At 47.0% G+C, this 71,496-nt stretch overlaps 1 protein-coding gene and 2 long non-coding RNA genes across 13 annotated transcripts in view; 2 read left to right on the top strand and 1 right to left on the bottom strand.

The window, feature by feature from the left end:
- Positions 1–28,593, top strand: part of MAPKAP1 (MAPK associated protein 1) — a 199,567-nt gene extending 170,974 nt beyond the window's left edge. For 4 of the 10 annotated variants that reach the window (XM_082207708.1, XM_082207706.1, XM_082207703.1 and 1 more), the window contains 3 exons: positions 7,475–7,600; positions 20,591–20,688; positions 27,865–28,593. In XM_082207708.1, coding sequence (XP_082063834.1) covers positions 7,475–7,600; positions 20,591–20,688; positions 27,865–27,990 — 350 coding nt within the window. In that variant the 3' untranslated portion in view covers positions 27,991–28,593. Of the gene's footprint in view, positions 1–7,474; positions 7,602–19,038; positions 19,214–20,590; positions 20,689–27,864 lie in introns of those variants that run through there. The other 6 variants (XM_082207704.1, XM_082207709.1, XM_082207707.1 and 3 more) reach the window with 4 other exon arrangements.
- A 17,429-nt stretch (positions 28,594–46,022) lies between these two features.
- Positions 46,023–48,339, bottom strand: LOC309523715. Of its 2 annotated transcripts, none has more exons than XR_014215557.1 (3): positions 47,703–48,339; positions 47,144–47,388; positions 46,023–46,158 (listed from the first exon to the last, which is right to left on the bottom strand). It is a non-coding gene; the product is annotated as an uncharacterized lncRNA (long non-coding RNA). The 2 variants fall into 2 exon arrangements; XR_014215558.1 differs by having other exon boundaries at positions 47,185–47,388.
- A 155-nt stretch (positions 48,340–48,494) lies between these two features.
- LOC309523666 lies at positions 48,495–49,525 on the top strand. The gene is made up of 2 exons (XR_014215505.1): positions 48,495–48,666; positions 49,424–49,525. It is a non-coding gene; the product is annotated as an uncharacterized lncRNA (long non-coding RNA).
- Positions 49,526–71,496: the final 21,971 nt, after the last annotated feature.

Raw genomic sequence — 71,496 nt, 5'->3', positions numbered from 1 at the left:
TCTTGAGATCCATGTCTGAGGTCCTAATCAGAATTCTGCTGTTGTCAGCACCAGAGACAGGACCTTTTCTCCTGTGACACAGAATGCTGAAGAGCTTTCCTCAAGCCAGTGTCCACCAGATGTTTTGAATCACCATCAACCCTATCCAGCATGGGCATGGTAGTCAAAAACATCTGGAAGGCACCAGCTTGGGGGAGCCTGATTCAGAGCATGGTTGGTCCCATGAGACATCCATCTGGCTCCCTCTCTGCTCACCTTTCATCAGGTACCTAAGACTTGATGTCTGTGTCAGCGGGGCCTTTTTAGACTTCCTTAAATGCTTTATGTTCCTGATTAGGATGGTTGGGTTCTTAGATTACATTTTAATGATGCCATTTTGCATTTATTGCTTTTGTTGTGTCTTTATTGGATTTCCATTCAGCCACCTTTGAGTATCAGTGATAGGAAGCTTTGCTATATTTGCATCCCTAAGAACAGAAGCATTTCCAACATTTGTTGAAAACTTCCTTTTGCCCCAGTCCTTCTCAAATTAAGTCTGTTTCATTCCGGCAGTTTTTAATTCTTGTTTCAATATCATTAATTTTAAGTTCTGTTTCTGTACTCTGTTAGGAGTTTCCTCTGAACACAGAGCATTTTATAAATTCAGAAATAAAAATCAGTAAATAAGCAAATGGGGTTCCCAAGTGGTCTCCCATCCAGAAACTGACCAGATCTGGGCCTGCTTAACTTCAGCAAAGTGTTTGCTCATGTCCCTCTAGGACATGGCTCTGTGTTTAGTGTCAGGCTAGAAGTGGGGAAACCCAGATTCAAATCCCTGCTCAGCCACAAAGTTCACCAAGTAGCATTACACCAGTTGCAATCTCTCAGCCTAACCCACCTCGTAGGCTTGTTGTGAGGATAAAACGGGGAAGTCGTGTGTGCCACCATTATGTCTTTCTTTGGATGATAGGATTGCAGAGTCAAGGTCTCAGTGATGCCTTTTTTATAACTCAAACCTGGAGGAGGATGTCGACAAAATTAGAAGTAATTGGCTCTGGCGCCATCTGCTGTTGGGCTCCCCTTCTTCCAGCCTAATAGCCTTGATGGGGACCAACCACAGCAGAAGAGTGATCAATGCATGGTCATAGACACAGCATAGCAGCTATTGTGTGCTTCCTGATAAAACCGAAGATAGTTACTGAAAATGGGGTCAGGAAAGCACATTCTGTGTCTTGACAGTACTCTGCTTCCATGTGGAATGCCAGCCACACACACTGGTGGTTCTAGAGATGTATGAGCTGTGGCTATTGAATGGTGGTGTGGAGATGTTCAAAAGCCCTCTCTTCCTTCTGGGCCAGAACCAGACTCTGAAATTGCACTGGCATGGAGGCTGCAGAATTAAGTCCCAAGAGGCTCTTAACTTTTCTCTTTCATGTCTTCCTTTGATTAACCCCTTCCTCTGTTTAAAACACTTTCTCCCTCTAGACCCAGGGAAAGGCCAGCTTCCACCACTGACTACTCTTGAGAGCAAGGCCAACACTGGCATGGTGGATGAGGTATGCAGGCAAAGTTGGGACGGGCTGCAGCTCAGTGGCAGATCATCTGCTTTGCATGCAGAAGGTCCAACGTTCATTCTCGGCATCTCCAGGTAGGGCTGGGAGTGCCCCCTGCCTGAAAGCCAGGAGTGCCACTGCCAGTCAGTGTAGATAGTGCTGAGCTAGATGGACCCAGTGGTCTGACCCAGTGGAAGGCAGCTTCCTACGTTTGCTGTTATCCCTTGGCATGGTGCCATCATATGCTGCAGGAGCTTCACGGCAAAACTCTCGTCTCCCGTCACCCATTCCAGGGCTTTTCTTTGATTAGTCCATTTTAAAGACCTGCTGTCAGTAAGTGCAAACGGTACTGAGCTAGTTGGATTAAGGACCCAATTCAGTATGAAGTAGCTTTCTCCATTCCTAAAGATGGGCTTTCCCCATTGCTTTTGAGCTGGGAGTTCTATCGTATAGCAGGCTGCTCCAAGCGGGTGTGCCCATTGGCTTCTCACACACCCCAAAAGGACCCCAGCTTATTAGACACACACACACACACACAGTGCTCCAGAGCACCATCAGGAAGAGACCATTCATTACCTCACCCTCTTTAACAAATATGTTTGTAGCCCTATTAAAAGGGGGGCTTCATCTATCCTGTCAAAGGCAGCCTGCTGGGTCTTTCTCCCTCTCTTTCTTTCTTCCCCCTCCCCAGTTTAATTACACTATCCAATTAAAACTCCTTTGCTGCATTTGGATTCGCTTCTCCTTGGGCTTGAGTGGATATGACATTTACAAGGCTCGGCTCTCAAGCAGACAATGGCGTGATTGATGAGGTGCAGACGTGGCAAAGGAGCCCGATCGCAACTGTGGAAAGGCTGCTTAGTGCAATTTGATTTATTTATCATCTCTTCCAAAACAAGGGGGCGGGGGGGGGCCTTCTTGCAGAGAGTAAGCTTAAAAGGGATGAGAACCAATGGTGTTTGGGCACTAGAGGACTCTGCCTCAACACCTCCAACTCAAAAAGCTTCTCGTTTTAGATGTCAGGAGTAGCAAAGGCAGGATCTGGCCTCCTTGTTTGAGGGCACTATTTGCCACCTGGATGCGAGAAGTCTTGGCTTCTGATCTCATACCACTGGACGAAAAGCAGGCATACATTTTTTTTGGCTTAGGTTGACTCCTGACTTAGGTCACATCCACACCATGCATGTAAAGTACTCTTATACCTTTTTAAAGGTTTTGGAGAATCCTGAGAGCTGCAATTTGTTAAGGGTGCTGAGAATTCTAGGCCTGTGGGGTCAGCACCCTTAACAAACTACAGATCCCATAATTCTTTGGGGGGAAGCCATGACTGTTAAAGTGGTATAAGAATGCTTTAGATTTATTGGTGAGGATGTGGTCTTCGAAGGCTTTCAGGGGTGGGGTGAATTGGGGTGAACAACAGCTATTAAAATCACAGAATTTAGCTGTTAAAGAGCCAAATACTGAGTGGTATCTGAATGCCACTCTGAAAAGCTGAATGCCAAAGCACAACAAAAATATCAGCTTTTTGGGAGTACAGATCACCTCAGTCGTAATTCATCCCAATCTCAAAAGTAATTAAAATAAGGGAGGGTTAGCTGACTTAATGTCCTGAGGACTAACCTTCAGGACTATTATGTGGTGTTTGGGCATGATAGAGGTTCCTCACTTTAAGTCACTCATCCTGTCCGAAAACTTGTCAGTTTCCTCCATAGGCTTTCTCACAAATAAATATAGCTGAAAGGCAGTGAAGGTTTAGGATCAGTTTTTCTTCTACTAGATAGGCTACTGTCTGAGGTTGACATGCCCATCTGCCCCTCGTTTCCCTCTGCAGCACAAGCAGTAACCACCTTCTTTATTGTTGGGCCCCCTCAACTGCTCAATCCTCTTGAGTCTGTCATCGCATGCCAGGGGAGTCTCTAACACACCAAAGGTTTGAGACCCATTTCCCAGGGTGTTGCTGCTGTTGCATGCTGACCGCTAGGAGCCACAGGCGAGAGCTGAGTGCAGGGTGGCGACCAAAGGAAGACAAACTACTCCAGACTACTAGTGCTTGCTAGTAGTACATGTGAAAATGATCCAGGGGTCTTGACAAACCACAAGTTTAACATGAGTCAACAGTGTGATGCATCAGCAAAATAATAATAATAATAATCTAATATTATTCTAGGCTGCATGAACAGAAGTAAAGTGTCCAGATCAAGGGAAGTAATAGTACCTCTCTATTCTGCCTTGGTCAAACCCCACCTGGAATACTGTGTCTAGTTCTGGGCACAATTTAAAAAGAATATTGACAAGCTGGAACTTGTGCAGAGGAGAGTGACCAAGATTATCAAGAGTCTGGAAACCAAGTCTTATGAGGAGCCATTGAGGGAGTTGGATATACAGTGGTACCTCGGGTTACATACGCTTCAGGTTACATACGCTTCAGGTTACAGACTCCGCTAACCCAGAAATAGTACCCTGGGTTAAGAACTTTGCTTCAGGATGAAAACAGAAATTGTGCAGTAGTGGTGCGGCGGCAGCAGGAGGCTTGGTGTTTCAGGTTAAGAAAGTGGTGCTTCAGGTTAAGAACAGTTTCGGGTTAAGAACGTACCTCCAGAATGTACTTAACCCGAGGTACCACTGTATTTGGCCTGGATAAGAGGAGACTAAGAGGAAATAGGATAGGCATCTTCAAATATCTAAAGAGCTGTCACATGGAAGATGGAGCAACCTTGTTTTCTCCTGCTCTGAAGGGTAGAACCCAAACTGAGTTACAAGAAAGAAGATTCCGATTAAATATCAGGAAGAACTTTCTGATAGTAAGAGTTGTCAGTGGAACATCTCCCTCGGAAGGTGGTGGACTCTCCTTCCTTGGAGGTTTCTAGGCAGAGGTTGGACACCCATCTGTCATGGATGCTTTAATTGAGATTGCAGGGGTTTGGACGATGACTCTCGGGATCCCTTCCAATTCTATGTTTGCATGATTCTATTATTATTATTATTATTATTCATAATAGTTCTTGTTAAAACCAACTCCCCATGGAATCACATCCTGTGGGTGTTGAATTCCACTTTGAATCATGTGGGATTGTGTGGGATTCCACTTTGAATCATGTGGGATTCCTCTCAGGGCTGAACCCCCTGCCAATCCTTTTCACCAGGTAAGGGCCACAGCTCAGTGACAAAGCATCTACCTTGCATGCAGAAGGTCCCAAGTTCAATCCCCAGCATCTCCAGGTAGAACATTCCTGTCTTTCTCATCCAAGGCAGCAAGGTGCCCGTGTCTGCCATATTAGGAATGAATGAGTTTGAAAGGACAGCAGGAACTGCCTTATACAGAGTCAAACCAATGATGCATCTACCAGTGGCTCTGTAGAGTTTTGAACTAGAGTCATTCCCAGCCCCACCTGGAGACGTTGGGATTGAACCTACAACCTTCTGCGTGCAAATCCTATGACTGTCCACTGAGCTATTGTCCATTCTCAAAAGAAAGGAGAGCATACGAAAAATGGCTTATACAGAGTCAGACCATTGGTCTGTCTAGTTCAGTATCGTCTTCTGTGTTGATTGGTAGGAGTCTTTCCCAACCCTATCTAAAGATGTCGGAGATTAAACTTGGGACCTTCTGCATGCAAAGCAGGTGCTCTACCCCTGGGCTATGGGCCCTTCTCCTTAGTATATATTGCTTCCTGTGGTTAGCACTACACCCTTGCTGTTGGCAGTCCCCATAATCTCATTCTTACACACAGGGAGCAAAAAATAAATAAATTGAAATCCACATCGATCTCTGTATTACCCACGGTGACATTCTATTGGAAGGTGGCTCCAGAGCCGTATATCACGTTCTCTAAGCACTCCTGGAAATGGAAATCAATTTGCCCCTCGCAACCCAGAAACTCGCATCTGTCCCAACTAGCAGCAGAGCAAAGTGCTGCTTTGATCGTTTTGCTGAACAAATATTTCACGCCGTTAACAGTGTACAATTTGGGCATGGAGGGACATAAAACCCTCACCCGAGTCTCCCTGGCTTTTTGTTTCCTAAATCATTTGGGGGGGGGCATATAAATCTGAAGCACAGCCCGTCTCCTCCCTTTTTTCAGAGCAAGGGGGATATTTTGATAAGCCGTCGGTTTGGGAGCGGGGGGAGCGGGGTTGTGACAAGATAATTTTGACAATGATCAGAACTAATAATGATCTTCCAGTTTTCTAGTCCACAATTTAACTGAAGTAGGAAGCATTCACTGAAATTAACATGCAGAAAATTTAACACCTCCCCAAAAAAGAAAACATCAATGCCATCTAATTGGACAGTTACAGGTAGGTAGCCGTGTTGGTCTGCCGTAGTCGAAACAAAATAAAAACGAAAACTCATACTAAGAACACGAAAGCTCATACCAATAACAAACTTAGTTGGTCTCTAAGGTGCTACTGGAAAGAATGTTTTATTTTGTTTTGTTTTATCTAATTGGACAGGGAGAGTGCCCATAGGTTCAAAATAAGATGACCGATAATGCCTTCTGCTTGTCTGGGCAGAGGATAAAGAGGGTTGTGTGGCTCTATATAGAAATAATCTCTTGTACAAAGGTAAAATTTACAGTCATACCTCGTGCTGCGAACGTGATCCCTGTGGGAGGCACGTTTACAACCCACAGCGCCACGCATGCGCATGATGCGTGATTTAGTGTTTCTGCACATGTGCGAGCGCCGAAACCCGGAAGTAACCCATTCCAGTACTTCCGGGTTTGGCATGGTCCATAAAACGAAAATGTGCAACCCGCAGTGTTCACAACCCAAGGTATGACTGTATATTTATTGCTCTGCCCATTTTTGCCTCTAGCCCTGCTTGCCATGTGGCCCCCAGAGGGGAATGTGGCCCTCCGGCTGAAAAGGTTTCCCTATCCCAGCTTTGCAGTGACTTCAGCGACTATCTCAAGTAATATGTGGCATGCGCAGGTTGGAGATTCCTAATCTAACTGTATCTCCCAGCCCACGGAAAGTTTTTATCCCATTTTGGAAAGCAAAGGTCCTGGCTGTGGAATATAGTTCTCTCTCTTACTACAAAAGGTTGTGTGTGCGTGCATGTGCGCGCACACACACACACACACACACACACAGTAAGATGCATCTTCCATGATGGATTGAAACCCCTGCCTCCTCTCTCTGCCATAAGCATTATTGACATCTCTGACTCTGTAATGGCCCCCGAAAAGGGCTGACTCTTTAAAAAGCTAAAATAAGAATTTGAAATAAAGTTCCGCGTTCTGCTTCTGTCAGCTGTGAAATACCAGAGCGGAAGAGACGAGATAAATCACCAGATTTAAAAGCGAGAGAGGCCGGCAGTGAGAGGCCTTGCAGGGGCTCTGTGCTAAACAGTAAGCCTGTAATGCAAAGGGTCAGCAACCGTCAGCCCCCTGAGCCAAATCAGGCCCGTGGATCGCTGCTGCCACCCCACCACCCCTTCCTCCTTGACCTCTGCAGCACTCAAAACTGCCCTACTGGCAAAACTAGTTTGCATCTCTTTAAATAAAAGGAGGGAATGCCAGAGCCTGTGAAGCGGATGGGAGCCTTGTCGTTCAGCCCAAAATGTGATCTTCCCAGGCCTGTTGCTGCTGTTCCTTGGTAAGCACTGTGTCTCTCAAACCCTGGTATTTTTGTGCCACCTCTTCCTCCTGGGAGGTGAGTCTTAATTATTCCCACCACACAGATGGAGAGCCAGACTGCCTTCCGCGGGGAGCCCTAGGGTTCTTCAGAAGCTCCTCGGGAGTTTCTTGACAGGAGGGTCAAGAATGATAGACAGGCGTTCCTTCAGCGACAGCTTGGCTGATATTTCCCTCTGTAACATGCAAGGGAGTGCGGCGCAAAGGGTTCCTGCAGCACCCCTCACAGTCCATGGGCTGAACTTAACAGATGATGCTAAATATGGCCCTTGGTGGTGGTTACTTTGTCATCCTTAATAACAGCCGCAATGGGTGATGCTTCCTCACTGCGGTTTCCACCCAGAACGAACGAAAGGAAGAGGAAAGAAAGGAAGGATGGAGGAGGCACAACAAGCAACGTGTTTTGCATCACATCTAGTTTGACCCTGAGTATGTACTATTAGTGTTTGTTTGTTCGTTTGTTTGTTTTGTTTTGTTTTGTTTGTTTTGTTGTTTGTTTGTTTGTTTGTTTCAGCCTCCACCAAATGGGTTCCTTCCATCTGTTTAAAACTACAACTTTTCTTAGCTGTAGTCCAATTAATTTGGGGGTGGGAGGTGGCATCTGAATGGTAACGGCTATAGGAAGAGCCTGTTAGCAGGCCAGTGGCCCATCTAGTCCAGCATCCTGTTCTCACAGTGGCCAACCAGATGCCCTGATAGGGAGCCCTCAAGCAGGACCTGAGCACAGGAGCACGCTCCCCCCTCCTGTGGTTTCCAGCCACTTCTATTCAGAAGCATGTAGACCTAGGTTGCAGGTGCCTTCCCTTCACTCTGCATCCTCTGGTGGATCTGGCACCCAATTGTCCCCTTCCCCTTGACACCTTGCAAGGTTGGGGAAGATGTCATTTGAGCTCTCTTTTCATTTTGGAGGCAGTTCTCAAAGAGCCAAAGAGAGCAGACCAGGCATTAGGGAGGGAGGATATTTGTCAATCACAGTTTCTCTCCCTTTCTCATTTTATTCTTCCAATCAGTTTCTGCATCAGCTTGTGAATTTTGTTTGGGTGAAAAGGTTTTCATGGGAAAATTGTTAGCATTTTAGTAGATGTATCTATATACAATTTTGCAGATTAGGTTTCATTTTGCATTTTGGTATGCCATTTTTCCTAATGTAATGTTTTTCCCCCCTATGTTATTTATACTAATATACACATTTTACACACTATTTGTTTATTTGTTTGTTTGTTTATTGGATTTTATGGGCATTTAAATTAATATTTTAGTTTGTTCTCTGTGAGCTGCCTAGATGCTTTCTGTCAAGTAAACAGTACAATGGTACCTTGGGTTACAGATGCTTCAGGTTACAGACTCCACTAACCCAGAAATAGTACCTCGGGTTAAGAACTTTGCTTCAGGATGAGAACAGAAATCATGCTCCGGCGGCACAGCAGGAGGCCCCATTAGCTAAAGTGGTGCTTCAGGTTAAGAACAGTTTCAGGTTAAGAACGGAGCTCCAGAATGAATTAAGTTCTTAACCCAAGGTACCACTGTATATAAATTTTCTTAGATGAAAAAGAAAAAACTGTATGCACTGTCTGGGGTTGGAGAAACCACATAGCAAAATTTGAAGAAGTGCAGGTTTCAAGGGATAGCCATGTTTCAGTTTTTAGATTGTTTTGGGAAGTGCCAGTTAGGAACATAGGAAGCTGCTTTATATGGAGTCAGACCATTGGCCCATCTAGCTCAGTGTTCTCTACACTGATTGGCAGGTGCTTTCCAAGGTTTGGGGCGTACCTAGAGATGCCATTGGGTATTGAACCTGGGGCCTTCTGCATGCAAAATGGATGCTCTACCACTGAGCTACAGCCCTCCCTTAAGACATAGGAACACAGAAAGCAGTCTTGTATGGAGTCGGAACACAGGTCCATCTAGCTCATCATTGAGTACCATGACTGGCTATCCAGGGCTTCAGGCAGATGTCTCTCTCAGACCTACCTTGAATGCCATTGGAGATTCAGCCTGAGACCTTCCCCAAGCAAAACAGATGCTCTACCACTGAGCTGTGGCTCCTTCCCTGGATATATATGGGGTATATTGGAAAAGAAACTGCCTTATAACAAGTCAGACTGAAGGTCCATCTAGCTCAGTACTGTCTGCATGCTGAATGGGGGGGGAGGCTGAGGTGTAGAATGGGGAGCGCCAGGTGGCCATGGCCCTGGGAGCATATTTCCAAGAGGGCGAACGACAGGCTCCCTCATCAAGGCAAGGCTTTCAGGGCTGGGGTGGCAGTTCAGAGCTGCCCTTGCACCCGTCTGGGTCCCTGGGCTCCCTTGACCTCTGTTCCTGAGCACAAGGGCCACCAAGGGCAGCTTCCCCCTCCCATGCACTTTTGGGCCAAGGGAGCCAGGCAGGAGCTTCACTGGAGCACCCTCAGCAGAGGGCCCTTCTCCAGCCTGCCTCTGTTCCTCTTGTCCCTCCTCAGTGCATGGCGGCACCACCCTTCCCCTTCTTTTCTCTAAGGTCCAGAACCATATTTGTCCCCCAGGGCTGAGGTTCCTCATCTTATTCCCAGAAGGCAGGGAGCGTTGGGAAAAGGGCCTCTGGATCTGATCTCACTTGGTGAGCAGGTTTGTGTGTGAGAGAATAGGTGACTGTACCACTTAGAACTCTTGCTTTTGGAAGGTCTTGGTCTCTTGCCCTTAGTGCATTTTGCCCACACCAGTAGCAAGCAACAGTGCAAAATACTGGTTTTCTTGCAACAAGGAGCAACAGAAATAACCACACACCTATAGACTCCCAGTTTAGAAAATCTGTGCCCCTTCTCATGCAATGTGATTTCTCTTTTCCTTCTGTGATTTAAAGTTTGGTTTTGGATCGTCCACCAGGTTTTTTCCCCCAGTGGAGAATTAATAATTCCTGATTAGCATGCAATAACAGTGTTTAATTAACGTGTTGTGATGAAATACGAAGGTCTCCAGTTTGCTGGCCATATATCAGTTTATTTGGGGAGATCTGGAGAATTAAGCTACTGTAAAAAAGGTTTCAAATCCGCTCCCCTCCGGGAAAAGTGGATAAATCTCCATTAAAATGCTGCTGTTATTTTTGTAGATTCGAGTTAAAGTTGGACCTTTGGACTGAACACGTTAAAATGAAAATGGAGAGGACAACCTCTAATACATTAAATCTTAATTGCCAATGCATGCTGTCAGGGTTACTTCCAGATCCTAGCTCACAGAGGATCACGCTAGCCAGCGGTTGTTGATTAAAAGTCTTTATTGAGTTACAGTCTCCATTCTTGAGCTGCTGCGTGCAACCCTACGCCTTATGCTTAGGTCGGCGAAGCTCCTTCTGAGTCTCCGCCCCTTGCGCACCAACTTAATATCCTAGCCCTGCTCCACCTTTTCCGCCTGACAGTTCTCCTCTGGGTCCCTCTGCCCCCCTGGGTCTCTCCCTTCCGGGATTCTTCTGACGCTGACCCCCCTGACTCCCCTGTCTCCTTGCGCCGGGCTTTAGGACCTGGCTCTCTTTCCGGGCTGCCTACTGCGCCACCTTCCTGTGCATTTGAACTTGGCGCGCGCGCCCAACCTTCCACTTTCCGTCTAACCGTCACTTCGCTCCCCGATGAAGGTGTGGCCACTCCTGACTCGTGCCCTCCCTCCTGTTGTGAGCTGCCAGCGCTAGTTCCCAGGCGCTCTTCCTCTTCCCTACTCTCTGGCGGTGACGTAGGTCCCGATCTCCAACTGCTCCCCTCTGAGTCCCCTCTGGCTCTTTCTTCCTGGGGTGTCCCCCTAGTCTCCCCCCTTGCCCTTGCCACTGGTGCTCCTCTTTGTGAATCTTCTGATTCACTGGACAGACTCGGAGATCTCGGGTCGTCGTCGTCACTCATCCTTTCTTCTGCCTCCTCCCCCTCGCTCTCTGTTTCCTCCCTTGCCCTCGCCTCTGCTCCTGAACCCCTGACATCCATCCCCCCCTCAAAGCCCCCCCTTCCCCCCTCCCCTCCCTCCGGTGCGGGAACTGGGTGCTGCAGTGTCAAAGGGACGAATGTCGGGTACAGTTCGCTTCCCGTGGCCGGCCTCCATCCGCAGACTCCCGGTTCTTCCTCCCTGCTCTCGTCAACGACGGTCACCTCTGCTTCCATCTCCGTGCCGCCGTGCTCGAGACCCTGGTTGTCCCCGAAAAAGTCCATGTCGGTCTCTCCCTCGCTTCCTTCTGTAGGCGTAGCTCGTCCTGGACCCTCCAGCCACTTCCTGCGCCACTGCTCCTCTGGTCGATCATCCCACCAATACGAGGGTTCTGAGGCAGATCCCGAGGGTGACCCCTCCGGGGAACGGGCGTCTCGTGTCGGTTCCTCATCCGAGTCGAACCCCCGGAACGTGCTGGCTGAAAGCGTGGGCGTGAAAAGCCAGTCGTCGAAAAAGTCCGCCGGCATTGGCCTATGGGGAAAGAGGGCATGAAACTCTTCCTTGAGCAGAGGTTCATCTAGAGCGTAGCCCGGCACCCAGCTGTTGGCATTGGCCGGGGTGCCCCCCTTAGCGAGAAGGTATTCTACCCCCTCTTCCCCCCATCTGGAGTCCAAAATCTCCGTGACTTCGTTGAGGCGCACCTCCTGTGCCACTCCCCGTTGCCTGGTTCCCTCTCGGAGCGGACTCGGCGCCGTGCCGGGTTCCTGAAACCTGTGCGGTGCCTTGTAGGGAGTGAGCACCGATCTGTGGAACACCGGATGCATTCTGGAACCCTCCGGAAGCGCCAGCCTGAAAGCCACCGGGTTGACCTGCTCTTCGACTTGGTAGGGCCCCAGTTGCTTATGCCCTAGTTTCTTCTTGGCCAACGACCTGGCCGGCACTGCGTGGGCTGCTAACCAGACCCAGTCTCCCACCTGGATCTCTTCGCCAACCCTTCTGTGTTTGTCTGCCTGCACCTTGTATGCGTGTTTGGCCAGCTCCAGGTGCCGCCGCAGCTGATCGTGAACCTCTTGCAACTCCGACGCGAACGCATCTGCTGTCTGCGGCTCCCCCTCCACCAGTCTTTCCAGTCCCGGGAAGGTTCTGGGGTGCCTCCCGTTGTTGGCGAAGAACGGCGTGACCCCCGTGGACACGTGCTTCGTGTTGTTGTAGGCGAACTCGGCGAGCGGCAGGTAATCCACCCACGTCGCAGGCTGTTGATTCGCATAGCATCTCAGGTACTGCTGCATGATGGCATTGACCCGCTCCGCTTGCCCGTTGGTCTGCGGGTGTCTCGCCGACGCCAGGTTGATCTTGACGTTTAGGAAGCCCATCAGCTTCTGCCAGAAGTTCGAGATGAACTGCCGCCCGCGGTCGGACAGAATAGACCGTGGCAGACCGTGAACCTTGAACACGTGGTCTATGAACAGTTTGGCGGTTTGTTCCGCCGTGGCCACCTTCGCACACGGGATGAAATGCGCCATCTTGGAGAACAAGTCCACCACCACCAGCACGGCCGTCTTGCCCCTCGAGCTGGGCAGATCCGTGACGAAGTCCAGGGCGACTCTCTCCCATGGCTCGACCGGAGTTTGCAGCGGTTCCAACAGTCCGGCCGGCGGTCTGTGCACTGGTTTGGCCCTCTGGCAGGTGTCGCACCTCGCCACGTAGTCCGCGACCTCCCCTCTCATTCCGGGCCACCAGAAATCCCTGGCGACTAATTCCACCGTCTTCTCCTTGCCAAAGTGCCCGGCAGTGGGCGCGTCGTGCAGCTGATGCAGTACCTTGGCGCGAAGTTCGTCTCCCGGCACGTAGATGGCCCCTTTGCGGATGAGCAATCCATCTCTCAGCTGGAACCCGTTGGTCGCTGCCGTGCCCCTTCGCATCTCAGCCATCTTTGCTTGCGCGAAAGAGTCATTCTGCAACGCTTGTCGCACCGCCTCCAGGTCCACTGTCGCCGCAGCGCACGCCCACACTGTTGGTGCGAAGATGTGCATGGCGGCCGCTGGCGTGGCGTCCTCCAGATACTGTGGCTTACGGGATAGCGCGTCCGCCATGATGTTGGTGTCCCCCGGGACATACTCTATTCGGAAGTCGAAATTCGCAAAGAACTCAGCCCAACGTATCTGCCTCTGGTTCAGGAACTGTGCCGTGCGCCAGTGCTCCAGATTCTTGTGGTCCGTGCAGACCTGCACCATGTGCTTGGCTCCAATCAGGAAGTGCCTCCATGCTTTGAACGCTGCATGAATAGCCAGCAACTCCCTGTCCCAGATGGTGTAATTCTGTTCGGACTTGCTGAGCTTCCTGGAGTAAAACGCTCCGGGCCTCCAAACCCCCTGCGGGTCCTTCTGCAGCAGGACTGCTCCGACGGCCCTGTCCGAGGCGTCTGTTTCAACTCTCATCGGCCTGCTAGGATCGACATGAAGCAGCTGTTCCTCCGAGGCGAAAAGACGCTTGAGTGCCTGAAAGGACTACTCCGCCTGCGCTGTCCAGATGAACTTCTTTTTCTTGGAACTGAGCGTGTCTGTAATGGCTGCAGTCTGCATAGCGAAGCCTTTGATGAACTTGCGATAGAAGTTCGCGAAGCCGACAAATCGTTGGACCTCCTTCCGGTTGCGTGGGCTTTTCCAATCCAACACCGCTCGAACCTTGGCACTGTCCATGGCGAGCCCCTTGTCAGACAACCTGTATCCCAGGAAATCCACCTCCGTCACGTCGAATTGGCACTTCTCCAGCTTGGCGTAAAGCCTATGTTGCTGGAGCCTGCTCAGCACTTCCCTGACGTGTCTGTCATGCTCCTGCTGCGATTCCGAAAAGATCAGGATGTCATCCAAGAAACAGACGCACGTCTTGTAGAGGAGCCCCGCCAACACGTGATGCATGAAAGCTTGAAAAACGTGGGAGCCATTTTGCAATCCAAAAGGCATAACTCTATATTCGTAGGTGCCCAGGGGTGTGAACATGGCTGTCTTCCACTCATCTCCTTCCCGCATGCGAATCAGGTTGTACGCCCCTCGCAGGTCCAACTTGGTGAACACGCTGCCCTTGCGTACTTTCGCGAGGAGGTCGTCGATTCGGGGCATGGGGAAGTCCGACGGCTTGGTGACACTGTTCAAAATGCGGTAGTCCACCACGAGCCTTTTCTGGGGCGTGTCTCGCTTCTTCACAAAGAATACAGGACTGCCCCCCGCTGCCTGGGACTCTCGGATGAAACCGCGTTTCAAATTATGATCAATGAACACCTTGAGTTCCTGCAGTTCGTCTTCAGACATGGAATACAGCTTCCCTTTGGGCAGCGCCGCCCCCGGCAGCAGGTCAATCTTGCAGTCATATGGTCTGTGGGGGGGTAGCTTGTCTGCCTCCTTCTCGCAGAAAACCTCCAAAAATTCTGCGTACTTGTGGGGAATCGCTTGCAGCGTGCCGAGCAGCAGCTGTGACTCCTCTTGCTCCCCTTCTTGCTGGGGCATGATGCAGTGTTCAGCACAAAAGGAAGAACCGAAGGTCAGCTGCCTCTGGTACCAAGCCAGCGTCGGGCTGTGCCTGTCCAGCCAACTCATGCCCAATACGATAGGCGTGTCTGAGAGTTGAGTGACGTTGAAGCTGATAATCTCCTTGTGATTTCCAAGCCGCAGCACCATAGGTGGCGTCTGCTTCACCACTTGCCCCCCTAACAGCTCCCTGCCATCCACCGTGACAACCTGCAGTGGCAGCGCGGCAGGCAGCAACTGTATAGCGTGCCGGTCGACAAAGTCCTGCCCTATGAAGTCTGCATTGCTTCCCGAGTCGACGGTGATTGGCACGTCCATGGTGATTCCATTGGGTAGCTGGAGCGATGCGGTGAGCCTCACTACTGGCTTGGGCGGGAGGGGGTCCATGGGCGGTAAAATCTCTGGGGACTGCTTCACTGACACGTCTGGCTGGGCCCCAGTGCCTCCTCTTCCAGCCAGACATCGTCGTTTCCCTGCTGTGGTTCTCCTTGCTGCGTTGCTGCAGTCACCATTGCTGAGGCTGCAGTGTGCTTGTGGAGCCTCCGGGGACACTCTTTCGCCAAATGGCCTGGATCCTCGCAGATGTAACACTTCCTGTTCCCTCTAGGAGGCTTCGCTTTCACTGCTGCCGGTGCTAGGGCTCTGGCTGCTGACTGAGCCCTTGCACTCCCAACCTCCATCGGTTCCACCCCTCCCCCTGTTGGGGGCGTGGATTGCGCACGCGCTGCTTCTCTGGGAAGGAAGGAGGAGCCCCTAGCTGGTTCGCGCCCGCTGCGCCCTTCGTCCCTGCTCCACGGACGTTCTTCCAGCCGCACTCCCACCGCCAGCGCCCTCTGAACGATCTCCTGCGTGGTCCGGGGTCTCTCCCCCCTCGCAATCTCATCTTTCACCGAGCTGTTCAAGCCCTCCCAAAAAAGGTCTCTGACGGGAGCCGAATCTCTGTCCCATTCCAGGGCACTGACCAAAGCGAAAAAGCGGGCATGATATTGCCGTACGCTGGCCCTCCCTTGTCTTAGTCCGTGCACCTCCCTTCGGGCAAGATCCACGTCAATGCTTGATAAAAAACAGCCATCCATCGCTTTAATAAAGGCGTCCGCATTTTGGAGCGCAGGATCCTTATCCCTCCACAAATTGCGCAGCCATGCTTTAGCGTCTCCATGCAAATGGGACATGATGAACCCCACTTTCTCTTGTTCATCTCTAAAGTCTTTGTGCAGTAGTTGTAGTGCACACATTACGTCTGCTCTAAAATTGGGGTACTGTTGCAAATTCCCATCGAAGTGCGAGACCAGACTGCCTGTGCGTCTCCCCAACCCAATCCCCTCTGATTTGGGTGTCTGTTGCCCCTGCTTCGTAAGCACGTCCAACCTGACCTGGAGATCCCTGTAGGCGGCCGCTGCGTCCTCCTCTCTCTTCCTGGACGCCACCGCCTCGGCAGTCAGTCGTGAAACCGCGTCTCTGAGTTCCGTTATTTGCTGTTCGGCCGTCATATTGTCTACCGTTCGTGAGCTTTCTTGTAGGCACCCGCTTTCCCTCCTCTCCGCGAGGTCGTGGATGTCCACAATTTGAAGAGAAGGAGCTTACTGTCAGGGTTACTTCCAGATCCTAGCTCACAGAGGATCACGCTAGCCAGCGGTTGTTGATTAAAAGTCTTTATTGAGTTACAGTCTCCATTCTTGAGCTGCTGCGTGCAACCCTACGCCTTATGCTTAGGTCGGCGAAGCTCCTTCTGAGTCTCCGCCCCTTGCGCACCAACTTAATATCCTAGCCCTGCTCCACCTTTTCCGCCTGACAGTTCTCCTCTGGGTCCCTCTGCCCCCCTGGGTCTCTCCCTTCCGGGATTCTTCTGACGCTGACCCCCCTGACTCCCCTGTCTCCTTGCGCCGGGCTTTAGGACCTGGCTCTCTTTCCGGGCTGCCTACTGCGCCACCTTCCTGTGCATTTGAACTTGGCGCGCGCGCCCAACCTTCCACTTTCCGTCTAACCGTCACTTCGCTCCCCGATGAAGGTGTGGCCACTCCTGACTCGTGCCCTCCCTCCTGTTGTGAGCTGCCAGCGCTAGTTCCCAGGCGCTCTTCCTCTTCCCTACTCTCTGGCGGTGACGTAGGTCCCGATCTCCAACTGCTCCCCTCTGAGTCCCCTCTGGCTCTTTCTTCCTGGGGTGTCCCCCTAGTCTCCCCCCTTGCCCTTGCCACTGGTGCTCCTCTTTGTGAATCTTCTGATTCACTGGACAGACTCGGAGATCTCGGGTCGTCGTCGTCACTCATCCTTTCTTCTGCCTCCTCCCCCTCGCTCTCTGTTTCCTCCCTTGCCCTCGCCTCTGCTCCTGAACCCCTGACACATGCATTTTCATGTGAATGAAGGGCACCAAGTATCCTGTGTAGGGCCTGACTGTGGAACATCTATGTAAGGTGTATCCAGAGCAGCCATGTAGGGAACAGAGCAAAGAATACTTAGAGATTACCCAACAACAGAGATGGAGGACCTTTTTCAGGGAAGGGCCATGGTACCTTGGTGGTAGAGCATCTGCTTTGCACACAGAAGGCCCCAAGTTCAGTCCTTGGCATTCCCTTGTAGAGCTGGGAGAGACTTCTGCCTGAATCCCTGAAGAGCCATTGACAGTGCATGTAGACCAGGGGTAGGCAACCTAAGGCCCAGGGGCCGGATGTGGCCCAATTGCCTTCTCAATCCGGCCCGCGGACAGTCTGAGAATCAGCGTATTTTTACATGAGTAGAATGTGTCCATTTATTTAAAATGCATCTCTGAGTTATTTGTGGGGCATATTTTTCCCAAAAAAATATAGTCCAGCCCATCACATGGTCTGAGGGACGGTGGACCGGCCCATGGGTGAAAAAGGTTGCTGACAATGTAGACAATACTGAGCTAGATGGACCAAGAGTCTGTACAAGGCAGCTTCTTGTGTATTCGGTGCCCACCAAAATAGCAGAGCATAAACTTCTCACTGCACACTCCCATCTGTCACTGCTTCTTGAGGAGTCCACCAGCTACCTGGCCCAGTGTTTCCAGACTTAAAATAATCACATTTTCAGAGTTTAATATTACTGCCGGCATACTCCTTATTGGGCAAAGATTAGTTTAGGGTAGCTTTAGTAATACTATTTTATCCACACGTCCAGCATCTCCCAGACATATCCAGGATTCATCTGTCAAAAACAGTGTCCAAAAATTTCCGGAAATCAGTAAAAAAATGTCCAGTGAAAGTGGCAACCCAAGTCGGAAGTGTTGATTCTTTGGCGATTTCCTTTAAAAAAATAGCTCGGAAACTTCAACAACTTTACAGAAGAAAGCTCAACAACTTTTGTGTCTGGATTTTCAGTTTTTGAAATATGGCAACCCTAATTTTATTTCTGAATAGATAAGTAGATAGTTGCACGCACGCGCACACACACACACACACATTCTCCATGTACCCTATTAAACCCTTTTGTATATCTCCATGGGTATGTGTACCACTTTGGGAAACACTGTCTGAGAATATTAAAGTAAACTTCCTTTCCCTAGAAACTCCCTACAGTCTGATCCTCAGCATATTCATTTGGATCTTCTTTTTGGTGGGGGCAGGTGGGAGTTCATAGCCAAACTTAAGCTAGCACAGAACACATCTAGCTTTATTTCATGCAGTATTATATTTGAACTAGATATTTCTGAGTTTTATTACAATGTTTTTGTAGTCCCCTTGGGAGTGAGGTGGACGGTGTTAGAAACCGAAGTAAAACCTAGATTAATAACTTAATGTCCTACTAGCACCTACATAAAACAACATGTAAAATAACCCAGTATAACTGTGATTGGGTTTCCTGGGTGGGGAGGGCAGGCTGAACGCTCTGTAGAGCGACTCCCCTAAAGAAGTGAGCTGAGTTGATAGCAGAGGTGACATTTCCTGGTTCATAGATTGGGTATCTTAGCCCTGATGACGGACCAGCTGCTTCTGCAGGGGGTGGGGCACTGCTTGTGCCAGAATCACCGAAGCCACTCCCCCCACCCAATTTCTGGAAGGCAAAGTCATAAGATTAGCCATTTGAGGTGCTTAATCAAGAAATAATCATTCAGCTGTTTCTCAATGGCTAACACTGATGGGACTTGTAGTCCAACTCCTCTGGAGGGTCTGGGCATAACCGGGGGGAGCAGGGAAAGGCTGCTGCCCCCCCAAAAAAAAACCCCAATGGCCTACCCCCCACCCAACATAAGTCCTGGCTGCACCCATCTTGGAGCTCATCTGGTCAGGGAAGGCTGTTCTCAGGCCAGAGTAATAATACACTTTGAAGTTTCATTTCCTCAAAGGGGCGTGGCTAAAGGAGGAAGGGGAGGGAATAGGGTGCCCTCCATGATTCCCTCCCCCTTTTCAAACAACATTGCATTCAGAGCACTTTACTGTTTGAGATCTGGGGTGGGTGGGAGTAAACATGTTACAGAAGCCGTATTTTTCCCTGTTAAATATTAAAGGTACCCCTGACCATTAGCTCCAGTCGCGGACGACTCTGGGGTGGCGGCGCTCATCTCGCTTTACTGGCTGAGGGAGCCGACGTACAGCTTCTGGGTCATGTGGCCAGCATGACTAAGCCACTTCTGGCGAACCAGAGCAGCGCACGGAAACGCCGTTTACCTTCCCGCCGGAGCGGTACCTATTTATCTACTTGCACTTTGATGTGCTTTCAAACTGCTAGGTTGGCAGGAGCTGGGACCGAGCAATGGGAGCTCACCCTGTCGCGGGGATTCGAACTGCCGACCTTCTGATCGGCAAGTCGCTTTATTGAACCTTTATACATCCTTTTAAACCCACAAGCGGGACCTGAGCTTAGCAGCACCTACTCCATCTGCAATTTCCAGCAACTGATATTCAGAAGCAATAGCACCTCCAAGCATTATAGCTAGTAGCCTTTGACAGCTGAGCTTATATATTGAGGTGCTGCTTATGTTTTGTTGCACCTTCAATCATTCCTTAGTAAATCAACCTTTTGTTTTTATTTTACTTTTAAGTCCCCCACCTCTCCTCCACAGGCAATGGCAATTATTGGAACAATTCGCAATATCCTTTTTCTCCCTAACTAGGGTGCTTAAGCAGGAATCCAGTCCAGGGACCGGCTGGCACCCAACTAGCCATGTGGCAGATATTTGCATTTTTCCCTCCGGAGGGGAAGCTACAGGCGGGGGGGAGAGAGAAGAGGGGGAGGGAGTGAACTTTCCTTGATAGGAGTTCAGCCTCTCTGGTGAGCCACCCCTCGCCTTAAATTGAAATGACATGGGAAGGCTGTCAGGCTCCCTCCTGCCGTCTGTTCTGCCGATGGTATGCTAAGATCGCCATCTGTGTGCTCTTCCCTCTCCACTTCCTGTCATGCCCACGAGCTTTTGCTGAAAGTTTTCAGAGCAATCATTCCCAAACTGTCTGCTGCTGGGGAGCACGCAAAGTGTGCCTCAGGAGAGAAGGGCCAGTTTTCTCAAGAGAAGAATTAAATAGCGAAAGGCTCCCAATCCAATCCAAAGAAGATTACCCACAGAAGAGTCTGGTTCCTGAGTGAGTCCCAAGCCTCGCCTCCTTCCAGTCAGCCTCCACCAGGTGTCAGAAACACGTAAGGTGCAGTGGGATCGTTTCGTCATGCTCAGCGCAAAGGTGCAGCAGAATTCTATGCCTTGCAAAGGAGGCTCCCTGCTGCCTCTCTGTGCAGCTTCTCTTGACTTGCCTTCTTCGACCCAAGAACACAAGGATTCAGACAGAGATACAGTGGGTAGGCTCCTCAGAAGGCAGCTAGTTCTTATTCTTCTGAGCAGTTCAGGGCACAAGCCAGCCAAAATGATGGCCTTTTAAATTTCTTCCATTCCAGTGATGAGTGAAACACCTTTCTCATTGTGTCCCCAATTTTAATTCAAGGGAGGTGGCGATGGGGAATAGGTTAAACACTTATTCTGTTTTATTTATTCCAGAATGGGCTTTTGTGAACACTGCATTTTGTCATGTCAATCCTTTCTCTTTTCTTTCTCCCTCTAATTCCTTTAACAGGCCATGCAATATTTAAACTCGCATATCTAAGCAATCACGACTACAAACATCTCTACTTTGAGTCTGATGCTGCTACTGTCAACGAGATTGTGCTGAAGGTATGTGGCTTCCAAAGAATTAGTTGTTGGGTCAGGGGTCCATTTGCTGGGAGGTTCCAGTTTGCTATGACCTGGGTGAAAAAATACTTGCAAGAAGCATCCTCAACAAACGGGCAAGCATCTAGTTCTCAGTTCCACACTTACACACAACCTTCCTTTTCTTGCTTCTGAGAATCCAAGCATTGCTCTCACTTTTGCTGGGTTAAAAGCTGGAAATGTGCTTGTTTCGTAAGCAAAGCAATAGGAAGGTCAAAGACTCACTTTGTTGCCAAGGGCCATGGTTTTGTGCTCAGGCTGTGTAGTCATGGAGTGCTCTTAGTCTAGCACTGGGGAGTTTCAGCCGTCACGTGCCACAAGCCAAGGGCAGGCCTACTATGGAAATATGCTTACTGAACATCTTACTCAAAGGAGCACACGCAAGCAAGTCAAGGTACAGGCTACAAGGGAAAGTATAAATATACCCAGAGGGTTTAGCCAGCTTGATTTGAAGAATCCATTCTCTCTTTCTCTTTCTTTCTTTCTCTCTCTCTCTCTCTCTCTCTCTCTCTCTCGTTCTCTGACCTTAAATACCAATCATTTTGAGGCCACGAACTTGCAAAACTCCTTTACTGAAACCTCGTTCCTGTAAGAGCCTGTCCCCGCATGCAAAAGCCCCTGAAAGGCTGTAGCATCTAGCTGTAGAAAGCATCGTCCAGCCCCCTCTTGCCCCACTCTACAAGCTGCTGTCAGAGTCTGAATTGTTTGTCAGCAGCTTTTCCCTTTCCCCAAAATCAAGGTAAGGATAAGGCTGCAAACGGGCACCCTAGTAGTCCAGTGTGCTTGTAGTAGTTGTTGGCACTGATAGCTACTGCAAGTGCCTGGGAACTTCATTAGGTATGGATAGGCTATTGGTTAAACTACATCTGGTTCTTTTAAAATAAAATGTGGGGGAAGGGGTGAGCAGCTGGCACACTTGGACCAGAAACAGGTGGCCCCTGCTACCTGACAAGTTGGCATAGGCACAATATTTATCTGATGCACTCTACTGAGTATTCAGACTTTATGCCATAGGGTCAGGCATGATCTTGACATTGGAGGAAGCAGCCAAAAGTGGATTCAGCATGGACCTGGTGCCTGATCCTCCCATTTCATTGGAGACCAGTTTCCCCTCCTTCCTCCGCTATCACATGCTTTTAGCTTCAGCCAAGCTCCCAAACACCCACGACCCAAGCAGACGTCCTCCTTGCATACGGGTGGCCTTGGCTAAGCGACGGCCCTTTTGAAGGATTTAACAAATGGGAGTGTTCTTTGAGCATAGTGTGGAATATTTAAGCATGCATCCCACTGCACTCGGGCCTGGGCTTTATTGCTGCTGTTCGTCTTACTCAAAAGATTTCAGGAGTGTTCCATTAAAAGCATGAGTATGCTCTTGACATCTGAAAAACTTTTAGGTACCGGTTTTCTGATTCTAGCTCCTGGATTGTGGGGGTGGGGTGCAATCAAGTGAGTGAGTTTCATTTCCCCCTTTACAGAGACCCTTTCACAGGTCTCCAATCCCTGGCACTGTCTTTTCCATTCAGGCTGTTTGTTTGTTTGTTTGTTTGTTTGTTTGTTTGTTTGTTTGTTTGTTTTGAAGGGAAATCTTTCTCCCTTTTTTATTGCTACGGTTTACTTTCTTTTCTTTAATTTAAGGAAATACAGCTTGCCTGCACACCCCGGCTGATTTACTTTCTGAAACGAAGGCGCTTAATGCTGTTGGAAGGTTAAACGGAACTTGCTGCCATCTATTATTTTTATGGCAATTTAAAATTTTCTAGTGATAAGCTTTATGTGCCATTTCCAGTCCTTAACATTTTTTCCCTCCCATGTAAAGCTTATGGCAGTGTTCAGTAACTGACATATGCTAAGGAATCTTGGTTCTCACCCACCACCCAAGCAAAAAGAAAGGCCTCGGTGCAAACTCCCATCACCAAGCACCCCTCCTTTGTCGTTGCCTTCACCATTCACATTTTTACAGCATCCCTAGAGAGTTTTTGGCATTGCTTTTTTTGGAACTCTAAAAATATTGGTAGGTTTGGAGGAAGAGAGGTGGGAGATGATGGAGGGTGTAAGGCTATCAATGGTTACTAGCTGTTCCCGCTCCACCGGTGGAGGCAGTATGATTCAGAATATCAGTTGCTAGGAATCGAAAGTGGGGAGAGCACTTCTGCAATCAAGTTCTGCTTGCAAGTTTCCCATAAGGACACCTGGTTAACTACTGTGGAAACAGGTTGCTGGACTAGATGGGTCTTTAGTCTGACCCAACTAAACCCTTTACCTACTGTTGTCCTTCCTTGGTTTTTGCGTATTTAAAAAAAGGAGTTAAGATCAATGGTCCCTGCTTCTTGTACTCCCACAATAGCATTGGCAACTACATGCAACCATAACTAGGCATGGATTTGATAACCCCAGTTTTTGTGTGAAGGTGGAGGAATGATCTTGGTCCTCAAGGCTGCCAGCTGTCCTCAGAATTTATTTAGTTATTGTTGTTATTGCTGTTGTTATTTATTGAATTTTTCTACTGCCCTTCATCCAAGGAGCACAGGGAGGTTTACCATATAAAAACACAAAAATGTATCACATAGTTACAAGCAGAAACAATACCCGCCCCACCCACATAGTTCAAAAGGCCATAAATTATTTAATTAGCCAAAGGCCTGGGAAAAGAAAAATGTTTTCACCTGCTACCTAAATATACGTAACAAAGACACCAGACAAGCCACCCTGGGAGAGCATTCCACCAACAGGGAGCCACTGCAGAAAAGGCCAGTTCTTGTGTTGCCACCCTCCAGGCCTCTTGCAGAAGAGGCACATGAAGAAGGGCCTCAGATGATGATCTGGGTCAGTTCATATGGGGAGAGGCAGTCCTTGAGGTATTGTGACCGTGAGCGATTTAAGGCTTTATTGGTCAAAACCAGGACTTTGAATTGGGACCAGAAACTAAATTGGCATCCAGTGCAGATGAGCCAGGGTCAATGTGATATGCTCAAGCCGACACGTTCCAGTGAGCAACTGGCCATTGAATTCTTCACCATCTGATATTTCCAAACCATCTTCGGAGGCAGCCCCACGTATAACATGTTGCAGTAATCTAACAGAAGCACACTAATTAGCAAGTAATTAGGAGCACAGGTAGTTGCCCTACCTAAGAGTCAGGCCATTTCCTATGCAGCTTAGAACTGTCTACCCTAACTGACAGCAGGTCTCTGGGGCTTCAGACAGGGATCTCCTGGTCTTCCTTGGAGATGCTTGAACCTAGGACCTTCTGCATGCAAAGCAGATGTTCTGCCACTGAGCTACACCCCTTCCCCCAAGGACTGCTTGAGCCTTAGAATAGAATCATAGAATCATAGAGTTGGAAGAGACCACAAGGGCCATCGAGTCCAACCCCCTGCCAAGCAGGAAACACCATCAGAGCACTCCTGACATATGGTTGTCAAGCCTCTGCTTAAAGACCTCCAAAGTAGGAGACTCCACCACACTCCTTGGCAGCAAATTCCACTGTCGAACAGCTCTTACTGTCAGGAAGTTCTTCCTAATGTTTAGGTGGAATCTTCTTTCTTGTAGTTTGGATCCATTGCTCCGTGTCCGCTTCTCTGGAGCAGTAGAAAACAACCTTTCTCCCTCCTCTATGTGACATCCTTTTATATATTTGAACATGGCTATCATATCACCCCTTAACCTCCTCTTCTCCAGGCTAAACATGCCCAGCTCCCTTAGCCGTTCCTCATAAGGCATCGTTTCCAGGCCTTTGACCATTTTGGTTGCCCTCTTCTGGACACGTTCCAGTTTGTCAGTGTCCTTCTTGAATTGTGGTGCCCAGAACTGGACACAGTACTCCAGGTGTGGTCTGACCAGAGCAGAATACAGTGGCACTATTACTTCCCTTGATCTAGATGCTATACTCCTATTGATGCAGCCCAGAATTGCATTGGCTTTTTTAGCTGCCGCGTCACACTGTTGGCTCATGTCAAGTTTGTGGTCAACCAAGACTCCTAGATCCTTTTCACATGTACTGCTCTCAAGCCAGGTGTCACCCATCTTGTATTTGTGCCTCTCATTTTTTTTGCCCAAGTGCAATACTTTACATTTCTCCCTGTTAAAATTCATCTTGTTTGTTTTTGCCCAGTTCTCTAATCTGTCAAGGTCGTTTTGAAGTGTGATCCTGTCCTCTGGGGTGTTAGCCACCCCTCCCAGTTTGGTGTCATCTGCAAATTTGATCAGGATGCCCTTGAGTCCATCATCCAAGTCGTTGATAAAGATGTTGAATAAGACCGGGCCCAAGACAGAACCCTGTGGCACCCCACTAGTCACTCTTCTCCAGGATGAAGAGGAACCATTGATGAGCACCCTTTGGGTTCGGTCAGTCAGCCAGTTACAAATCCACTGAGTGGTAGCATAGTCAAGACCGCATTTTACCAGCTTCTTTACAAGAATATCATGGGGCACCTTGTCAAATGCTTTGCTGAAATCAAGGTAGGCTACATCCACTGCGTTCCCTTCATCTACCAGGCTTGTAATTCTGTCAAAAAACGAGATCAGGTTAGTCTGACATGACTTATTTTTCAGAAATCCATGCTGACTATTGGTGATCACAGCATTCCTTTCTAGGTGCTCACAGACTGTTTGCTTAATGATCTGCTCCAGAATCTTCCCTGCTATTGATGTCAGACTGACTGGGCGGTAATTATTTGGGTCCTCTCTTTTCCCCTTTTTGAAAATAGGGACAACATTTGCCCTCCTCCAGTCTGCCGGGACTTCGCCTGTTCTCCAGGAATTCTCAAAGATGACTGCCAGTGGTTCTGAGATCACATCTGCCAGTTCTTTTAATACTCTTGGATGCAGTTCATCTGGCCCTGGAGACTTGAATACATCTAATCTAGCCAAATATTCTTGTACTATCTCCTTAGTTATTCTGGGCTGTGTTTCCTTTGCTGAATCATTTGCTTCAAATTCTTCAGATTCTTCAGGTTGCCTACTTCCAGTCATCCTTCCTTAAGAGGGATGGGTAATTTGGCCATTTCTCTATGGAGTCAGGCATGATTAAGATGTTCATACATTCCCATTGCTAAGGCACAGTAGAACTGACTCCCCTTGGTAGAAGCTGCCTGATGTCTCTCTGTCTGAGTCACTGCTCTGAGCTTGTCTCCTTCCAGTGCACACCCAAGGGATTGACTTACACAGCAACACAGCAGAGCAGATTCTTCTGAGAATGACTCAACTTTATACCTAATGGTTTATCACTTTCTCTCCCCCCCCCCTTTTTTCTAATCCAGAGGGGGGAAATGAACTTTGTCAGTAAGATGATTGGGGCACAGAGATAGCATTGAGTTTAATGGTATAATCGTAATAGTGTCAAACTGAGACCCAGGAGACACAGGTTCAAATCCTCACTCAGCCATGAAGCTTGCTGAGTCACCTTGGGCCAATTGGGCCTTCTCTTGCCTTGGTCACCTCACAGGGTTGCTATAAGGGGGGGAGGAGGGGAGGAAGAGCCATACATACTGCACCATGATTCATGGCAAAATGGCAAAATAAAATGTGAAATATACTAAATTAAAATCAAATGAAATTACTTTCTGGTTGGCAGGCAACTCATCCAAGTGAGCTAAGTCACATGCAACATACACAAAGTGCAACCTGGGTCGTGGTGATGATTTTGTTTGGGGTTGGTTGGTTCATGAATTCTCTGATTAATCCATTTATTTCTGTAGAGGAAGGGATGGAACTTGGCTCGTACTTCTCCAATTAGATCCTTTGCATGATCAAGAAATAAAAGACCTGAGAATCTACTTACCACGAAACCTCCATACATACATATACATGGGCATATAGATATATAGCTATTTAGATATATTCTTCCAATCCACCCCTAGCCCCCACAGCTTCATCTGCAACAGAAGAGAAACACCCTGCGGTGCATAAAATTGGGTGAGATTTCATGCCACAGCATATTAACCAGCTAATGGCGGAGCAAAGGGCGTTTTTATCTTTTGATTTTTGCATTAACCTTCCATTAAAATTATCTATGTGATTATCGCCCAAGCACTGGGAGATAATAAATTTTAAGGAAGAGCTGGCTTGCTAAATATCATTTAAAAATGCCTCCATCAAGTAACATGTGCCAAAACATCCTGGGCACATAAAAAACAACCAAGACCACAAACTTCGTAAGGAAAGAAGTGGCCTGGTAGAATAAAGTGCCCTTTATTGCAGACTATTTAATGGCTCATGCTCAGTACAGCAGCACCTTGCTGAGGAATGTATCCAGGTCAGTTCTACTCAGACAGGACCCACTGAAATAAATGCACCTAAATTAGCTATGCCAGCCAATTTCAATGAGTATTCTGATTAGGACTTACACTGGATGCAACCCTGAGTAACAGTGTTTATCAGTCAAAGAGTGATCAGTGCCAGTTTTCTGGATAGAAACATAGGTAGCTGCCTTGTACCAAGTCAGGCCATTGGTCCATCCATCTCACTCTTGTCTACACTGACTGGCAGGGGTTCTTTGGGATTTTGGGCACTCTCTACCTGTGGATTCCAGGAATTGAACCTGGGACTTTCGCATGCAAAGCAAATGCTCTACCACAGAGCTCTGTGCCCTTCCCCCTAAGGATGTTAACATTAGGGAAAGAAGCCTATAAACAAGAATTGTCTCTCTAAGATGGCCCTGTAGGGGACAGAATGCTATAATCAGCTAGGCTGCTGGTTTTGGATTGAGATGGGGTGGTGGGAGAAGGACGCTGAACAGCCTTCAACAGCTTGCTGCCCTCCAGCTGTTTTTGACTACAACTCTTACTAGCCCCAGCCAATACTCGGCTTCTGTTTTTTTGTGGGATGAGCAAATGTCAGGGGTAAGTGGGTGATGTTTTTTAAGAGCTGAAATGTGTGTTAAGACTCTGCTACTTGAAACAGCTCTCAGTCAGGGTTGGCATTTTCTTATAGCAAGCCACAAGCATGCAAAAAACCATGGGAGGCCGAGATTAATTTTTTTTTTTTAAATCCCTTCTAGGATAATCCTGCCTACTGTGAACCAAGCCCTGTTTGAAATCACTGGGGCTTGTTTTCCAAGTAAGCCTGCTTAGGAGCAGGACTTTCTCATGCTGCTGCCTTAAAAGTGAAACAGCTCTTCCTCTGTGTTTTTTTTCCCAATAGGTGAACTATATCCTGGAATCCCGTGCCAGTACAACACGAGCAGATTACTTGGCTCAAAAGCAAAGAAAACTGAGTCGAAGGACCAGCTTCAGCTTCCAAAAGGAAAAGAAATCAGGGCAGCAGTGAAGTCTAGACTTGTCTGGAGTCCAGCTGCCCTGCTTGGGAATAAGTAGGAAACGCTCCCTCTGGGACAAGAGGGACTCATGAATTCTGGTGGCTAGTGGCCAGCCAGCATAGGAATTATTTTACAGGTATTATTTTACAGGTCGACATGACATATTTTACACAGCCGCTTTTGGCAATGGGCTTTGCCCTTTCATAGGAAAAGAAAAAAGAGCCATATCAGCCCCAAAGAGGACATAGTTGGGCTTTCAATGTCTCCCGCTGGGGCCAATAGAGGCCTCTATAGGCTTGACTTCCTGTTTGTTTGTTTGTTTGTTTGTTTGTTTGTTTGTCTGTTTGTTTGTTTGTCTGTTTGTCTGTTTGTTTTTGTAGAAATCTCCAAGGTACAGTTGCAAGGAAAGTGCCATAGGATCGCAAAAAAATAAAGTCCAGAGGTGAAAACCGAATGGCCCTTGTTTGTAGCCTACACACACACACAGGAGCGCACAGCTCACAGACAAACCCACAAAGACAAACGTATCGCTGCTGACATGATCAAATTTCCTAAAAACCAACAAACAGGACAAATGTATCCATTTTTGTTACTAATAAACAAATTGTACTCTTTTTCAATGTCTTAATTTCAGTGATTGGTTCTTTCAGTGGTGTGGTCAAAGATGGAAAAGTCGGCTGTTTTTGTTATCCCAAATTCATTGTCTTCTGCTGTGAACCATGTACTGTTTTTCTTTACTCTGAAACATACACACATACATGTCTCAAATCATCCATTGCTCTGGACTCTGGTCAGCAGGGAGGGAGGGGTGTAGGATAAAGCACATATCTCTGATGGGCCAGATTCAGAGAAGAATGTAAGAACATAAGAAGAGTTTGCTGGACTAGAAGAGTAGCCCATCTAGTCCAGCATCACATTCTCACAGTGGCCAACCAGATGTTCCAGTGGGGAGGCAGCAAGCAGGATTTGACCACTCCTGTCTCCTCTTCTGTGGTTTACAGCAGCTTCTTTTCAGATGCATTGCTGCCTTGGGACGCAGAGGCAGAACACAGCCATCACAGCTAATAGGCATTACCAGCCCACTCCTCTCTTAATTTGTGTAACTTTTTAAAAAAAGTCATCTAGGTTGTTGGCCATCACTGCCTCCTGTGGGAGCGAGTTCCATAGTTAAACTATGCACTGGATTAGACTCTTTGTCCTTCAAGAGATAGGGAGAGCTTTTTTGTAGTACTTCAGATCACTTCCACTGCACCCCTGCATCTATCAGGTGGATAGACTGTCTCAGGGGGGGAAGCCTGTTGTCCTTTCTGGATCTTACCTGCAACAGAATGAGCTGATGAGAGTGCTGAAGTAGACAACCACTCAAAATGCCCAGAAAGGTCATTTTCAATGCTCAACTATGCTGCGCGCGCGTGTGCACACACACACACACACATATATATATATCCCTGCAGATAGAAAGCTAGCTCAGTTAGCAAAAGGTGGTGATAGAACCTGTTTGTTTCAGGTGCCCAAATGCCATTTTGCAGGGAGTTTTGTGGGGTGGGGGAAAGTATTAAAAAGAGAAATCTCTCCACCTACAATCTGAAGTGGTTTGGCCCATTCTACCACCTCATTCCACACCTGTCCTCCTACAGGTTTTCACTGATCCTCCATGCAACAGCCCTATAAGGTAGTTCTGGTTTATTAACATGAAAACATTGCAATGAAGGAGCTGAGGCTGAGAGGCTATTTGTGACCTACTAAGTTCATGGCTCAAGCCAAGTAATAAGGTATGATTTCATTTGTGGATTTCCCAACTCACACCTAACCAGCTCTGCTAGGAATGGCAAGTATGACACTGCAATCCCATTTCTCGATTGCTAGGAATCCAACTCATCCCCCTTCTGGCTTCTGAGATTTTCCCATTTATGGTATGCTCAGCAGACTGGCAGTTCAGGTTTAGAGAGAGAATTCCAAGCTGCATGTGCAGGCACCAAAGTTCTGCTTCATGGTGAATAAGTTGGCACTCATGGGATTTTTGACTACCTTTAACTCACCTTCTGCTTTAAAGGCTAGTAACCAACTGAGCTGTCGTGGCATAACCCAGGACAGCCCTATAGAGGTTGTAGCTCCACTGCAGTGGGAGCCCATCTAATCACTGAGAATCCATTTATTTATTTCCAGAGGCACCAAATTACAAGCCTAGGCTGTTTCCTGGTTGTGAACTGGATTTGGCCTTTGGGCCACCCACTTCCTGGTATATTGTGTGGCGGGAACTCTTTTCCCTGCCATGCACCTTCTTGGGAGGCCTAGAGAGAGTTCAGAGCACTTTCTCCCCAAGGAGTGAGATGCCCAGGCTCTCAAGCCCACCCTCTGGGAGAAACCAGAAGGAAGGAACCTCATTAAGGCAATGCTTGGGTGCAGCCCAGCCAAGATTAATGGGGGCAGTTATTCACAGAGACATGTCTGTAATGGAACCATGAATTTCCAGAGGAATCTGCCTCCCAGAGTTGTTGCTACATTTCAGGAGAGAGCTTCGGCTGAAATTAATGCTGCTTAAATCATCAGCTCGAGTGCCAAATGGCCTTCTTCATGGCCTCTGCCGCAACTGGGAGCCAGGCAAAAGGTTTTTACGATGCACCAAAAGAGGAGGAGGAGGAACTCTCTGGAGGGAGGCTATAAAGCAGTGGCGCTCAAAACTTCCTGCCATTAGAGATCCCTTCTGCACCCCCATACAGACATACACATCGGCTTTGTTTGCTAAGAATCCGTAATGCCTCCGCTGTAGAACCTTTGCCCCTCCTCCTTGGCTCACTGCAGAAGATTCTGGGAATCTCCACTGGAGCACGTTCAGTTCAACAATGCATTGGGGGCAAGGAACACTGGGACTTGCCAATGGTCGCTGTGGACTGAGGCAGCATCCAAAAATGTATGGCAGACCTACATGGCATCACGTGCCAGGGGAAGATAAAGATTTCAAGCAGGAGACTTGCCTCTCACCCAAATGCACTACAATGTCAAGAGTTGAAAGGTGACGGCTAGACTTCGATCTAGCATTAAAAGAGGAACAGAATGATTGCTTTCTTTTCCAAATTCTTAGACCATATAACCACAGACAGATCTGTAGATGTGAGCAGTGTCTAGAAAAAAATCAAGTAAAGCCCCAGCTGGAAGGACAAAGTGGTATAATCCCTTCAGCTACCTCAGGGCTCTACCACCTCAGTCTGATGCATATATAGGCCACCCTTTAGAATTAGCACAGAGACTGCTCTTCCCAGACTTGCTCCTCCTTTGGAGATGGGCAGAGAGTCAGTTGCCTGCAAATCGGGCGAGTGAATGGTTAAAGCAGGTCTCCTTGTCACGTTTTATTCTTGCTGCACACCTCTTGCTTTAAATGTAAAAATCTCAACAGGGTGATGTTGGCTATAAAAAGCCCTAAGCATGATTTGTGAACTCTCCCAGCCTTGGTAATCTCATCAGAGTAATGGGATTATATTTCAAATCGCCGTGGCCTGTTCATTACACATTTAAACTCCTTTTGACAGAGGAAAAGTTAAATAAAATGTGTGCGTCAACCGTGGTTGACTCTCCTGGCTCTCTCTCTTGATTAGGCAAACAGACGCTCAGCTCCAGAATGAAAAAATAATGCCCTCGTTTATTCACTTTTTCTGACAAGTCACAATAGATTTTTTTTAACAGCAAATGAGGAGAGCCTCTCTCAGGTGTGCCGAGGGGAGAGGGGCCTGAGAGCATCACCCCAACAAAGTTAATGTCTCCTCCAGAAAAGTAGAACAACCAACATGAGTGATCACATCTGGGGAAGGTGTGGCTGATTCCACCTCTGGCTACTGCCAGCATTTCTCCAAGCAGCTTGGCAAGGAATTAAGGATTATTCCACCCCTGGCTTGCCCATTGTTGCTTGATTTAGCTGCCAATATTGAATTGCGCTAGTCTCTTGCCTTTTTGCCAGAATAGATATATGTCTAACCAAAGTTAGAGTCCTTTAGGATCAGGACAAAAGCCCTATCAAGTCCAGCACCCCCTTCTCCAAATGACTATAGAAAACCCACAGGTAAGGCTGAGAAGGCAGTAGCTCTTTCCTACTGTTATTCCTCAGCAACTGGCATCCTGGGCCCTGACCTGAACCTAGAAACTCCATTAACTGTCATGGCTAACAGCTGTTGGTAAGTTCACTCCATGGGTGTGCCTAACTCCTTTTTCATAAGGTCTTAAGAAGAGCTGCACTTGATCAGATCCAAGAGAGACTCAGTCTAACATTCTGTTGTCCATGGTGGCCAACCAGATACTTCTGGGAAGCTGACAAGCAGGACATGAGCACAGCAGCCTTTCTTCAATTGTTTGTCCTCAGCCTATAGAACTCGGAGGTAGGTTGCCTTTGCACATGGAGGTTCTCTTTAGCTATCATGTTTCATAACCCATCAGCTCAGCAAACCAGATGAACATATCCAGAATACTGCAGTCAGCCGCAGTGTCTGGGTAGAAATCACGGAAATGTCTGGGAAAATCAGGACCTATGGCAACCCTAGATTAATCTAATTCCCCTTTTAAGCTATTTAAACTTGTGACCACATATTGGGGCAGCAGAAGTATAAGTGAAGTAGGAGCCTCATATCTGGCATTGGTTGGGAATTCTAAGTAAGAAAAAAAACTGAGTGCTGTTTTTTAGTCAGTGGTTAAAATCACTACAGCTTTCAAAGGTTCAGTCTGCCATCTTGATTCAAAAAGGCTTCTGACTGTAGCCAAACATAGATGAAATATTACTCTTAGATCTCAGGAACCGTCATGCTGAATTGGGTTACGATATCTTAAGAGGCGTCCGAATGCATAGTGAACGAAGCTTCCAAAATATATAGTAGTTCATGCAGATATGAACAAACCTTTCCTTTTACTTGTCCTGAATCCATAGATAGTTTTATTGACACTGTGGAAGAAGAATAAAATTATAAAGGTATTAACGAATTAAATAAAATTGAAATGTGTATGAGAAGGGCTGAGGACGTGAAGGTTGAAATGTGAAGGTTGTGTTTGCAAGAGAACCTTGAGATAAGGACAGAAGGACATGTGAGCAGGACCAGCTGCTATAACTGTTAAGGACAAAGGGAGGAGGGAAATATAAGAAGTTGGTATGCCTTACCCCAATGGAAGCTAGTTGAAGGAAATATTGCCAAATATGGACACAACTGCCCTTTGCTTCCCTTTGCATAGGAATGCTTATGCTCTTTTTCATATTTAGTGTGCTGCCCCCAACTACTTGCTGGTTTAGGCTGTGTCGCACCAGTCTTGCAATGCCTAAATAAATGTCCTGTTTTGGTGACAACTGGTGTCTGTCTTCAGTTGGCTGTTCCAGGCAGCTGGAACCCCAAAGCAACTACTCTATTCTGAACTTAAAAATGGAAAGCATAATGCTGGTGGTCAACAAAAGAGGTTTAAAGACTGCCTCAAGCTAAATCTTAAAAAATGTAGTATAAACACTTGACAACTGGGAAACACTGGCCTGTGAACGCTCCAGCTGGGGAACAGCCTTTACCAAAGGTGTCATGGGCTTTGAAGACACTGAAACTCAGGATGCAAGGGAGAAACCTGCTAAGAGGAAGGCACGCTTGGCAAATCCACACCGTGATCAAATCCCACCCAGAAATCAATGTCCCCACTGTGGAATGACTTGTGGATCCAAAACTGTTCTCCACAGTCACTTACGGACTCATTGTTAAAACCGTGTTTATGGAAGACAATCTTACTCGGCTACAAGTGATCGCCAAATAAGAAGAAGATTTCCACAACAGTAACATGGCAGAGGGTGGGAAGAAAGGTCTCTCTATCTGTTTTCTCTATGCCATACATAGTGGGTTTTAAAAACAATTTTTTATTGCTTTTTAAGCAAATACAGTAACAATAACCATTGAACATGCCCATTGACTTCAGACATAAAGTCACACATTCAGTGTTCAAACCTATTACTTAACGCAACCTCTCTACTGAGAAAATGGAGCAAGTATAATAAGGACTTGATTTTGGTCATTAACGTAGTTAAAGAAAGGGGTCCCTGTTCCTTGGAAGGTGTCTCTGTTCGCTATGGCTTTAATTGCTCTCCTGTGTCTGGTGAGATGCTCAGACACTGCTATATCCCAGGTATTATTTTCCCATTTGTTCAGGGGTATTTCAATCTGGTTCTTCCATACATAGTTTTATAAAATCATAGAACTGTAGAGTTGGAAGGGACCCCAACGGTCATCTAGTCCAGCCCCCTGCTCACCTCTGAGGGTGGTCCTTAGTCTGGCAATGAGAGGTCTATTCTGCAGCACCTCTCCTCTCCTCAGTGAAGCCCGGCTGGCTCCAACATTGTCATCATTAGAGCATCAGACTTTTGGGGCAGCACAAACAATTGGATATTATATTCTGGCTGTGTTTTTAATGCATTTGTGTATTTTTCTTCCTGTATTTTATGCTTCTTGTGAATCATTTCAGGACTTTTTGTTGTGGGGAGCAAAGCCTTTCCTGGTGCACCACACCTAACACCTCCTACAAAAGAGGGTTTGTCCCTGGGGCAAACAGAAGGGTTCAAGCCTGGCTTGCCTTGCGGATACTTCTTCCGCATGGCCTGAGCCACAATGGACATTGTCAGCTATTAGACGCCATTGCTTTGCCCAAGAGGGTGGACACAGAAGGGGAAGCTGAGGACCACAGAAAAAGAAATGAGCAGCCACTTAAAGCAGGAATCGCCAACATGGTGCCCTCAAGATGTTATTGGACTCAAACTCTCTCTCTCTCTCTCTCTCTCTCTCTCTCTCTCTCTCTCTCTCTCTCTGAAATAATATTTATTACTTTTCCAACAATTTAAACACAACACTACAAAGAAAAAATACAATACAATACAAAAACACTACATAACACTGATACATTAAACTAACATGGCTGTAACGAGTATGGGTTGCTCGTGCGTAAGTTGCCGCCTCTCCTGGCTATGTTGCCTGGTTAAACCTTTCTGTCTGGACAGCCCTTCACTTCGTGGCTGCCTCAGTCACTAGCAGAATCCGTCAGTGGGCGTTTCTTAAACCTTTTCCAACATAAAAGTTGTTTGACGCCAAGTCTCCTCCTACTCTCCCTGCGCGGAAGTCTTCTGCGCAGGGAGGGCATGGGTAGCGGAGGACCTGTGCTCTCCCCACTGGTGTCTGGTGAAGAGTCCTGGAGCCCTCTCTCCGATTCCCCCATCTGCCCCCCTTTATCCCTGGTGTTGCACTGATTTGCTTCCCCATCTGCTGAGCTGCTTCTCTCCCTGCTGGGCCCTTCTCCAGCATCATTTGAGAGCCTTCCCTCCGCCTCTAGCTCTGATGTCAGTTCCCTGACAATAGGCCTTGAGGGAATTCCCACCTAAAAATAATTCTGTTCCTTCTCAGTAGACCAACCAAGTCTCCAAAGTCAGACCTGAGATCCAAGAGATATTTTGGGATATCTTTAAATATTTCCACTCTTGACTGGTGTATTACCAAAGTCTTCTTGTAGTGCCAGCCCAAGATTTTATCTCTCTCTTCTTTAGATCGGAGGGTAATCAAACAGTCTCTTATTCTGTTCTTCTCCTTCTTCCCTCCTCTTCCAAGTCTAAAGGCCCTCACGATTTTGAACTCCTCTTTTCCCAAATCCACGTTCCAACAATCTTCAAATTCCTGCATGAGAAACTCTGACAGAGAGCCCTTTTCCAGTTCAGGTACAGCTCTGATTCTCAAATTTATCTGTTTTTCCTTGAGTTCAATCATAGAAAGCACCAACTTATGGTCCTCCAGTTGCTTCTCTAGTTCTGTAACTCTCTCTGTTTCCAGCTGAGTTACCTTCACTTCCACAGCTACAACCTTCTCCTTGACCTCCTCTGCAATCTGTCGAGTTGAGTTAGACTCCTGAATTAATTTCTCAATAGCTTCTGTGTTTGAATTAACTTTTTGTCCCAAACTGTTTACACTTTGTGTATTTTGATTTATGCTTTGTGTATTTTGATCTAATTTTCTATTCATTTGTTCTAATGATTCATTTATCCTACTCAAAGCAAGTGCCAAAACATCTTCTGAACTCATTCCTTTTGGTTTAGATTGCGTTAATACAGCCACAGATGGAGCAGGGGGGCCAGATGTAGAGGCTCTTCTCTGCTGCCAAGATTTCCCAGACCTTGTTGTTTTGTCTTGAATTAGTGGGTCTGTTTTTTCTTTTCCATCTGCCATCACCCTTACACCCTTCAAGGTCACTCCCACAGTCCCAATGTCTTATCTTTAGAATGGGAAAATTCCAGTCCTTGTAACAATTTCCAAGCCCTCCTCTAGAGGGAAGTAGCTACTAGCTATATTGTATTAATCCAGAATGTCACTTTTCTTAAAAAACACAGTTGCACCAATGTAACTAGTATCAAGTCTCAGTTACTGTTACTCAGTTTCTTTTACTCCTTTAGTCCCTTTTGAGTCAGAAAAAGTAATGGAAACAATATATCACTCTTGTCTCACTAGCTGTCAGTGAGTGATCTGTTCACAGACTATGCAGCGCTCCAAAGTTCAGCAATCTTAATAACAGCCCAATCCCAGGTTCTGAGCGATGGAAATTTAGCCTCTGTCCCTCTCTTTTTGCAGGCAAATATTGTCCAAAGCTCCCCCCCTCTTATTCTGCTTCCAAGGGGGGGGGGAATTACTGCTCTTAATATTAGAAATTTATGCGTTTAAAACAGTCCTTTCAAGGCTTTAGCTTCCGCTTATTTTGCTTCCGAATATCTACAAAGAAGGAAGGCAGACTTCCTGTTTTGAACCTTCCCCCATTCGTAGCCAAATTCAACTTTTAAAAACTCCAATTCTTCGCTTTACTCACGGGTAATTACTTTTAGATCCAATTGTCCACAGGAAAAAGTCAGCGCTCTCCAGCAACGGCTGTGTGGCTTCACTCCGTGAAAGTAGCAGTCAGTTCGCAGCACTGCACCGCTCATCCCACTTCGCTCCGGAGCCCCAAAATGGGATTCCGCGCCAGTAGGGGAGGCGCTTTTGGTGCCCGCCGAATCCCACGTTCCCAGGCTACCTCCACCTGGGATTTTTAAAGGGTCCCCACCTTCGCCGCGGCAGGAAGACCCAGTTCTCACGGAGCAGGTTCCTCTGGTCAGAGGAACTCCGCCATTAGCTTATGGCGCCAACCCGGAAGTCCCCCATTTCCGTACACATTACTTGGCTGGAGAACTGTGCTTCAGTTTGCAAATTGTTTCAGAATGTGTGGATTAGGTAGGTCTGTCTTTAAACGCCAGCTGAATCAGATGCCTCCCCCCATCCCTAAGGGGGAATTAGCTCTCATTTTCTAATCTGAGGATCTGTTTTAATGCAGGTCTGGGCAGCGGCCCTTGTACACACGGTGAACATAGGAAAAAGAATACAGTGCCATGGACACCTTTCCCCAGGGGGTGATTGACAGGGAACAATAAACACAGGTGGACTTCTGGACACATAAAGCACCTTTCTGTTGCGAGTATTTTTTTTGGGGGGCTGCCCATGGCTGCTGTTCTGGTAACGAGAGGTAGCAGTTCACTTGGGGTCTGTGACCACCAGAATGGCACCTTTCAGACAAGACAAGGTAGCAAGGCCTCCACCCCCAAGGAGCTGCATATGGCTTTTCTGTTCTGCTGTGGCAGCGGTTGCAACCAGTTCCAAAGCCAGCTTAATTAGCAGGTCCCCTGTGACAAGTTCCAGCGGTGCAAGCGGAAATCTGTCTGCTCCGAATTTTGCTAATTACCTGAGTAGGTTGTGATTCTAGCTACACACACACACACACACACACACACACTCCTCATCTCTCTCTACACACCCCACCCCGAGACAGGAGGGCAGCTGGAATTTCAACGTAGCGCAGCAAAAGACTTCCCTGCTACCTTGCAAAAGCACCTGCCAAGCCTCTGGAGTAGGTGAGGGGTGCTCTGCGTCACAAAAGCTGAGCTGGTCACCCCAAATGGGATGAGAAACCAACCATCCTTTTGCAGGCAGTTTTTGCTTTTTTTCTTCCTTTCTCCCCACCTCTCAGTCTTTCCCACTTCCTAGAGAGATTAGGCAAATTTGATTGCAATGCTCAGCAGATTCTCAGCAAATGCCCTTTGCAGACGTTTGTCCATTGAGGTGTCAGCATTGTAATGTCTGAAAACTCCTCCCGGGGGTTGGGGATGGGGAGTCCCAGGAAAATGAGGCCTGGAGTCACACAAGCTTTTCAGCTCACAGTCAGTGTATCATTCATGCTGGTGTTCTGAACAGAGGGCCAGTGTAGTGCTTGGCTGCATAGTGTAAAAAGCTGTGGATTTTTTAGGAGTTGGTGGGCCCAAATTAAATACAATTTCCCACAAAAAAGTCTTGAATTCTTGAATTAACCTGGGCATGGTGATCCAGTGCTCCGGTTACCACCTGGCTGGATTATTGCCTTGTGTTAAACATGGGGCTGCCTTTGAAGACGGTTCAGGTGCTTTTCCCAATCATAAATACAGGCAACAGCTGTTTTGCACAGGGGTTGCATTCCTGTCTGTCCCCCCCCCCATGCATTGGTGGAGAATGTGTAGGCCTGCCCTACCCTTTTCCAGCCAGTTCCAGGGTCAGTGTGATACGTGTGTGTACAGTTGTGCAACAAATAGTCATGCCTTAAACAGTTGCTACCTGTACAGCTCTCCACATTTCCACATTGGTTTGTGGCATTTTTTTAAAAAGTCCTCATGAAAATTCATCAAGCTTTTAGTGAACATTGGACACTACATCATCATCATCATCATCATTATTATTTGTATACTGACCTATACCCAAACCAGACAATTGGTGCAGCTAGCTCAGTATTGTCTATTCTGACTGGCAGCAGCTCTCCAGGCCCTGGTGATGCCGGGGACTGAACTTGGGACCTTCTGCATGCAAATCAGGTGCTCTACTTCTGAGCTACATCCCCTCCACAAATTTCAGTGCATAGAGAGTTATTGGGGGGGGAGCTCCATTAGGAAGCTGAAATGCCAGATAATTAGAAATACCCGAGCAAACTCCGTTATTGTCAAGAGGCTGCAGTCGTATACAGTAATGAAGCAATTATTAATGAGCGGCGGCAAGGTTGTCATTAATTTCAGCTTTTAAGGATCACAGACGAAGGCACGTTAAATGCTAAAATGCAGGCAGAGTGATGCAGTGATTTATAAACGGACCAGCAGCTGCAACTGAGCGAGGGTGTGCCCACTGCCATGCTGCTACTGGCATGGTGGGGAGAACTTAACCATCACTGGTTAGTTGCTAAAGGTGATGGGGTGTTGGGTAAGGGCCATAACTCAGTGGCAGAGCATCTGCTTTGCGTGAAGAAGATCCCAATTCAGTTCCCAGCATCTCCTAATCAGAATCATGAGGACTGGAGCCTTGTTATTTTTAGATGAAGGAATTCAGCAGTAGAACATCTGCTTTGCATGTAGAAGGTCTCAGCTCCAATCCTCAACATCTCCTGCTCAGAACCATGGGAAATTGAGTCTTAGATGAAAGACAATAATTCAATGGTAGGAGGGGTGCCAACTTGGATACAATATTGGGGGGGGCGGCAGGCAAGCCACACCCACATAATTGATCACATGACACAGCACACAAACATAATTTGAATGGCAATGCCCATCAACTTTGGGGAGGCAGCCCCTTCAAATAGTTTATTGGTTGAACCAAAGGGACCTCAGTCCCTAGGAGCTGGATCTTAAGAGAGGTAGAGCATCTGCTTTGCATGCAAGTCCCAGGCTCAGTCCCAAACAGCATCTCCAAGTAGGGCTGAGAGAGACACCATGACGGAAATCCTAGAGATTTGCTGCCAGTCAGTGTTGGCATTACTTAACTAGATGGATAGTGGTCTGACTCACTATGACTCAGCTGTGTTCTTGTGTTCCAGGTGGCCACAGGTTGACTTTGGATAGAATGTGTAAAAAGAAGGACATCAAGTATCAGCTCCATAATTCTGCTTCTCTAAAGTCCAGCAGGAATTCATGAAGATTACTTACACTCACCTCATCCCCTCCATCAACCCTTAAAGGTATACTCAGTCTGCATATGAGGAGTCATCATCACTTCTCTATATAAGAGGTGGGGAACTTAGGACCCTCCAGATGTTTCTGGACTCCAGCTCCCTTCAGCAGAGCCTCTTGGAGATCCAGAGAGACATGGGTCACTTTCATCTTTTGTGGTCCCTTAGCCATCTGGAGGGTAGGACCCAAACCAATGGCTTCAAGGAACAAGAAAGTAGATTCTGACTAAACAATAGGAATAACTTTCTGATGGTAAGAGCTGTTTGACAGTAGAACAGACTTCCTCATTTTTAACCTTCTATTGGAAGCTGCCCAGAATGGCTGGGGAAACCAGCCAGATGGGCGGGGTAGAAATAAATTATTATTATTATTATTATTATTATTATTATTATTATTATTATTATTCAGGAGAAGTTAGATTCTCTTCCACTGGAGGTGCTTAAGCAGAGGTTGGGTGGCCATCTGTCATGGATGCTTTAGCTGAGATTTCTGCACAATACTGGGTTGGACTAGATTCCGAGGTTCCTTCCAACTCTACAATTCTATGATTCTGTGCTTCTATTGCTGATTTGTTTGGGGGAGGGGCAGAAACAAAGGAATATACCTTATACCCAATCAAACCCTGACTCAATTTAGCTCCATAATGTCTGCACTGACTAGCAGCATCATTCCAGGGTTTCAGAGAGTGGATTCTCCTGGTCCCAAGTGGAGATGCACATACAGTGATGGTGTTGCTGTCTAACAGCAAGAGGCAGTATTCCTCAATATCAGGAAAAATAGACCACATCACACTTACTCTCATTTCACAGAAACTGCTTAGAAGGTACCTGGACATTTTGTTCCATAACTTTCTTTCTAGGAGGGCTAGAGATTGACTTCCTTTTTCAAAAGAAAGCGGGGGGGGGGACCTTTTCAAGGGGCGATAATGAAAGCTTTTATAGGTGCCAGGCTGGGAGCCCCTGCCATGCTGCATTTGCTCCTCCTGAAGGTGCCCTAGAATTCTTCGTTCTTTTTTTACTGCTGCTAAGAATGCTGGCCTAGGTGGACAAAACAGCCTGACCTTCTGCAAGGAAGCTTCCAGTGTTCCTGTTTTATTTTTTGCAAGCTGTTCTCCCCTGCTTCTGTTCTGACACCACCCTTCTCCCACCTTCCAGTTATTATTATTTATAATGAATCAAATACGTTTTTAAGCTGCCTCTTTCCACACTTAGGCCTGCTCTTTTGCTGCCACTTTCACTTAATTAAGGAGGCTCTTTTGCCGTACAGAGAGAAAGTGTGTGTGTAAAGTGCCTCTCAGAAGGAGGGGGATGTACAGACATGAAGAGCTGCTGTCGGTCAGATCTCTGCTTTCCAATTTATGGCCTCGGCACATTCATTTGGAAAATGGCCATGGCTTCCTGGTAGCTGAGTGCAGGGCTAATGCGAATGCCTTCAAATTAATAGTGGCTCACACCTTTCATTATTATGATTAAATGAAGCGCTGGGGGGGGAGGTTTGATGGATCTACTTGGGGGGGGGACTTAAGAGCCTGGAAGAAGCAGGATGTGTGTGCATTTTCATTTGGTTGCGTCGTGATGTCAACCTGAGATGGGGGAGAAATGGGTTTATCTATCAACCAGCTCCTGGAACAATATGGGGACCCAAGTACATCTCCTTTCCAAAAGGAAAGGAAAAGTGGAATAGAAATAAACTTGAACAGCTTTAAAATGGAATGAGACAAATTCACAGAGGATAAGGCTATTAGCCACAATAGCAATATTACGTTCAGTATCAGTGGCACTCTGTGTTAGATTACCGGAGCATTCAAGCAGGGGAACGCTGTGGGGCTCATATTCCCTTTATGGGTTTCCCTAAAGTGTCTGGTCAGCCATTGTGAAAACAGGATAGGCCAGGGTTCCCAAAATACGATCTTTGGACCACCAGGGGCCCACAGTAGACCTGTGGATTTGTGGTCCGAGTCAGAAGGTGGCACATCCATCAAATTAAACATTTGTACTGATTTTTAATTGTATTCTTATTGCTTCTTTTTATTGCTTTTATGGTATTGCAGTTTGAATTCTATGGAATTACAACTGCTACAAAAGGCAGGGAAAATCGTTTGGTGGGCCACCAAGACGCTCAGCAAAGTTCATGTGGGTGGGGGGAGTTTGGGAGCTGCTGGAATAAGAATATGCAGGTCTCTTCTCTGATACAAAAGGCTTCTTCTTGCATTCATATACATTTTTCTTCCAAACTGGAACTAGACTAGATGACCCTTGGGGTCCCTTCCAATTCTATGATTCTCTTTTAACATACACACCTTGATTTAAAGTGCAGGTGGGGAGAAGCCTCATCACCTCCTTGGCAACATTCCTGGCGCCACATGCGGGGGGGGGCAGAGACAAAAGCAGGCAGCGCAAGCTATGTAAATTCTAGCTTTTCACATTAGCCTCATTTCTACACACAACCATCTCCATGCTCCCTACAGAAAAGCAAGAAGGTTGTTTGGAGTGCAAGGATGCATTCCACTGAGGGAGGGTCCAAAGCAGGGGCTGTGAGGATTATGGTCTGGGGAGAAGGGTGTGTGGCCTGCAGAGAGTTCTGAGGGTCAGGGAGTGGGACCCAAAGGACCACTTTTTGAAGTCCCCCCCCCTTTTGCTTTACAACATGATCTGCTGTTTGAGCAAACTATTCACCGTCGTGATAGTTAAGATATTCACTATGTTGCTAAATACTCTATCTCAGGGGTCAGCAACCTTTTCCAGCCATGGGCCGGTCCACTGTCCCTCAGACCGTGTGGTGGGCCGGACTATATTTTTTGGGGAAAAATGAACGAATTCCTGTGCCCCACAAATAACCGAGAGATGCATTTTAAATAAAAGCCCACATTCTACTCATGTGAAAACACCAGGCAGGCCCCACAGATAATCCAGAGATGCATTTTAAAGAAAAGGACACATTCTCCTCATGTAAAAACACGCTGATTCCCAGACCATCCGCAGGCCGGATTGAGAAGGCGATTGGGTCTGCTCCACGGACCTTAGGCTGCCTACCTCTGCTCTATCCCCAAGTTTCTTGAAAATCACACACCCCGAGTTTTATTTGTCAACAGCTGGGAAAACACAATCTAACACACACACACACACAGAGAGAGAGAGAGAGAGAGAGAGAGAGAGAGCACAACTGTATCTCAGCCTTCATTGCTGCCACTCGCAAAGTTTAAATTTTGTTCTTTTTCCATGGCCCTCCACCCCTGGGCCTCTTGGCACGAACAGAAACATGTCCAGGAGCAAACTTTGGCCTTTTTGTGATAGCTGCTGCCATGGAACACAGGCTGTGACACATCGCATCAATGTTGTCATGTTTGGAGTGCCGTGACTTGATGGCAGAAGATGTGACAGAGCCCAGATGATGAGGGAGAAGCAGAAACGGGGAGGGGGGGCGGAGGGGGATATTCCAACATTTGCAGGCAAGGAGTGAGAAGCCATCCTCTGTTAGCGACACTTGTCAGCCTTAAATCTTTAAAAGGAGGGGGGCCATGAAGGATTGAGGGGTCCCCTACCAACATCTGACAGTTGCAAACAGGTACATCTGTTTGACTGTAGCTGGAAGAATTATCTCCAGAGGAAGAGGAGGAGGGAGATTAAGTATTACTGGTGTGGTTGTTTATCTTTTATCTTATTTACTATAGTGCCACTGGTGTGCATTTGCCCTTGACGCAATAGCATCTGCATATCTGTATTGGAATTGTTTTTAGATGTTTTCACGTTTAAGTTATTTTATTGTTTATTTGTTTGACACCCTGGGCTCCTTTGGGGGGATGGGTGGGATACATCTACCGCTACTACTGGAACTACTACAAATAATAGTCATTATATTGCTGTTGTTGTTAAGAGTCTTATGTGTCTGTCTATTCAATTTGCTATGTGGTTACAACTGTCCATGTTGAATCTACACTGAAATTGAGCTTACAGGCTGAATTTAGACAAGGGATGATCTCTGCCTTCTAGGAACTTACAGTCTAAGGGTCAAACTACATGCTGTGTTAGGCACACTTTATTTTGTTTTATTATTTGTTAGAGTGCCACTGGTGTACATTGAGCTTTACACATCAGCACGAACAGTCTTGTGCTCATTCAGATTGCTATTTAATCACTCGCCCAAGGGAATTTACAATCTAAACTGGGGGGGGGGCAGTCCCTGTCCTAAAGCAAGTTACTGTCCAAATTGAGATAGGTGCTGGGGGAGCCTCACAGCCTTCCATGATTGCTTACACCCAGTCTTCAGAACAGTGATGGTTGTGATCAATGGACGACACTCAGGAAAATTTACAGCACGCTTTCCTTGTTCAGATGTGCATAGGGAGACCAAGTAGTTATAACTGTTTCCATATGTATCTTCCATATTTTTGCAAGGCAGATCAGAGCATGCTATGGATTTTAAGAAGCTGAGGTTGAGAGGCACCTACCCCAGCAAACTCCCCAGGATCATGCCTGCTCAGTTGCCTCAGAGCCTTCTGCAGACACAGAAGGAACTGCAGGTTTGCAACATCAGCCACTGTGATTGGCAAGCAGTATCAAGGCTTGGAACTGGCCCAGCTTGATATAAACATAGTGTCTTCCAGCTGTTGTTTGACTACAACTCCCATCATCCAATCCCATGTTGGCTGGGACTGATGGGAAATGTAATCAAACAACATCTGGAACACACCACCTTGGATTTTCCTGGAATAAGACCTACTGCACTTAGGGGTTCTTATTTCTGCTCCAGAACCAGAGACTCTGGAGCACACATATCCTGAGTTTAGATTTGGGCACACCCTCCCTTTGATCTGGTTCCATCAGCCTGAGTCTCAGGCCTTGTCACAATCTCCTGGTGGGCTTTCTGGCTGGGTGGCAAGCTGAAAGTGGGATTCCCCACATCCACATCCAAGCCCTACCCACTGCAAATCCCCTGTGTATGCTAAGAATGGGAGGCATCTGAGGGAGATCAAGGTGGATCAAAATAATAAACAACAGAGGCCTTGCCTCCCTGCCAAGCTTTAAGAAGCCTCTTCAGCTGGGTGCTCAACACTCCTCTACCCCTCACGCTGAAAAGATGTTTCTCCTGAACGTCCCTGCTCCATCTTTCTTTGTTTTGTTTAATGATTCCTGACATCTCGTCACCATATTGTAAAGTTCCTCCTCAGCAAAGGAGGAACAGATTGTCTCCCTGACAGCAAAGGGGGGAACAGGGGGAGGGGTAGAGAGGAGAGATGGAGATGGAGAGAAGCTATAGCATCTCCTAAAAGTATGCCTCTCTGTTTTCTGTCAGCTCCAGAGAAATTGTTTTCAACTTCCCTTTGCAAGAGATGAGGGCCTTTGTGGAGCAAACGCACCAGGATTTCCGCAGCGTTCTTTTCTTTGACCCAAGTAACCACCTTTCAACCTCGAATCTTCACACCTTTTACAGAAAATAGGAATCTGCCTTAAACAGAGTCAGACCACTGATCCATCTAGGGTAGCAACCAAGTCAACTTGTTTCTTGGGCATTCATCCTGATTTTTGTACACACAGAGCTTGTGAGGCAGTTATACAACAGCCATTGTCTATTGAGTATTTGCTCTGATATATTTGCTGGAAGGTTATACGAGCAATTGTTGTCCCACACAACTTGAATTCTGCAACTTGAATTCGCCAGAATGTATTTGAACCCCACTTCACAAACTACCAAGCAGTCTAGTTCCATATTGAGCTTTGTGATGTTCATAAGTGATTCATGGGTGAAAACTTTTGAATTCCCTGCCTGTTGACACCTGGCAGGTGCCTTCACTGTTCACTTTTTGGCACCTGCTATAAACATTTCTGTTTAGGCAAATCAATCAGGATATGTAGAATGTTGACCTATGTTTTGATCTGTTCTTTCATTTATCGCTGATTTTAGGTGTGTTTTAAATATGTGTTTTTAACAGGGTTCTCCCCCCCCAAAAGTTTGCTGTTTTATTGTTATTGCAAACCACTTTGAAGTTGTTAGGTTGTTTTGTTTTGTTTTTTACAACCAAGCAGTATAAAAATTTTATTAAATACAATAAAGAAATAAATACTGTCCACACAGATCAGCAGCATCTCTCCAGGGTTTCAGGCAGCGGACATTCCCAGCCCTATCTAGAGCTGTTGAGATTTGAAGCTAGGACCTCCTGTGTCTACAGTGCAGATGGGAAAAAGCTTCACAGTTACATAGTACGTACATGCATACATAAGCATAGTAATCCTAGGTAAAGTTTGCTTAGATCATCCCCTAAATGTCCTTTTGTTTTGTTTGAGTTTCTGCCCTACAGATGCAAGTTTTGGAAAGGGTTCGGCGTTCTTGGAGGGAGAAGCCGATTTGCCCGAGCTGCTGGGCTAATATGCCTTTGTTCTGAAAACGGGCCAGAGAGGGACTCTGCTTTCTATACTTAGCTCGCCACCTCGAGGTCGTGGGAGGAAAAAGCAGCCAGAAATCCATTCACCTTCTGTGGAGCCCTATGGAGTTGACGTTTTTAGAATTGGAGGATTGACTTGGACACTTACTGCACTTTACTCCAAGAATGGGGGATAAATTCACTTTGCATTTAAAGACCAAACTCCTTAAGTCGCAGCTTCAAAAATGTGTTGTCATAAATGGGAATACAACTACCCTTTAAAAGTGGCAGTTCCCCAGGTTTTGCAGTGCAGTTCTCCAATCAAGTCATGCGTATGAATATGCAAATCCTAGTGTAAAGTATGCATACAATGCATTATTAGTGAAAATAACAAATGCATTATATTAGGGGGAAATTGTTTGCATAAAATGTGTACCTTAGGCAAAATTGCATACAAAAATGTGTCTAATAGGAAACATTCACACTTAAATTCTGACAAATTTTCCTGAGGATTAAAAAAAAAAAAAAACCAGCAACACACACCTCAAATTGCTGTAGAAATATGGAGAACATTTAAGAATGGAAAAATAAAAACATAGAGAAGTGAAACTGACCAATTTGTCCATCGATTGTAGGAAGTCGGAAATGCTTGCAGATAGATTGGGGTATACGCTATTCTCTGAATTATTATCTGCTAATTGTTTTGCTATGCATTTTAGATAAAATGAATGAAAATTATATCAAGAGGCACAGAAACCCTTGCTGATCTACTGAAAGCTACCCAGAGGTTGAGCAAGAGATCCTGATCTTCCTCCTCCTCACCAGCCCAATTAAGTAAGTCTTCCCACTTCTCTTGCAACCAATCCGTCTCTTCTTGGATGGCCTCGCTCCCAACCATGACCTGTCTTGCGTGGACTGTCAGCTGGAACAACAGACTCTTTCTCTCCACAACTCAGGGTGAGTAGCAGCTGTTTTCCATACCAACTGTGGACATCAGATGTTGGGTCCCTCGGGCTATAGGGTGACCTGGTTGCAGATGGAAAGGGAAAGAGCAAGAACTGTTGGAAGGGCTGCCGAAACTCTCTTAAGACGGCAGCATCTGTCTCCCTCGTATAAGCCAGTAAATATACAGAACTTGGAGGTGGAAGGGTCTTCACAGTGTGAAACTTGTACCAATTGGAAAAGGAGCTTTCCTGCTTATGGGGAAAAACATGAAATAGGGGGTGGAGCTTTTTCAGCCTGAGGGCTGCATTCTCTCCAATCATCTGGGGGCCACATGCCAGTGGTAGATGGGGCCAGCCAGAGGCAAAAGTGAGCAAAGGAATGAATGTGACACTTACTTTTGTATGGCAAGCTATGGTCTTCCTAATCCTCTTTTAAAGCCATCTGAGCCATCCATCACTATACCTTTTAGGAGTGAGTTCCACAGTTCAACCATTAATAACATAATTAGAGCCTGCTGGATCAGGCCAGTGACCCATCTAGTCCAGCATCCTATTCTCACAGTGGCCAACCAAATGCCTGCGGGAAGCCTGCAAACAGGATCTGAGCACAAGAGTAACTCTCCCCTCCTGTAGCTTCAAATAACTGTTATTCAGAAGCATTACTGTCCATGGGCATAGCTAATTGGGGGCAGGAAGGGGCAGCTGCCCCCCATCAATAAAAATACATAGCAAACTGAGGTTCTGGCCCCCTAACAAAAGACATACTCCCCCCCCAACAAAACTCCTGGCTACACCCATTTTACTGCCTCCAACTGTGGTGGCAGAGTGCAGCCATTTTGGCTAGTAACCATTGATCATCTATTAGATTCATGGCTATGCTGTTCCTCCATGGGTGGAGGCAGTATGTCTCTGAATTTCAGTTGCTGGGAACCTCAAGTGGGGAGAATGCTGCTGTGCCCAGGTCTTGCTTGTGGGCTTCTCATACACATCTGACTGCCCCCTGTGATGGACCACAAGATGGACCACTGTCCTGATTGAGCTGGGCTCTTATTATGTCCTTAGATTCTTTTGTTCGCCTCCAGTAAGCCAATGAGAAGTCTTCTCACCCTTTGTGCTGATTGGAACCAATCAGAGTGCAAGGAGGTGAGTCAGCCACGGAGGATTGGCTCCTAGGGTCACTCTGGAGACGGTGTTCAGGAAGAACACCAAGGAGTTGTTGTTCTGTCTGCTCCAAAGCTAAGCATTCAGGAATCCAATCAATTCTCAACTTATGCAAAGTTTACATTCTGGGGGTAGCGCATATTCAGAATCACATAGAGTCAAAACACACTCTCCCTGCATCTCCAAATGCTCTTCCAAGGTGAGTGCAGTGGTGGGTAGGATTGGCAACATTTCTCTCCCTAGGACCCTGCACTGCGTTACTGGAGAGAACTGGAGGCTAACAACAACAGCAGAAGAAGAACTTCTGTTTCTTACAGGCCCCCATTTTTCTTATTTGGCAGAGAGCCTTCAAAATTCTAAACGGGCTGGACTAGGGTGAAGTGACTATTTTGCCTGGTTCTTAAATCCTCACACAACCTAACAGCCTGCTTTTGACTCTAGCCGGTCCTGGAGAAAGCAGCAGGAGGAAAGGAAAGAGAGAGTGGGATAAGGGGCAATACTTAAAGGGTACTATTACAACCACAAACACAAACAAAGCTCCCCATGCTGTTCAGAGCCGTAATTGGATTAGATCTTTATTAGTTTGTCCCTTTTGGAGGGAGTAGTTGTTGGAGGATTGTTTTTAAACCAAACCTGGGGGGCTACATAGTGCTAATCAGGAAGGGCAGGAGTTGCCTTCTGCTACCCAGCAGGGAAGGAGCCCATTTCAATTGAGAGATTTAACTTTTACTGGCAGATAATAATGTTTCACAACCAGAAGAGCAGGGAGGGAAACTGTCAGTGTGTCAAGCACGGAAGGCTAACTTCCATTGTGTGTGTGTGTGTGTGTGTGTGTGTGTGTGTGTGTTTTTAATGTGTTTCATCCAGGAACGATTGATCGATTTATTTATTTATTTATTTATTTAAAAAATGCATGGCAGTAATTTCTCCTGCTCTGACTTCTGTCTTTGTCTTAGATCTGGTTGGTGGCATGTGAACCTCCTTCCAGCTCTCTGTGACAATTCAAGGAGAGTTTTCAGGACTTGAGTTGCCGGATTGAAGCACTTTGCAAGACAACAGCTACAGGATATGAAAGACCTCAAGGAGCAGAATTGGAGTGTATAGATGTGTGTGTGTGTGTGTGTGTGTGTGTGTGTGTGTGTGAGAGAGAGAGAGAGAGAGAGAGAGAGAGAGAGAGAGAGAGAACCTGTGAAGTTCACTCTTTGTACCATAGGCTACTTTATACACATACTGGCACACCCATCATCCAGACAAACGAGGCATTATCAGAGCTCAAGGACACATTCCAGCCTGGTAAATACACTGAAGGAAGGTACAAAGCAGGCCTAGTGAGAGGCGTTGCCTAGGGAGAGGATGTGTGGCCTGGAGAGAGGGCCAGACAGGGAGACCTGGAGGGCCACATTTGGCCCCTGTGTCTGAAGCTCCCTGTCCCTGCCTTAACATATTTCCGTTTAGGCTGCCTGGCCCTCTGCTATTGACTCCAAGCTTCCCTTGACGTCTTAGCTCTGACTGTTCCACATGGCAGCAGCAAAATATACCAGTTCATGGCCAGAGCCCATCTCTGAAAAGGAAACAGCAATTATACAAGTCTTAAGCACCCAGAGTGTCAACGAGCCTTCTCTAACCTGGTGCCCTCTTGCTGCTTTGGACTACAACTCCCATCAACCCTGGCCAGCAGCTGATAGGAGTTGGAGTCCAAATAAGCTGGAGGGCAGCAAGTTGGAAAAAGTTGGTGAAATCCTAGCAAATAAGGCAGGGTGGCCTATAGCATTTAGTTTTGTGGTCCTTCCCCAAGCCCAGGAGTAAAGTAATGGCACTTCACAGCTTCTGGAGGGTTAGAGTGTGGTACAGTGGTTAGAGTGTTGGACTAAGTGAAATATACTCAGAGTAGAGAGTGGATTTCATTCTCTTTATTCAGCTCATGGTGGTGAGGAGGAATGAAAGTTCCCCCAGAATGTCTGCTTTATATACATTATTTACACAATGGGCCCCATGTGATTGGCTAATCCTGTAGGCCAATCATGTTGCGGATTCACTTCCACCTGGAGCTGGATTGGGTGGCTCCTGTGGACCAATCAGACTGCTGCATTCTGAATCCCATTGTTCTAGGACCAATTAGACTGCTGCACTCTGAATCCTATTGTTCTAGGACCAATCAGACTGCTGCCTTTTGGATTCTATTCAACTCAGTACATAACACTAAGTAAGACCTGGGAGACAAGAGTTCAAATTCCAACTCAGCCATAAAGCTTACTGGGTAACCTCAAGCTAGTCACTCACTCTCACCTTAGCCTACTTCACAGGGTTATTGTGAGGATAAATCTGGAGAGGAAGAGAGAACATTGTATGCCACCTGGAGCTCCTTGGAGGAAAGCTGGAGTATTAATGTAAAAATATATAAAATAAATAATGAAAGACCTCTGACCTACCCCACAACACACGCACCTTTGCCAGATCTGTGTCTTTTCCCAGTACATGCAGACTAATCTGCTGATCTATAGCAAGTATTTAAGGGAAGTGCTTGACATTTTAATGCCTATTTAAAAGGGAACATTAGATTCTAAACCCAGATTTACATGGAAATATGTAAATACATGCACACACACACGGACACACATGCTTCAGAACTCAAGGGACCTACTTTTCCTGGAGAATGTATACAGACACTATTCTAGCATTTTCAAACAGAATTAGAGTTGAAATACTTCTTGTATATTCATGTCGAGCTAATGCATAAAGATGTAAAAACGGCCCCAGGCGTTTATGTAGATGATGCGGGAATTGCATCCGCCAAATTGTGCAACTCTTAGAAAGGGAAATTTGGGAGTTTGCAAAAGAACATACCCTCCAACATTCTTCGGCTGAAAATGAGGATGCGTGTCTTTAGGTGTGCGCTACCATGTAAGTCAGCTGGCTGCCTCCCCTGCTGCCCCAGCCCCAGCCCAGAGCTACTCTCTCCCTTACTTCCTCCCCTCACTGCCTCCACCTGTGCTGCACCTCATGCTGCCATCACAGCAGCAGCAGCTTTGGTGGCAGCAGAGAGGGGCTGGCAAGAGAGTCGTGTGCATCTGCCACCTCTGCTCCAGGGGAAACTGCCTTCCCTGCGCACAAGGGTCCTGCTTCATGAGGGTTCCACTGTAAGTGCAAGCACTGGCTGTAACTCTGGCTGCAAACACCAGCTCCTCCCTGTGCTTGGCAGCGGCAGCAGTGCTAGAGCACTGAAATGGGACATTCTGGGATCAAATCAGAAGCCTGGATGGCCTCTGTCATTCTGGGATGTGCTGGGAAATCATCTCTCTCTCTCTCTCTCTCTCTCTCTCTCTCTCTGTGTGTGTGTGTGTCTGTGAAAGATAGAGAAATAATTTTGATGTGACAGTGACATTGTGAAACTTTACAGTGAGTCAGCAAGTCTGGCACACCCAAAGGACCATAGCTTGGTGGTGCTTAGCATGCAGAGTGTCCTAGGTCCAACCCCTGGCATCTGGAAGCAGGCCCTGTGAAGACTACTCTCTCAAACTGCTTATGTAAGGTAAAGGTAAAGGGACCCCTGACCGTTAGGTCCAGTCACGGAGAACTCTGGGGTTGTGGTGCTCATCTCGCTTTACTGGCCAAGGGAGCCGGCGTTTGTCCGCAGATAGCTTCCAGGTCATGTGGCCAGCATGACTAAGCTGCTTCTGGTGAATTAGAGCAGTGCATGGAAACACTGTATACCTTCCCACCGGAGCGGTACCTATTTATCTGCTTGTACTTTAACGTGCTTTCGAACTGCTAGGTTGGCAGGAGCTGGCACCCAGCAACGGGAGCTCACCCCATCACAGGGATTCGAACCGCCAACCTTCTGATCAGCAAGCCCTAGGCTCTGTGGTTTAGACCACCCGCGTAGCATTCACTACGCCAGCCCCGTAGCATTCACTTAAAGCACATTTAAATCACTCCTCTTCCCACCCACCCCCAAAGAATCTTGGGCACTGCAATTTACCCCATGCTGAGCTGCAGTTCTCAGCATCCTTAACCTGCTCCAGTACCCAGGGTTATTTGAGAGAGATAAACCTGAATGCTGGATTAGTCAGTAAGAGGCAGTGGTGGCCAACCTAGATGGCTTTAAAAGAGGATTAGACAGATTTACAGAGGAGAGGGCTATCCTACAGGCATTGGTTGGTCACAGTGAGAACGGGATGCTGGACTAGATGGGACATTGCCCTGATCCAGCAGTGCTCTTCTTATGTTCACATGTGGTTAATTTTTATTTTATTTTATGTAGTTTCCATGCTTTGGGATGAGACTAGTAAAAGACTCCTGGATCTGAAAAGGTGGGAGCCTTGAACGTTTGCATAATGCGTAACTTACAAACAGCCTGAATATGGCTTAAGACATAATGTGGGACTGGTGAGCACAACATCACCTGTGAGCATGGCTGAAAAATCTGCTTAACACCCTGGAGAGCTGCTACCAGTCAGTGTAAGCAATACAGAACTAGCCGGACCAATGGACTGACTTAGTAGATGGCTGTTCCCTGTGTTCCTACCCTCTTATGTTCTGTGGCCCAAATGTTCTGTGGTCTTTGCTCTGCAGTTTTTGTCAAATAGGGAACAAGAAACCACAGTCATTCAGGGCTTTTTGGTGGAACTTTATTTCATATGCACAAAATAAATTAATATATTTTGGACGTGCAGTCCTACATGTCAGAAACAGCTAAGAATATCTGGGTGCCGCAAGGCTTGTCTTTTTCTTTGTTTCATTGCAGGCAGACTTTATCTTTTAGGAGCTTAGGAAGCTGCCTTATGCAGAGTCAGCCCGTGAGTCCATCTAGCTTAGCCCTGTCTACACGGAATTCAGCGATTCCACAAGGTTCTCTCCCACCTCTCCCCGGGGGATGCCCTTGGTAAGATCTCGACCTCACGCCCTTCCATCTTGGCGTAAAATTTGTACTCTTTCCTCCATCTGTTGTATATATCACTTTTCTCATTATTGCATGATTTGAAGTATAATAATAATAATAATTATTATTATTATTATTATTATTATTATTATTATTATTTCACTGTCAATGTCTTCCCCTCACCTCCAGCCCTGCCTCTTCCCCTCAGCCAGCTCAGGATGCAAATTTCCAATGCCATTACGAGGCCAAGAGTTTAAGAGGCAAGTGCTCTCTAGATGGGTCCAGGCCATTGCTGAGAACCGACAGCCGGTGTTATGGCTTGTACAGTACCATTTACAGGGCAGCTAAGCAGCTTGGTGATTGCCTCGGAGCCGGGGACACGAGTAGGTTGAACAAGCCGGCACGGCTGGGTTTTTATGGCGATGTGTCTGCCGGGGACGGCGCTTTGTGCGAGAAACAGACAGTGGCTTCATTAGAGTCCGTTTTCGGCTGGCTCAGGCTGCTGGCCTGGAAGCGATGGACGGGAGCCAAGGGTAGTTATGCAAGAGAGGGCTGGCAGCGTCCTGATGCCTGCAGACAGGTCCTTTGGCCGTTGCATGTGTGCCTCTTGCAAGATGCAAGAGCATAGGAACTTAGAGTATAGGAGCGCTGTCACTGAGCTATGGTATTCCTTGTTTAGAATAAAGTAAGATTCCAGTCCTCATGCTTCTAAAACACTGCCTTATACCAAGCCAGACCATTGGCCCATCTAGTTCAGTACCGTCTAACCTGATTGGCTCTCCAGGGTTTCAGGAAGGAGACATTCCGAGCCCTACATGGGGATGCTGGGTGTTGAATCTGGGGCCTTCCTCATGAAGAGCATGTGCTGAGCCAGTCAGCTATGGCCGTTCCCCTAGAGATAAAGTAAGATTTTAGTCCTCACTGCCCTGAATAAAGAGCTGGTTTTAAATAGGAATCTGGGAAGCTTATCCAGAGTCACACCCTTGCTCCATCTACTTCAGTGTTGTCCACACAGGCTGGCAGCAGCTCTCTAGGGTTTCAGACAAGGAGCCTTGCCCAACCCTATGTGGAGATGCCAGGGACTGAGCCTGGGACCTTCTACATGCAACACAGGTGCCCTTCTGCTGAGCTACAGCATTTCCCACAAAAACAAAGTTTCCAGTCCTCATGATTCTAAATAAAGGGTTGATTCAAAATAAGAACATGAGAAATGCTGGGGGTTGAACCTGGGCCCTTCTATGTTCACAGCAGGGGTTCCACCACTGAGTTGTGGCATTTCCTGTAAAAACAAAGTAAGACTGTAGTCCTCATGTTTCTAAATGAAGGGCTGGTTGAAATAGTGACGTAGGAAGCTGCCTCACACTGAGACACAGACTGGCAGTGGTTCTCCAGGGTTCCAGACAAGTAGTCTTATCCCAGCCAGGGATTGCCAGGGTAGAGCCAGGAGGCACTCCTGTCTAAAATGCTGGAGAGCTGCTGCTAGTCTGTGCAAACAATACTGAGCTAAATAGATCAATGAACTGACAGTATAAGGCAGCTTTCTATGTTCCTAGCTTGCAAGTTTTGCAGCATGTCCAAGCAATACATGACGTCCAGGGATTCACAGAAAGGGGGAGGTAGGACCCACACATCAGTAACATCCTCTCTCTCTCTCTCTCTCTCTCTCTCTCTCTCTCTCTCTCTCCCTCCATCCCCTTCCTCTGCAGACGCCTGGCCCCAGGTGGGTGCTCCTCTCTCCTTCCCAAGTGCTCCGACTGGCCCATGAACTTGAGACAGCTGGTTACCATATCGGCCTGTGATATGCTGTCATGTCCTATTTGCCGGCTTGCTCCCTTTCGCTGCCACCGTTGCTGGAGTCAGGCTGGTCTTTTCCAGGTCAAAGAGGATGCGTACAGTACAAAGCTGGGGGCTGGGAGCAGGGAGGATGGAGGATGGAAGGGATTCAGGGAAACATTGGGTTTTGCATGCATTTCAATGAGAAACTCTGTGGTTTCTCTCTGGCTGCCAGTTAGCTAATAGGCTAAGTTCAGGATGCTAGTTCTAGTGGAGAAAACCCTATACAGCTTGGGACCAGCATGCCTGAAAGGTTGTCTCAGCTCCTGCACTTCTTACCAGGAAGTCCATTTGACACAATATTGGGTTTTAGTGTTGTGGTGCCTGCTCACTGCAATGCCTTCTCTTTAAATATTAGACTGGCACAGCCTCTGTTGTCTTCTTGGCATCTACTGGAGTAGGATTCCAACTCCCATCAGCTCCAGCCGGCAGGGCTATTGGTCAGGAATGATGGGACTTGAAGTTCAGCAACAGATCCCCTAGCCCGGCTTTAGGATTTGAGCGATAGCTCTGAGGCTAGGCAGCAATGGCCTGTTTTGGGTGCCTCTGTAAGCCTCCAAGCAGCCTGTGATCTGTTAGGGCAAATGGGGCACTGTCCCACCAACCTCATCCTGCCTTCCTCCAGACCCTGACCTGTCTGCCTTCTTTTATTCTTACTTTTATTGATTAATTACATTTAAACCCCACCTTTTTCTCCAAGAAGCTTGAAGCAGCATACATGATTCTCTTCTTCTCGTTTAATGCCCAGAACAACCCTGCGTTCAGGCAGAGAGGCACTGGCTCAGGAACACCCAGTAAGCTTCATGGCTGAGAGGAAATTTGAACCCTGTCCTCCCAGGTCTTAGACCAACACTCTAACACAGGGGTCAGCAAACTTCTTCAGCAGGGGGCTGGTCCACTGTCCCTCAGACCTTGTGGGGGGCCGGACTATATTTTTTGGGGGGAAATGAATGAATTCCTATGCCCCACAAATAACCCAGAGATGCATTTTAAATAAAAACACACATTCTACTCATGTAAAAACACCAGGCAGGCCCCACAAATAAGCCAGAAATGCATTTTAAATAAAAGGGCACATTCTACTCATGTAAAAACACTCTGATTCCTGGATCATCCACAGGCCAGATTTACAAGGCAATTGGGCCGGATTTGGCCCCCGGGCCTTAGTTTGCCTACCCATGCTCTAACCACTATACTGCACTGACTCAGCAGTGTGGCTTACCTACATCCAGCTCCACCTGTTATTGGCTCTGGCTCCCACTATTGTGGTGGTCCCTGTTTTCTGCCTAACAAGTTCCACTGGGCACCTGCCACCAGCTTCTTCTTAGAGGTCCTCCCCAACACCTTGCCCAGTCGGCACTTGTCCCAAACAGAAGCCCAGCCTCAGGCAGCGCAGGGAGGGAGCGTAACTCTGTTTACCCCTGTTAGCTATGGGAATCCCTTCAACCTCTCCTTGCATAATTCAGGCACTGTTTTTTTTGATGCTCTACATTTTATTAAACATTTTTTTCCGCATTATATTTTATAGCCCTCTCAGGAAGATCGTAACACTACAGAGAAATTTTTACATAGGCAGTAAGGAATCAATCCAGCTTACAATCACAATATGCAGAACATCGTGGTGAGGCAGTCTTCCCTGAATAACTGCACAATGAAGTTAGCAAATATGAGGATGGAAAAGAAGAACCGGGGGGGGGGGGGCATGAGGAAGCACACACAAATTAAAGGAAAATTGTAATTCTGCCAATTTTTATGGCCTGAGCGTTTCATCCCTTGATTCCTCCCATAGAAAAAAGTTGAAAGATGTTGACACAGTTTGCATGACGGCTGTGCAGGGGGGAAGTAAATTCCACACTAAGGATCGTTAGGAGAAGGATCAAAAATATAAATGCCAATATTGAAACGCCTGTTAGTAAATCTGATGAGCAACCACACTTGGAATACTGCATGCAGTTCTGGTCACCCCCATCTTTAAAAAAAAGATATTGTAGAGTTGGGAGTCAGTGTGTTGTAGTGGTTAGAGTGCTGCGCTGTAATTTGGGAGACCGGGATTCAAATGCTCACCCCACCATGAAACTATACTGGGTGTGACTCTGGGCCAGTTACTGTCTCTCAGTCTAACCAACCTCACATTGATCGCTCCAATGGAAATCAGGCAGTCTGTTATGATTAACATAGCCCTGCTGCACTTGCGAACTCATCATACATTTAAAGCACATTATCACACACACCCCAAATACTGGGAACTGTAGTTTTCCATCACCTTTAAAAACTACAGTTCCCATGAATCTTGGGAAGTGGAGCCTGTGTTTGAGATGTACGGTGTATGTGTGCAGTCTGTAACACAGTACTCACATTCCTGGCCATCAAACTAAAGTAGAAGACACAGCGTCATAGGCCCAGTGTGTAGTTCCGATGGACGAGGAGCAAAAATATGTTACTTTCTCGAGGCTCCGCAAGCAGCTGGTCTGTGTTGCCTTCACTCTCCTTGCTGACAGGCTGGCGGTGCAGGTGGTTTTCTGCCTGGCTTGTGATCATCAGGACTTCTAATGAACCCAACGGCTGCTCTGCCCGGTGTCAGCCAATGGGAAGGGGCCGCGCTGAGCAGACTGGCGCTGGAATTATTAATATTCCAAAGAACGGACAGCAGGCTGGGTGGGTTAGCCTGAGGGAGGCAGCAAGTTGAAGGTATGGTTACCATGAGCAGTGATGAAAAATTGAAAAGCTGGTTAACGTCTTTGAAGCTGTCCTCAGCTTGGCCCAGCACATAGATGGGGGTGGGAGGCGTTTGAGGGTGGAGCGAGCGAGAGTGAGGGAGAGGGGGAGAACCAGAAGGGGATCAACTGCAGTGAGTTTAAGTCCACAGTCACTCCATACATTTAAAGCACTATGGTGCCACTTTAAACAGTCATGGCTTCCGCCAAAGGATTCTGGGAGCTGCTGTTTGTTAAAGCACTGAGTGTTGATTGGAGGCCCCTGTTCACCTCAGATCCCAGTCCCAGAGTGGTTTAACAATTGATCCCTCTTCCCAGGGAACTCTGCGGATTATTTTTAGCCCTGGGACAGGAATCTGGATCTCCTAACAGCTCACTGCCCTTAATGAACCACAGCTCCAAGACTTCTCCATGGCTTTTCGAAGTGCTATCATAGGTGCTTTAAATGTGGCTGTGGCCCAAAATATCCCACTGCAATATGGGACGTGGTAGGCCACACATGAGGTTGTAGGGAGAACCATGGCTGGTTTATATTCTCCATACATGGTGCATGGAACAAGGAAATGACTTATGGAAGCTTGCCCAGTGATAAGGGCTCCCAAGGAGGCCACAATTTGAAATGCCTCACCAGCCTTCACCAACCTAGCACCTTCTAGAAATTTTGGACTACAAATCCCATCAGCCCCAGCCAGCATTGGCTGAACTCGGGGCTCTTTTATACTCTCCCCCTCCTCCCCACTGCATTAGAAGCAGCTTTTGTGGGAGGGAAATTATTTCCAAAAGAACCAAGAGGGTGGGGTCCCCACAACCTGTAGAATGCAAACTGGAGCCCTATCTGTACAATACATTTAAAACAGTATCATACCACTTTAAATAGTCATGGCTTCCCCCAAAATATCCTGGGAGCTGTAGTTTGTTAAGGGTGCTGAGCGGTGTCAGGCAACCATCATTTCCCCACACAGAGCTACAATTCTCAGAGTTCTCTGAGAAGAGGGATTTATAGTTAAAGCACCCTGGGAACTGTAGATCTGGGAGGGGAATAAAGGTCTCCTAACAACATCTGGAACCCGTAACCAACTACAGTTCTGTCCGATCTAATTGGAGACATATTTTTAGTCAATTAAAGGGTTTGTTTTTGCTTTGTTTTGTTTTTAAATCATGAATCTAATCAACAAATTGATTAAAAGTCACAGTGCTACACATGGTCATTTTATTTATAATTTATCTCGCTTGCAGAGGGCACCGCTCTCCCCCTTCGTCCCAAGTGTTGTCATCTAAGCCACATTTTTTTTAAAATTCCCAATTGTGAGCTCTTTCAATTAGGCAGCACAAACACTCAGGCGGCTTGATGTGTTCATTAGCGAGACACAGCCCCGTCACCGAGTGACAGGCCAGATGACAAACTGTCTAGAGGTTCTTCCAGGGGATGAGGAGAACCTCTCACACATCAATATGGAGACATGGGCAAAACACAGGACTCAAGAGGACGTGCTTGAGGTGTAAATTTGTGAGCCAGTGCTGTTCACTAGAGCTTTGCACCTGAACCTGCTCAGACGGTCAAGGCACCCATCCAAATAATAAGCGTCACCTACATGTGCAAAGTTTATTTTCTGCACCACTTATGAATGCATGTTTCATGTATGTGTGCATGTATGTATGTGTTACCAGCTGCCTTATACCTGTCATACCTGTCATTGCTCCGGAATTCAAAGAAACACCAAAAAATCACTGCAATCAGTTAATCAAGCTGCAGTTTTGAAATCTGTAGTTAAAAAACCGTGAAATTTTGAAAGCTTAAGTCTGGCATTTTGATTCAAAACCGTGTCCAAACATGGTAGAAAAACTGCTCCGTCAGTAACCTTCATGCAAAATTTGGTAACGATATCGTAAGAAGTATCCAAACACATGGTGAACAAACAACTTACCAAAATATATTGTTATGGATTGTGGAGAGCAGTCTAGATTATACCTGTGGGTCCAAGTCCAGTGAGGTTTAGGTGAATCTAGTAGAAAAGGCTGCTGAACTGGTCAGCCCAGTTTATAATGGCCTTGGCTGGCTAGTTAAGTACCACAATTTACAGGCACAAAGAGGTGGTCAAAGACACAGATCAGTGGACCTTCTTCCCCACCTGGCTAGATGCTACAATCATCCTGCAGCAGAGAACATGAGAGCAACTCAGGTACTTGTTCTTTCATAGACACACATATACAATGGTACCTCGGGTTACGTACTTAATTCATTCTGGAGGTCTGTTCTTAACCTGAAACTGTTCTTAACCTGAGGTACCACTTTAGCTAATGGGGCCTCCCGCTGCCGCTGCACCACCGGAGCACGATTTCTGTTCTCCTCCTGAAGCAAAGTTCTTAACCCGAGGTACTATTTCTGGGTTAGTGGAGTCTGTAACCTGAAGCGTCTGTAACCTGAAGCATATGTAACCTGAGGTACCACTGTATATATATGATCATGGGTCCTCTCCAGCCAAGTTCTACTCAGCGTAGACCCCTTGAAATGAATGTATCTAAGTTAGCCATGTTCAGTGTTTCCAATGGGTCTGCTCGGAATAGCTCTACCACTGGATGCCATGCCTCATCCTCATCCTCATTCTGGGGGGACGCAGGGGGACGCATACCCCTAAACATTTTGTGAATCTTTGTACTTTTGTCCATTTTCTGTATTTATTTTTCCCTATTTGAACTACAAAATGGTGATTTTCTTGAGTCAAAACAGAGTACCCCTAAACATTTTTAAAAGGAAAAAAGCACTGGATGGTGGTATTTATGAATTTTAGCCAGTGCTGGTCCTACTCAGAGTAGGGCCACCAGAAATAATAGACATGGCTACCTCTGCTTTGTATGCAGAGGCCCTAAGTTCAATACCAAATGGCATCTTCTGGTAGGGTTGTGACTGAGTGACTCCTGCCTGAGGCCCTGGAAAGCTGCTGCCAGTCAGTGTCAACAATACTGAGCTAAATGGACCAATAGTCTGACTCCATATAAGGCAGCTGCCTATGTTCCTACCGTAGATGCCATTTTCCCCCAACTTTTGCATTGTTTCAGTTTTATGAGAGAGAGAAAAGTGTGTCTCAGCGTTCAGGAAGTTTGGGGAACGATCCCCCTGGGGAGCAGGCCAGCCTTCCATCGCTGGACTCAGCACATTAGTCAAGAGGAGACACATGCTTGCGAAATGTATTCGGTGGAGTCTCCGGAGGCCGGCGCAAATGCTGAGCTTTTGAAATTCAACCTAGGCAGATGGCTGGCCGGCCACTTTGAGCCATCGGCTCTGGGAAGTGGAAGGACGCTCACACTCCTGCCAGAGACTGAGAGGGTGGGAGGCATTGTACACACAATACATTTAAAGCACATTTCCCTGCACCCCAAAAGAATCCTGTGAACTGCAGTTCACTCCTCGTAGAACTACAGTTCCCAGCACCCATTAACAAACTTTAGAAGTGTGTGTGTGCTTTATTTGTATGGTGTACAGTCATACTTCATGTTGCATTTGCTTCAGGTTGCGTCCCACAGCAACCCAGAAGTGCTGGAAAGGGTTACTTCCGGCTTTCACCGCTTGCACATGTGAAGAAGAGCTAAATTGTGGTGTGCGTACAAGCGCCAAATCACGCCGCGCACCTGCGCAGATAGGGCGCTTCAGGTTGCGGGCTTTTCATGTTGCGAACGGGTCTCCAGAATGGATCCCGTTCACAACCAGAGGTACCACCGTATATGCAGTCTCTAGAGAGTGCAAGCAGCCTTGTATGTTTGTGCCTTAACTCACTGGCATCATCCTTAACTTACAGAATTATGGAATTGTAGAGATGGAAGTGTCCCAGAGGGCTGTCTAGTCCAGCCTCCTCCAAAGCAGGCATAAATACTTACTTTCATGACTTAAAGTGACTTAAAATATTCTTACCCCACTTTGCAACTAAAAAGGCTCTCAGAAAGGTGCACAAATAAAGGGGGAAAGCAATAAAGCCACAAATACATAACCACATTGTGATAACAATAGCACATACAATAACAATAGCCTTCAGCATCTTTGAGTGCAGCGGCATTTGCTTGACACAAGTGCTCAATGCTACAGAATGCAGTGTTCTTGAGAATCTCAGACTAGTGCTTTGTTTTGTTCCTTTGCTCAGATGTTCAGCCCTCAAGGCTGTGTGAGTAAGGTTCTAGTCCATATGGTCCTGAATACAGAGCTAGTTTTAAATAGGAGTATAGAAAGTTGCCTCATATGAGTCAGGACATTGCTTCACCAAGCTCAGTATTGTCCACACTGACTGGCAGCAGAACTCCAGGGTTTCAGAAAGCAGGTCTTCCCCAGGCCTAGCTGGAGATGCCAGCGATTGAACCTATGACCTTTGGCATGCAAAGCAGGTGCAGCCACTTCTGACACTACAAGGACAGTTAGCAGGGAGGAACCTACCAGGAACAAACTGCCCATTTGTGGTAGACCAATAACTCTTGCAAGCCCAACCTAGATTAGAACTAAGTCTCGTGATTCATGTACATTGTCCCAGTAAGTTTCAGTGAGCCTGACATTTTTGGAATCTCATGCTTTTTGCTGCTCATGTGTGTTTCACCTCTTGCTGGCTAGCTCAGTGCTAGAACAGGCATACACTTCTCCCAGGTCAGCAAATGTACGTCCGGTAACCCATGTCAGAAGTCTAGATTTTGGCCAATATATATATAAAAAAAGCTCAACAACTTTTTCACTTCTGGGTTTTCACTTTTTGAAATATAGCAACCCTAAATTGCTTTCTTTTCCTATGGTTGGTGCCCTCCCCTTTCCAAATCATCGTCTTCCAAGTAGTATTAAAAATAGCTCGCTCGTGCCATCTAGAGGCCACAGAGTGCTAGTGGGCACAAGAAGGTACCCTCCTTACACAAGAACATAGTTAAACCATGGAATCCGCTCACAAAAGAGGCAGTGATGGCCAGCAAACATTTAAAGCACGTTACTTCATGCAAAGAATCCTGGAACCTGTAGTTTACCCAGCACAGAGCTGAATTCCTAGCACCCTCAACAAACTACACAGGATTCTTTGCATGGAGTAATGTGCTTTAAAATATGCAGGGGACTCAGCCTTAGATTGCTTTAATAGCAGAACAGACAAATTCGTGGGTTCTAAATACCAGTTGCTGGGAACCACAAGCAGAGAGAGTTCTCTCACGCTCAGCTCCTGCTTTTGAGCTCCCCAGAGGCATCTAGTGGACCACTCTGAAAGCAGGCTTCTGGGCTAGACCTAGACTTTGGGGCCTGACCTAGCTTCAGGGCTCTTTTAATGTTATTTTGAGTCAACTTACGGTTGGGGGAAACATGGAGACCACCAGACGGTAAGCCCTGCACCCCAAACCAGAGGGGGCTTCTGCAAAGTATTGCATTGCATTGTATAAAGCTAAAGCCGAAAAAGTTTCCAAGAGTGGCTTGCAAATATCAGTGATAGGATCACCCTGTCCTCAGGCTTGCAATAAAAATTACGTGACACAAAAGGAAAAGGGGGGTGAGGAAGGAGTGGGGGAAGGAGCTCAGTCACTAAAAACTTTGAGTTTTTGTAACAGTCAGATGGTATGGAATGGGTTCGAGGAGAGGAGACAAAAGAGGCTGATCTGTTGGCTTCGTGGCAGAATAGGGATTTGAACCCTGGTCTCCTCACCACTATACCACACTGGCTCTCTCAGGGAGTTTGGTGTTAAAAATGAGGACCACGACTCCCATCATCCCTGGCCTGGCCATGCTGGCTGAGGCTGATGGGAGCTGGAGTCCAGTGTCAACAGACTGGAGGGCCAGGAGCTTGCCTTAGAAAAGCTCTAAAGGTGCAGCAAAATGAGAAACTGCACATATTTCTGCCCCATTGTTTCATCAACATAGCCTTTTGACTAAAAAACTGCATGAAAATAAATGTTGCCTTACTTTATCTCAGAGCTTTCCCACAACTGTTTGTTGCGACACGTTAGTGTGTCGGCTGCAGCGTGTAGGTGTGTCACCCAAACACTCGCCACCCTCCTCCCGGGACTGGAAAAGGGTTAGTTTAACCTCTGGTTTGCTAGTAAAAATGAATTACTGTATCGCGAAAGGCTGCCTCTCTGAAAAGTGTGTCCCCATCACTCATCTCATGCCCAGACCCTTTCAACAGGAGCCAAGTGATTAGATATTAAGGCCAGCCCAGGAAAGGTACATATTGTTGCATTGCAGAGGGTTGGACTAGATGATCCTCAGGGTCCCTTCCACCCCTACAATTCTACGATTCTATTATGCTAAGTTTTCTACACTGGCTGGCAGCAGCTCTCCAGGGTTTCAGGCAGGGTTCTCTCTCATCTCTACCTGGGGATTGAACCTGGGACCTTCTGCATGCAAAGCACTGAGCTATAGCCCCTTTCCCTAAAAATAAAGTAATATTGTAGTCTGCATAGTTGTGAAATGTAGAGGACACAGAAAGCTGTCATACGCTGAGTTGGACCAATGTTAGTCCATCTAGCTCAGTATTGTCTACACTGACTGGCAGCGACTGTCTGGGGTTTTAGATAGAGTATCTTATGCCAGTCCTATCTAGAGATGCAGAGGATTAAACCTGGGGCCTTCTGCATGCCAAGCAGGTGCTCTACCACTAAGCTCTTGCCTCTTCCCTGCAATCTAATTTGGTGGGGATCCAAACATCTTCCTGTCCTCAACTCCAGGTCTTTAAAACTGGGTCGTTCTCTTTTTTAAAAGAAAAAAGGAAGAAGCTGTTTTTCAAAACAGATTTTCTCCAGTCCCAAAATGAGATCATGATTGTAAATTAAAGTGTAATTAGCCTTTATGCTTTTATATTCATTAACTCTTCTCTGTTAATGATGCAGAGGCTGGAGTGTGAAAGCTGGGCATTATGAAACCACATCCAGGAAATAAAATAGTGATTTAGATAATGGCCAGAATGTATTGCTACTTGCACATAATTAAACAAATGCTCCATTTAAACTTGGAAACATGAATGAATGTTGATTAACCCCAACCCAATGAATCTGCATGCGATTTGGTTAAGTGGCTGCGTGGCTGGCAGGGAAGAAGCAGAAGGAAGAAGAGAAGGATCTGTCAAGCTACACCTGCGTTGGACAGGTGCAGCCTTGGGTTTGGGTGCAGTTGTGGGGATGGAGCATAAGAATGTTAAGAAGAGCTTGCAGGGTGAGACCAGTGGCCCATCCAGTCCACATCATATTCTCACAGTGGCCGATCAGATGCCCCAATGGGCAGCCCACAATCGACTGGACACAAGAGCCCTCACCCCACCTGTAATATCCAGCAGCTGACATTCAGAAGCAGTACTGCCTCTGACTATGGAGGCAGAGTATAGTCGCTGTGACTAGTAGCCTTGTCCTCCATGAATTTGTTTAATCCAGGGGTAGGCAACCTAAGGCCTGGGGGCCGGATGTGGCCCAATCTCCTTCTCAATCCAGCCCACGGACGGTCCAGGAATCAGCATGCTTTTACATGAGTAGAATGTGTGCTTTTATTTAAAATGCATCTCTGGGTTATTTGTGGGGCATAGAAGAAGAAGAAGAGTTTGGATTTGATATCCCGCTTTATCACTACCCTGATGAGTCTCAAAGCGGCTAACATTCTCCTTTCCCTTCCTCCCCCACAACAAACACTCTGTGAGGTGAGTGGGGCTGAGAAACTTCAGAGAAGTGTGACTGGCCCAAGGTCACCCCGCAGCTGCATGTGGAGGAGCAGAGAATCGAACCCGGTTCACCAGATTACGAGTCCACCGCTCTTAACCACTGCACCACACTGGCTTTCTGACATTAGGCAGTGTCAGAGCCAATGAGAGGCAGAGCCACATCCTAATCGGTTATAAGAAAGAAGGCAATCAGTTTGGGGTTGGCTGAGGGGAAACTGAGGTTGGTGGTGCGGTGCCCCCTTTACTCCTATGGACCAGCTTCCACTGCCAGACCCTTCCAATTAACTTTATGATGATCAGCCACAAAGGGTTATTCTCAGAAGCCGGCAGAACAGCTTATTAGGAAGCTTGCAGTGGGGAGTGACCCAAGAAGGGCAGCACGCCAGCTCCTACCACAGAGGCTCCCCCAGTCCCCTTCCCACAAAGAGTTGCCTGTCCTTTAAAAGTGGGAGTCAGAAGTCAGGAGTCCTCGGACACCGAGGCTATTTCCCAAGCCTTTCCAAGGTTAATTTTATTGAGAGCTGAAGGATAGCTTTGATGAAGTCTCTCTCCCCCCACTGCAACTTTAGTTAAATGGAGACATTGCAAACAATAATTCAACTTCCTTGTCTCTCATAACAGTTATGAATTTTTCCATTCATTACATAAAGGTAAAGGTAAAGGGACCCCTGACCGTTAGGTCCAGTCGTGGCCGACTCTGGGATGCAGTGTTTGTCATGTGGCCAGCATGACTAAGCCGCTTCTGGCGAACCAGAGCAGTGCACGGAAACACTGTTTACCTTCCTACCGGAGCGGTACCTATTTATCTACTTGCACTTTGACGTGCTTTCGAACTGCTAGGTTGGCAGGAGATTCATTACATACAAAGGTTTATATATCAACATCTAAAATAATCTGGGTTTGTTTGTTTGTTTTTTGCTTTTGCAATTAAAATAAAATGGGATTTGGACCTGAGCTCCAGCCCTCAATGTTCTTAAGCATTTCAAAATGAAAACTTTCTGCCCTTTCAAAGAAACAAAGCCCTGGTCTGAACAAGACCAGAGCCATTCAGCCTGTGATGCCAAGACTTTTGAAAAGTTGGGCCACACTAAACATTTTGCACATAGGCTGGTTTGGGATGAGGACTTTGAACATGTCTGTTTCCTCAAAGCCATTTCCACCCTCCTGGTTTTGGCTCTGTGCCCACATTCCTAGCAGCCTGTTGAACCCCAGGGCTCTGGAAGCTGTCCTGGGGTCAAGCTGTCCTGCCCTGAGTTTAGTCATTGGCCCAGCAAGGGCTCCGCCATTGTAGCTGCCTCAGCCATGGGGGGACGAGCCGTTAATGGCAGGTCTCATTATTAGGCCAATGGGGAGCTTTCGGCAGGGTGGCGGTGAATAATGGTCGACCTCGACACCGTTGCTCCCTCCCGCCGGTTCTGGAGCTGTCGCTGTCAATCAGAGCACCTGCCAAAGGCTGCAGGGCAGGGGCGGCGCAGCTTTTGTCAAGGAACGGGGAACGGTCAGGCTGATCATCCGCCAAGGCCATTTGGCATGTGTTGGCCACATTCGCACCATGCCTTCAAAGCACTATGACGCCACTTTAAACAGTCATGGCTTCCCACAAAGAATTAGGGGAAATGGGGTTTGTTAAGGATACTGCAAGTTGTTAGGAGACCCCTGTTCTCTTCACAAAGCTATAATTCCCAGAGTGGTTAACAATCAACCCTTCTTCCCAGGGAGCTCTCCCGGGCCGTTCATGGTGATGGAACAGACAGGAATTCAACAAGTGAAGCTTTGTCACAATATTTAATAAACAAGGTTCAGGATTTTATTTTATTTTTAATAATAAATCCCAGGCTGCATCTGTACTGGATTTTAAATGGTTTTTAATGACAAAATTGATTTGTTTTTAAATATGTAATCTATATCTATAATTGCTGGTGTTTTTAATGTTAGATTGCTCTGAGATGTTTTGTAGGAAGTGATCCATAAATGGAATGAGATGAAATGAACAAATGATGGGGAGGGGGAAAGTATTTTTAAAGGGAAAAAATTAGGCTGCCATACTGGTCGCTTGCAATGTAACGGAAACAAAATCTATAATAAAGTATGTTATGATATGATGATAAGATATGAAATATTATATTCACACACACACATATGTACAATAATTTACAGATAACCAAATGTCAAAAGCACATCAAGCAGTAACTTGCAATCATGTCACTTCAATGCAAGCAGTGGCTGCACCCGTTGAATACCAGCCTGATTTGCTGCTTTTGAAGACACAGTAGTGCCATATAAAGCCACCTATATTTTACTTTGTCTTTGAGAAGTTGGAATTATCCCCCTGCTCCCCCATCTTGGGGGCGGGGGACAAGCAAGCAAAGCAAATTTCAGGGAATAGAGATTCTTGTTGAATATTTAACAAATTTGCTTTGTGTTGATTTCAGACCATTGGCCCATCTAGCCCAGCAATGCATTCTCTGACTGGCAGAGGTGCTTTGGGCAGAAAATGACTCTTTTCAAAGGACTCTTAAGATTCTTTTTTTACCAGAGGAGGCATGTGGGGTGTGCATGAATGTAGAAAACTGCCTTGTACATAGTCAGACCATCCGTCTTCTTTAGCTTAGCACTGCATGGTAGCAGCTTTTCAGGGTTTCAGGCAGGGAGCCTTCCTAGCCCTACCTGGGGATGCCCTGGATTGAACCCAGAACCTCCTGCATGCAACCCATTTGCTCTATCGCAGCCAGCAGATTTCCAAAGAGCTTGGACTCTACCTGTCTTCAAGCCTACCATCTTTTCTGTGCTCTGTTTCTGTGCTCAGTCAATAACACCTTTTTGGGATGGTGTGGGGAGCACCTCTGCCATGATCAGAAAGAAATACGGTAATACTTTTAAAAGTAAGAAGCCAAGATCCCCTGCCACGCAGCATCATTTCCATGCTAGAAAGTAACATAATCAGCCTAAGACCTTGGTAGCAAACTTCAAGGCACAGGAGCAGGACCTGTTTTTAAAAAAAACAGGTTGTCAACCCTGTGGCCCAGGGTCCTAATGGCAAAGCAACTTGAAGTCCGAACCCCCACTGCTCTCTCTTCTTAGGATCAATGAGAATGAAAGAAATACTATGGGCTGCATCCAACATTAGTCCGACTCAGACTAGACCCATTGGAATGAATGGAGATGACTAATGCAGGTCCATTGATTTCAATGGGTCTGAGTACAAGTTATGTGGATACAAACCTGATAGGTGGAGCGAAGCAGATGAGAGAAAGCTGGGGTGGGCAGAACACAGATAAACCTGGAAGCTTGTCGGCAGAGGCTGACTAAAACTAGCAGGTCTTGTGGGGAGGGAGCATGGCAAAATCTGAAGTGTCGTGGAACCAAACTTCACAACAGACTTATGGACACTTTAGATTGGGGGTGTTTTTGCTATATAGTGCGTTTATGGTGGATTCATGTTGGACCATCAATGCATCATTCCACTTTATCAGTAGTTCTGCAGTGCTCTGCCAATGTTACTGTAAGGTAAAAAGGTAAAGGACCCCTGGACAGTTAAGTCCAGTCAAAGGCGACTCTGGGCTTGCGGCGCTCATCTTGCTTTCAGGCCAAGGGAGCTAGCATTTTTCCACAGACAGCTTTCCGGGTCATATGACCAGCATGACTAAACCACTTCTGGTGCAACGGAACACCAAGGCGGAAACCAGAGCACATGAAAAGGCTGTTTACCTTCCCGCCTATTTATCTACTTGCACTGGGGTGCTTTCAAACTGCTAGGTTGGCAGGAGCTGGGACAGAGCAATGGGAGCTCAGTCCGTCACGGGGATTCGAACCACCAACCTTCAGATCGGCAAGTCCAAGAGGCTGACTGGTTTAGACCACAGCGCCACCCGCGTCCCTAATGTCACTGTATTGCATTACTGTCACTTGCAAGGCAACTCTTGCTCCGTGGTACAGCAAAAGCAGAATGAAAAAATACAAGCCAGAACATTTGTTGTGTGAAGAGTTACAGGATTTCAGCAGGATGTTAACAGGACGTACGCCGAATGGAAACGAAGCAGGTTGCCCACCCTGAAACTTTTGCAGGAGCAAGCAATTTCAAAAGTGGGATCGCAAATCATCATGAATGCGCAGTGAAAAGGATGTCTGGAAGGGCTCTTAGGACTCTTATTACATTTGAATGTTCAGCAGTCCTCAGCAGAGCTGGCCCCAGATATGGTGCGGCCTGAGGCAAAGGACAATATGGTACCCACCCTCTCCCTCTCCCATTTTCATATGGTGACTCTACTGAGAGCTGACTCATTGCTGGCATCAGGATAGCAATAGCAGAATCCCCCAGCCCACACGAGGGCTGCTGACACAGGGCACTCCAGCTCCTCAAGGAGCTGCTGCTGCTGCTGCTGCTGCTGCTGCTACCCCCTCAACTTCTGCCACCTGAGGCAGTTGCCTCCCTATACCCAATGATCTTGCTGGCCCTGGCCCTTGAATACGTAAACAGAGGTAGTTTACGTATGTAATGGTTCTTAAATCGTGAAGGAATGAATCCCAGAGAATCCACTAGTGCTCTATGGGAATGCCCCTCTGTGCAGACCCCCACCCACCCAAAACACCTGGAGTGGTGTGTACATATGTGTGTTTGTAGGCCTTCCCAGGAGCCTGTTGGCTCAAGAACACCCCTCCTCCTGTTCACGCTTCCAGGTATATGATTTAATGAAAGGCACAATAAGAAGTGAGACAATTAGAATTTCTGCCTCATTATCATGGTAATCTTATCTGTGGGATAATGAGGTATTAATGGAGATTTAATGTGCCTCTCATAACACAATCCCTTGGAGAAAACACATAAGGAAATTGCTGTAAATCCACTTAATGATGGAAAGGTCCCCAAACGCCATCTTCCAGGGGATGAAAAATGCCGGCAGCGAGCGAATGAGATTCAAGGTCAATCACACGGCAGGGACTTTACAGCAGGAGTGGAGGCAGTGGGGAGAGCTGCCATGGCGGAGGAGATTGGCACGACTCAGGCCCGGCATTTTGCAAAATGCTTTGCCAGGTGCAGTAAGGTCAGCTGCCCGGGATTGGCTGAAATGACAAATCATACACCACACACACACACACAGCCCCAGCAGTTTTGAACAACTAAAAATAAGGAAAATACTCAGTATGGAGCTCTTTCACAGATCACCAGTGAATGTAGAAACATTGGAGGCTGAACTGGCAAACTGATCAGGAATGAGACCTTAGGATTGTAGTCAATAGCTTGATGAAACTGTTGACCCAGCGTGCAGCAACTGTGAAAAAGGCAAACTCCATGCTATAATAATGCCTTAAGATGTCTTCTGAATGTCAGGTAGTTGTTTATCGCTTTGACATCTGATGGGAGGGCGTTCCACAGGGTGGGCGCCACTACCAAGAAGGCCCTCTGCCTGGTTCCCTGTAGCTTTCCTTCTCGCAACGAGAGAACCACCAGAAGGCCCTCAGCAGTGGACCTCAGCGTCCGGTCAGAACAATGGGGGTGGAGACGCTCCTTCAGGTATACTGGGCTGAGGCTGTTTAGACACCATTAGAAGAGGACTTGAAGATATAGCTGCCAATATCATAATGTTGATACACAGTGGTACCTCGGGTTATAGACGCTTCAGGTTACAGACTCCGCTAACCCAGAAATAGTACCATGGGTTAAGAACTTTGCTTCAGGATGAACAGAAATCGCGTGGTGGTGGTGCGGCGGCAGCAGGAGGCCCCATTAGCTAAAGTGGTACCTCAGGTTAAGAACAGTTTCAGGTTAAGAACGGACCTCAAGAACGAATTAAGTTCTTAACCCAAGGTACCACTGTATACAACTGCAAAACTGCATTTGGAATACTGTGTATTCTGCCTGCCTCACTCCAAAAGGATCTTGCAGAGTTGGGAAAGGTTCAGAAAAGGAAAACCAAAATGATCGGGGGTGGGGGGTGGAGAGTGGCTCTCCT

The sequence above is a fragment of the Podarcis vaucheri genome (assembly GCF_965113315.1).
Source record: "Podarcis vaucheri genome assembly, chromosome: Z".
Classification (NCBI taxonomy): domain Eukaryota; kingdom Metazoa; phylum Chordata; class Lepidosauria; order Squamata; family Lacertidae; genus Podarcis; species Podarcis vaucheri.
Note: the sequence above shows the minus strand (reverse complement) of the source record. Positions and strands in the feature narration are given on the sequence as shown.